This window comes from Anopheles moucheti, chromosome 3, assembly GCF_943734755.1.
Source record: "Anopheles moucheti chromosome 3, idAnoMoucSN_F20_07, whole genome shotgun sequence".
Taxonomy (NCBI): Eukaryota; Metazoa; Arthropoda; class Insecta; order Diptera; family Culicidae; genus Anopheles; species Anopheles moucheti.
The window spans coordinates 8,276,220-8,348,308 of NC_069141.1; the positions used below are offsets into that span (position 1 = coordinate 8,276,220).

Below are 72,089 nucleotides of genomic sequence, written 5' to 3' on the forward strand. Positions count from 1 at the left end.
CACTCGCGGGCACACTAGCGCGGTCAGGACGCGAAACGAAACGAACGCACGCCGGATCGAGCTGAAACTGAACTGTGACACCGAGTGGAACTCAGCGCCGTACGCAGCCAATCGCACGAGCCACACTTGCGCGTGCAGACACCGCTGGAGCTGGCCGTCGTGCATGAACAGCCACGAGTCGGGCTCGCAGCTTCGATCGCTGTTTTGGTCTCTTTTTCGCTTCTTCATTTTTCCGGTGGAGCAGTGGATGAACGCAACAGCCATAACCCGTGGTGCTGCAGTGAAACGCCGGTGAGTTCTCGCGAGAAACGACTGCTGGGGGCCCGAACTGGTGGCGATGTTCGCGACCATGCCCTGCTGTTGATCCAATTCACCCGAAACCCGCTGTGCGTTCGTTTACGTTTGTGGTGCCGGTTCAGAGCTCTGAATGGACCACATTTGATTTGATTAGCACAAGGGATGAGCCATTGACTTTGAACCCACTGAACTAAATAAGGGCTTGCTTTAGCTACAATTGAAGTTGTAAAAGAAAGCACGAATTTTCAAACATTTGTGTCATCCAAAACTGATTAAACTTAAACACAAAAACATGGCTCCAGTCAGCGAAAGCTATAACGAAAAGATAACACAACCAATGCACGGGACATTGACCGTATTGCTCATAATAAATCGTACACCAAATTACACTGGATGTTTGCATAATTCAAAAACAGCTCGCACCGAGGGCTTAGAGACCGTGTAAGTGATAATTATAAATTGAATCCAATTATCTCTCCACCAGGAGCGCGAAATGTATGTGGTTTGGGTCGAGTGGACCCCATGGCTTGCGAGACCCACAACGCCAACCACGGCGCCTTCAGTCAAACCCCTTTATTAAATCCTTCAACCAGCGAGAGAAGCTCGACATAAGCCGTCTGTTCTTTTTTATTTTTGTATCACCGCTTCTGCACCGGCGTGTGCGCTCAGAATGACGGTGCGATTCAATCAGGCGGGAACAATTTTCATTACGTGTTTGGCCAAGAAAAGCGCAACATACGGTTGCAGCCCAAAACACCGGGGTCAGCCTTCGCCATTGCGATGACTTCATTATCGGTCCCAGCTTAATCAACCTCCGGCGAAGGTTGCGACCCTTTCAAGAGCACGGGAAGCTTTCAACGGCCAGCGTGGGGGTCTATCGACCGTGTGCGGTGTCAGGCTTTACGGTAGCCATGCATACCATGGGAACGGATGCGCCGCATTAAGGTTCTAGCGGGACCGTTAAAGGGGGCAGTTTCGGAGACGACCTCCTTTTTTGTGACGAAAAACCACCGATCGATTGATTTTTTCCCGATTTGATCGGAGCAATAACTGAACGTGAACATAACCGTGGGCAAATTGCATGGAACCAATGAAGGGGGATGTAACGATGGGATGATTAAGACGGCCAATTTTCGTGGTGATGCTCTTGTCTGTTTTTTTTTTTTGTAATTTACACGAGGATGATTGAAATTGTTTGAGAAACATTAGCTATTTTTGGTTGTTGTATCTTAGGAATGGTTGAATTAGAAAGTCTTTTCTCTGCTAGTTTCTTCTGCGGTGACATTCCACAATCTTCTTAACATTATTGCTAGTCGTTGGTCGCTCTTAAGAGCTTATAAACCTACCAGTAAAATATATAAATTCTTTTTCTTATCCAAGTTTCAAGAAGAAAAAAATCCACAAGTATACTGGGACTATTAAACAAATCGCATACGATCTATTTGGCCAAAATCGTAAATTCGAGTTTGCAGAGCAACAAATCGCCATTCAATGCCTCCCCAAAATAAAACCTTCGCTGCCTGTCATACCGATTGATTTGTTTGTTTTTTTTTATGGATCGTTCCGTCTTTATGTGTAATGTGTTCCTGTTGATTTGACGCCATTTTTCATTGCGTATCTGGGGCACGATAAATTTGCATCACCCGTGGCGATGAATTTTGTGACGGAACGAGATACGAGCAGTTTTGTCGTCGTTTTGCCTTGTGCCGGCGGAACCGTATGCCCAACTGGTACCGACCCGTTTGAAGCCGTGGGCAGTGTAATTTTTCACCATCGCGCAAAGATTCGTCACCTTCACAGGGTACGGTTCAATATCTTTCCATCGATCGCGACGATGCGAATTGGGAGTTTCGAACAATATAAGCAGTTTTATTAAAAAATGCTCGAAACGACAGTCTGTGAGCGGATCGCGATGGCCAGCAAGATGGTGTCCTTCCGTTAAGGATGCGTTTATGCGAATATTAAGATAAATTGATGTTGGTTTTTCTGTTGACGTTGACTATTTTTAGGTTGGCTTGAGAGGATAGGGAGAGGGTTATTTGTAAAGAGTACTTATAAACCAGATCTGTTTTCTTTTGTTTCCTATGCAATGTCGGTTGTTTATAAAAATCAATACCAATTACGCATTAATGTTATTTTAAATTGAATTCTACCTTTTGCGTTGCAGACTCTTTCAATAAATAAAACCAAAAAAAAATACGTCGCATCGATCGAGTTGATCGCAAACAAAACAACACCGACCGAACCAATCAGCCGCGGCGTTACGTCGTTTCAATTAAAGCGAGTAAATCAACTGGCCGATAGCCATCAGCAGCAGCAGTGCGCAGCTTGGTTGCGAACGCGAAAAACTTAAAGTCCTTTAACCGGCTGTCCTCTTAGCCGTACCGGAACGATCCAGAAAGCACGACCCGCGAACAGAGAGCTGGTAGAGCTTTACGGCTAAAGGGCCTTCAGATTAACCTAGCCACTGGTGAACCGTGTGACTACTAACCGGAAGTGAATGTTCGGTGTTCTAGAAGCTTCTGTTTGTTCAGGGCTAGTGTGAGTTATCGTCGTCTAGCGATGACTCATTTGAAGAATGGTTAAAGATATGAAGATGTTGTAGAATGTTGTTTTAATTGTATTTCTTTAGACTAATTACAAGGGAGAGATTTATTTCGACCACCTCAGCGAGATCTCTTCGTACATTCAGTAGCCATTCATAGTGGCATGTTATGAAAGTCCCTATCAAAGTATCCTTCATCCACACTGAACGGATTATTGAATTTCGCAACAAAACAACCAAGTACCGCTCCATAACTGCTTCGCGTTAAAATAAAGCTGGTCAGTGGCGCCTTCAGTTGCCTGCAGCTGATCATGCCCAAAAAACGAAGGAACACCAACAGTAACTAGTACGACACCAACCAAAAAAATGGCCCATGTATCCCGAAAGATATGAAGTTGCAGTGTGAGCTGTTTTGCTTTCGTTATTCCTTACCACGGAATATAAGAGGTGGTCCCTTGGGTAACTTTTCCCATGTACGAAGCATCATAAAGTTGTGCACCGTACAATCATTGCCGTCGCGCGCGCGCGTTCGACGGCAAAGTTCGCGCCGCCAACGATGTGTAGTTTATTTTGGCTCAAATTTACATCATTATATCAATCACTTCAATTACCGACGGATCGAGCAAGATCGGTGGGGACCCTCGATCGTCGCATCGTCTGTACCAGCAGTGTGACATTCTTTGCGAGAAGGGGGACATCTTTTTATTCTTCGCATTATGCCCTTTCTTGCCTTGGGAGTTTATTTTTAAGGCTTCTGATTGCAATGGTGTCCAGCAACGGTGCCGTTACGGTGTGCGTGTGTGCCATACCGCGAAGGATGTTATCGTGATCCCATTACTCCGACGTTAATGGGTTTCGCTCGGGGGATGTTGTGATATTTGTGCCTGTCCACTCTTTTTATGCTTTCGTCAGCACAGCACAGTGGTGGAGTTGTCCCTTTTTTTTGCAAAATTAAAATCCCACACCATACTGTCCACATGGTGGTGGGTAGCTAATAAATTGATTGTACTACACGGTGTAGAGGTTGAAAGTAATAACATTTAATTATCGATACCCAGAGATCAATCGATCTGGTGTGTTCGGTTTCTCCACTTTTGCTTCTAATTTGCTACTAAGTTTTCGCGTATCGTTGGAAGACATTTCGATTTCAATCGAAAATCAAACTGGCAATTCGAGTTTACCGTTCGTGCGTCATCATCACCAGGTTGGCCTTTCCAATCCAATTAATCGGCGAAGCCTCCCGTACAAGCGACTAACGGCATGAATTGCTGCAACAAGGGCAAACCCAACGGCAGACCATCAGAACCAGTTAATCTGTTTCAGTTAATCTCTGTTGAAACACCGAAAAAAAACATCCCTTCCATTCTCATCTTCCGGTTAAAGCCTCTTCTCCGCAGGGTGAAATGAGGTAAAACTCGCAGATGAAACGAACCCCACAAAAATAAAACAACAACACAACATCTAAAATAAAAATAAACACCCAAACACTCAGCCCAAAGTCAGCTGGGCAGCGCGTGTGCCCCAAACCGAATTGAGTGTGTGTAGATTTTTCATCGGATGAAGGAAATTAGTACCACTTTGTTTCGTTAACGATGATTAGTTCATTCATTACGCACGGATCGATAATCGTTGGCGAAGGATCAGCGACGTTGTGCCGCGTGCAAGCGAGTCGGCGTCAACCGTGGGGAGCGCGTCAGCAATTTATCAAAAAATCACGCCGTGCGAAAAATCACATACACACACACAGATCGTGCATCATCAACAAACGGCAGCATCGCTAGCCGGTAAAACATCATTACGATCGCTTACCCCGATGCTGCAGCATAAATAATGAGCAAAGAGTCACTCTTCATTTCGGTCAAGCTCCTTTCTGATTTTGGAACCGGGTGTGTTTCTTCTTATTTTCCGAGGCTCGCAGATATTGGATGGATAAAATCTTGACAGCAAGCCCAATTGCGTTCGGCCCCTTGTGGTCAGCTTCAAGCCGGTCCCAGTCTCATCCACCGTAAGACGATGACTGTGATCTATGGAATCCAAGCCATCCGCGACGAGATCTATGAGGATCATAAAAGCAAGTTCCACAGCGGGAGCAAAAGTACCTCCGGATGAGCAAAAAAAAGGTCACGTCCAACACCTGAACTTGAAAAGCGCTTCAGGCAACCCATTTGTTCGGAACAATGACACCGACAATGGACGGTCACGTCCCACTCCCTAACCACCGGCCGACAAACATCGGTGCCGCGCTGTTGCGCTAATTCTCATTATGCTTTAATGAGTTTTATTAGCCACTGCTTAGGAATGGATTGTGCCTTCATGTGTAGCTCATGTGGTTTTGTGCTGTTCCGTCACGGTGCCGTCTTACTTACCGGGCGATAAGCTGTTCCATTTTCGCATGATTACCGAAAGACGGGAAACTGCTGAATCTGCTTCGTGTTCTATTTATCATCTTAACACTACAGAACCTACGAGATCCAGAAGAGATCTCCAATTGCGAAAATTCAAACCCCTGTATAATCTCTTCCGCTCCATGATTACCAAACCACACCCGTCCGGCTGCGGTCAATTTCGCTCTCGATGCGTCACTACTTTCGGCGTACCCAAGGAAATACGACTCTCCTACAGCACGCAACAACTTCAGCAAGGCTAAACCAGTCGCTTCTTAGGCGGCCTGAATTACGATTACAATGAAATTTTATGATTCTATAAACTGTACGGTTTATAATGATCGTTTTATGCTGATCTCGTTTTGCGTCCCAGTGTACGTCTGCTTACAACAGGCAGCCTCTGGGGAAGCTATACGAGATGGATGAGATGATGGGAAACGTGGACGAACTGTTCACCGTTTTGGGGCACCATAATGTAGAACTGACCTTTTCTGGTGTTTCTTTATATTGGCAGTGTGGTATCTTAAACCGATTCGAGTTCGAGCGAAACGCATTCGAGTTCTTTATTAGCTCTTTGTATAATTTCCGTTCCGAAGCAGCGCGAAGGTGTTGACAATAACCACTTTGCAATAATATCCCACTAGTAAGAAATGTTTTACAATTTGTTTTGGTGTTAAAATAAAATATTTTCTGCTCATATTTATCGCTAATTTAAAATAAAGTTCCCTTTGCTTGTGTAACTGAGCCTATCGATAAGTAACTTCTCGAGCACACTTTCCACATTTGTTCGAGTAAAATACATACTTGGACACCCCAATGCACGTAACACACCAACAAAACATCGTAATCTGACCGGAGACGCATGTCGTTTCGCGACACCACTAACTCATGCCAAAGGTCATAAAAGTGACCAGGCAACCACGAACTTCAGCCGGAACGCTACCATTTCGAGGTATCCCCTCCACGGCACCAACACAACCGGAGCGATAATTTTCCTCGCACGACCATGAGAATCCTTCCGAAGGACGCCTCGCAGACACCGAAAGGCGTAACGGATGCATTGTTTTATGCGGTGCGCCCACTGTGGCCACTGCGTATCAACCTGACCAACGGGCTGCGGGTGCATAATTCTCGTACGGAACACGGTGCTAAAGCATGATATGTTCACCGTTAAAGGGCGTCCACAGTGAAGCATTACGGGTGCGACAGTAGGCTTAACAGAGCGAAAATAAACGCACGTAAAAAGTAGAGCACGGGTCCCGGTAATAAGCCTGACCGTAGCTTCCAATCGGGATGATTACGGTTTATTGCGAAAATTATTTTACGATGAACTGCTTTTTAAATCGCAACCAAGGCGGGGTGCCTGGCGGGGTGCGATCGGGGAGGGCCCTGAATTATGGTTGCCAAATTACATCTCCCGGCCCACGGTTGGTGCGATCCGTTGCGAAAGGGTTTACGCTATAAAGTGGCTTTTGTTTCCTTTTTTTTGCGTCCCTTTTCAGCCTCATAAAACATTTATAAATATAAGACACGATGAGGTTCATAAATAATCATTACATTACATTGTTCCAATATTTGCTCACTTTAAAAATGGATTTTTTAAAGCATAATGATATTTGCGGCCATTGGCCGTGTTTCAAATACTACTAGTTGGTATGAAGCAAAAACGTTGTTTTCGGCCAATAATTGAATTATTCTTGTCTTCTCCTATTACGCGGTCTTTTTTTCAAGGGCTTCCAAAGATCAAAACATTGTGAATTGTAGCCGAAAGCCCCAGTTTCACTGCTACCACTCGGTATTTGATCCACGGGAAGCCGATCTTTGCTTTCAACAATCAACCCACAATACCCTTACATACACACACAAACGCACACGGTCATTCGCGCATAACCACACATGATCTATGGATCCTGCTTCCAAAAGCCTCCTGAGGTGCAGACCCGGGGAGGGAACTCGGTACGCAAAAGTATTCCCCTGAGAGAGGAAAAGACAAAACCGAGCATGATTGATGGTTTCGTTGAAAATGTAATAATTAGATATGCTCTATCGGATCCCTTCCACCCCTTTCCCTATTGCTGTTTTTTTTTATTCATAAAGCTTCTTTCGCTCTGTGGGGCCACAAGCGCAAAAACTAATCCTGCGTATGGCACGACCTCCCTGCACGCCCGCAAGCCGACTTGTGCTCCTAATAAATGAAATCAACAACGGTGCCTCGAAGCGCACGGCATTATGGACCTCCCTGCCCTGGTAGACAAAACACACACATACGCACGCACACGTACACTGTAGGGGGTGGAGGGAAAAGAAAGCCGAAACGGAGGAGCCGGACCACGGAACATGTACCGGATCGAACGAGAAGGCCAAACGGGGATGTATGTGATTTGATCTTGTTTGATCCAAGTCTAAATGGCTGTCCAGCGCAACAGCAGACGCTTGTGCCATTTTTGTGACCATTTACGAATGGGTTCAACATGTGCCCGCCAATTTCGGGGCAGAATCGGGAGCAGAAGCAGTAAACAGCAACGCGCTTTAATCTTCGCCAAATCCGTTTGTAGGTCCATACACACAAACGCGCGCAAAATGCCAGTGATCTAGCCAGAGGTTGGCTAGTGTTGATTTGTTTTAATTATTTTTTCCACCCCCGAAGCCACCCCCGAAGCTAAGAGAGAGGGGACCTTAGGAGGTCAGCGAATGGAGGTTTCGGTTTTTGAGGAACCCCGTCGGACGGTGCCCTACATGTGTGCAGATTTGTGTGTTTTTCGATATTATTTTCATGTTGTGCACCATCTAACATGACGCTAGACTCCATTGACGTCAGCAGTAGCGATCGTCCCGTCGTTCAGGGGAATTGCACAATGTGGCGCTAGCAGGAGATTAAGTGTTGATTTACTGCAGAAAGGTTTGGGGCGTATAGGCCGCACCATGTATGGAGCCTGTGTTCTTGCTGGCAGCTCATCGGCTCAAACAGCTGGCATTGCATCGCATGCGGTTGGATTATAAAAAAAAGTTTCCTTACACATCCCAAATAAGGTTTTATCATTATACTCTCAATATAGCTCAATAATTACACAACCTATTTCTCATTAAATGTGTTCTTGTAGAAACAATACAAAACTTAAGCTACACATTGTTGCACCTGAACAATGACCTCAGCGCCATATTTCACCCAAAATCCTTTAGCAAAACTTCACTTCATCTCCATTTATTTGGTGATATTTTGCGGTTCAGCTTTGCATTGGGAGAGCAATGCAACAGCCACAGTCAGTCACCTACTCACGACCGCACTGTACGTTAAATTTGATGCGGTATAATCATTGCCAGGGTACCACCGCAAGATAAAAGCATTATTTCACGATTCAGCAATTAAAGTTAACCATTTTAACCTCCGCACGGTATGGGTTCGGTGCCTGCGGGGCGATACTGTTTCGTGTGGAAATAAGAATCTCGTGTCACAAGTGCAAATTTCATTAAACCCTCGTTAAAGCGTTTCGTTTGGTGGGTGAGTAACGAGTCTTTCGACGTTTGCTGAAGAGCGTAAATTGGCGAAATGATATTCCGGGGTTCAAAAGATAAAGGTAGATGTCATCACATCCGTTTCGTGAAGTGGAAATTCGTTCACGAGGCATTCGGGAATATGTTACCTTGAAGTGCTTCAAGGCATTTTAAACATCAACACTTACCAAACGTAAGATACCTTGGAGATTGGAGAGAGTTAACCTCAGCATGTACAGTGCTGATGTCTCATAAATCACCTTAAAGTGCCTCACTGAGTCAAACCAGACGCGAAGTTTTCGTTGAATTTTCTTTTTCGTGCTATTAACAACATAATTAATTTAACTCTCTTTTAGTAAACTAACCTCAATAAAGTAAAGCCTCCTGCTCGGACTTCATTTCCCTTGCGGTAACTTTGTACGGAACCAGTTTGTGAACTCTCTAACGCAAAATGCAACTCTCCTGCACCATATTAACCGGACCACCACGACCGTGTAAGATGATTGATCGAATCATAATCGAGACCCGGGTGGCAAATGAGGACCCACTTACCATTGCCGGAGAGAAGGTTGACAGATGAGAGAACAGGACTGAGAAGAAATTAATTAAAATGCAATTTCCTATCAGTGCACTGCATCTAAGCACGGTTCGTATACAATGTTTTATTGATCTGGTATCAGCGCGCGGTGATAAATTAGCAGATTTCACTCCGTAAAACCGGTCCGCGCACTGTTTTGGGAATTAAAATGTCTAACGGCTTACCGCAAAAGCGCACGGAAAATAAAGATATCAACACATTGCATCACGGGTAGCGCTTTACGCTAAACATTCAGCACAACGCGCAATGCATCAATGTGATTGAATGTTTATCCCTTGTTATGAACGATGACTGTTTAAATCGATCGCTTCAAAAGCATAGATCTATTCCATTAGGTGCGCTAACGAAATGTATCGGCAAATCAATCTTCCGCGTCACTTATATATTAATGAATGCAATCCGATCTCGTCCTAAAGTCGTACCAGTATTAATCTGCAAGCTGAAGAAGGGGACTGTACCTTTTAAACCCCGCGAAAGAGACCCTTATTGATACATTGAAGTCAATGAAGTGACCATTGGATGCTTTTGCTTAGAGCCCCATCGCAGATGAAGCCAAACAGATAGCTATAACTGGCGTTTAATGTGAATCACCATGTAGCAGACGAGAGGATCCATCGTTCCCTCGGTCGTTTGACACACCGATTAGCATCAATCATCAGCATCAGGATTGCTAGACGTAACCGAAACCGCTTCCGCAGATGAATATTGATGTGCTGCCCGTGGTTGCAGCGTTTAGTATACTCCAGCCTGCCGTAATACGATGACAAATCGTTTCGAATTCATCCACGTCCCGAGGGCCACTCGTAAGTTTAAGTAAACCAACGCGGGTAAGGTGGACAGAAACATTCCAAATTGCACGCGTAATTGAAATTGGACCTAGCGCACACGACCCAAACGGGTTACGTGGATGTTATTAGTGACGAAGCTTAGATAGGAACATTCATCTTCCCGTCATACTTTGCTGATGTCACGGATGTGCTGTGGATATGGAGGAGGTTCCAATACGCAGGAAGTTCCTTCATCGCATCATCATTTGACAGCTTGAAGAATTACCCGGCGAGTGCTGATGGCACAACGCATTATTCAGCAGAATGCTTCTCATTGTGCTTGTGAGCCTTAGCGTCCGACTAGATCTGCTCTAGAAAGAGTTCACTCGCCCATTGTGGCCCAACGCTCTACTCCAGCGTTGTCAAGGCTGGCGCGCAAGCCACCGGTGCGTATGGAACCGTTCCGACAGGTTCAACCTACAGCTCCACTTTGGCGCAACCTGTACGTATATCTCTCCACGCCGTCGATTTATCTTTGCCGCCTAACAATTCAATTAACATATTAATTACATCGACGCTAAGTGCTAGACGTTGTACCGTCTCAGGAAGGGTTTCCGCTCTGCCCAGAAGTCCGCCTCCCGGTCCGCACGGTACCCTGGGTGTGTGTGTGTTCTGCTGGTGCAGCACGGGAGCCAGCCCGATTGCCACCGGCATGATTCTGGCCACCATTAGACGGCATCGATGTAAGGCTACTGCTGAAATTCGCCGGTTTTCACTGGGGGCTAGCGAAGCAAAAGCCCTTTCCATCACCCAAACCATCGCAACGATCGCAGCTCGCACCCCATTCGGTCTGGGCTGGCTGGAGTGTTGCAATTACCTTTCCTTCCTTTCCGACGACAAGCACGACACTCACGAGACATGTCATGTCCTGAAACGGCGCACTGCAATAAATTATTCTCTACGAGTATGGACCCCCACCCCTTATGGGCCGAGTGATCGAGGAGTCTGCGCGGCAAACCTCCACCGGGAACGAACGAACGCGCGGTGGCGATGATTATCTTCCGGCCGGACGCGTTTCCCTCGATCGACACAGAGTTCAGCCGCACACACGTACGGTGCACATACACCCGCGTAGCAGTGGGGACGGTGGGCGACGGTGGCCGCGTGAATCCGCTGTCGGTCTGCTTACGGGTTTCGATGTTGTTCACGTCGAAGTTTGCCTTTTTCCTGCTAAATACCATCCCGGTTTGATTTCCAATCGCAACAAACCTCTTTGCAGCTCCACGGCTGCTCCGGTCCGGGATCGGCTCGGTATTGGGAGGGTTGCTTTCGTTGCCTTCCTTCGTTTCGATCGAACGCAACCGATTGGCTTCGATTGCGAAACTTGGAAAATGTAATTAAAAGTCAACCGAGCCCCGGAACGGAGCGATGCAATGGGCAAAGGTAATGGAAAGCGCTTTACCTTCGCGACAGGATTAGAAAGATCTATAGCGCGGCAAGCGACGAACCCTCATGCTTGGTGCGCCTTGCGCTAATGAAGATGTAACTTTAGGGGGACATGTTGACGCAGTAAAGTTCGATCGATTTTATTGAACTGTTGCAATTGCAATCCCGCAACAGGGCACACATAAATAGCCTTCGGCATTAGTGCGGTGTAGCACTGTCAGTAGATTAAGATTGTGCGACAGCGGGCATCTCGCAGTCTGCTTAGCAAGTGCATTCTGTTTCCAAGCGGCTATGGAGATCGACGAGACTTTAATTAAATTGCACATATCGTGCGGATCGACTAGTGATCGTAGAAAATTAACTCAAACGATTTAATGTTTACGATTATTTAGAAATAACTGCAGTATTGGTTCTTCATTGGAATTTCTACTTCCAGAGCCAATTTGTAATAAATTAATAAAACAAGTTCTGAGACGACCCATGCCAGATCTGCTCATAATTGGATTCCGGTAGGCTTAAAATTGTTCGGCTAGCCTTTTAATCTCTGTCTGCCGTGAAATTTGTTGTGACAGTAAGAATATCACGGCCACATTGCGGTTGATCCATGCTGCTTGTGATATAATAACGATTCCGAGGTATTAAAAGAATCCACTAACTAACACAATAAGTCAGCTCTATGGGTTGATAATGAGTCGGCCACTTTTTGTCTTGTGAATTGTTACCTTCTGTTGCATGAAAAAAACTGTTGAAACTCGTAACGCATATCATTAGTTAACAACGGCGGTATGATAAAATCTCATGTCGACTGAGGAACTCAGTCCTTAACAGGGTGTGGTCAGGATTTTTTTTCTGCTCCCGCTGTCGAATATGTTTTGAACCGATTAAGAGCACGGCATTTTTTTGCACGTGATTAGAATGTTTTTTTTTTAGTTTTTCGCTTTTTTTTTCTCTCTCTCCTACACCTTTCCTTACTTCCTCCACCCCCCCGTCAGCCTAATCGGCAATGATCCGAGTGCCAAACCTTAACGTATTTTGCCCGGGCTCGTAAACCATCAGGGTCAGCAGCATCAAATGTGGTCCAAAATGTACGAAACATGCGATCACCGGCAGATAGTGGCCGCGCTGACAACTTCCCCGCCAAACTGATTATAGGGTTTAAAAAACCTTCCCACCCCTCTAACGGACATTGCGGGGTGTACGGGACAGGGTGGTCCAAAATTCCAAAACGTAAAAATAAAACACAGCCACAAACACACGAAAACATTTTAATCGCACGCTCTACGAAGTGAGATGTTTGGCCATTTGTTGTTGTTTTTCTCGATTTCTTCTTCCTTTTACCTGTTCAACTTTCAATTTAGTTGTTCTCTGTACCCACCCGCCCAGGGTTTAATGGTGCTGTGTGTGTGTGTTTTTTTTTGTCTCAATCGATCGATTTTAAGATAAAATCGACATTGGTGGAATTCAGACCACCGAATACGGCGGCCTTCCTTTCGGTGCAAGAGTTTCCTTTTGGATCTCTGCCTGTTTTTTGCTCTCCAGCAAGCTGGTTTTAATTTTTATGCACAAAAAATGACTACTAAGTGAATTTTAATCGATCAGAAACATTCCACAAGAGAAGAGATATTGTCGGTCAGATTCCAAACATCATCTGGAGGGGAGGCCTATTGTTCCTATTCAATCAGCTCGCTTTCCTCCATTGACAAAGCAAAATTATCTCATTCTGGTGCAAACGTGTCACAATTAGGGCCTTCTAGTTAACGAGTCCTGTCGTTGTGTGGTGGGTAATTGGGAATAAAACGAGAACAATTTTTCCGAGCTGACGACCCGAACACGTGCAGCACAACTTCAACCCGAAGCAACCGGAGCCAAATTGCCCAAGGGTATCGTCCAGGAGCGACGAACCCCATTTTTTAAAAATCTCCTTTCGTCCATCCTTAAAGTGTCGCACGATTTAGTTTCGACAACGACGAAAAACTTCAACTTCACCCGATCGCTCGATCAAAAGACAATATCGTAATTATGGCGTAAAATTACACCTCTCGTCACTGTTTAACTTGCGGCAAACATTTTCTCGCCGTATGCTTTCATGCCGGGAGAACCCAGAGCTAAAGATCTTGTACGACGATGGCATGCCCCGCAGCACCACCAGGCAAACCAAAGTAGTGTTATCAATTTACGTGCGGTTGACATTCCGCGAGTGTTTTCACGTTATCCGCGAAAAACAATGCCACATTCAAGGCGGGTTTTGGTATGTTTAATTTTTAGAGTTGCATTTTTTGCACACCGAAGCCACCTAAATGTTGCACCTCTCTCGGTTTGTTTTGGTTGTTGATGTTTTCCCCAACAAGAAAAAAAAGCCAACACGCACATCAGCATCTCCATTGTTTCGGCTGTTGTGTGAATTGATGTTAAGAAATGCAAAAGGATTTTATTGGTCGCCAAAGAATGCTCGATGGAGATATTTATTGCACACTTATTGTAGCGCGCGGCATACTGCCGGTACGATTGTATTAAAAGAGCATATAAATTTTATCACTTGCATAATATTATGGGAAAGCAGTGGATAGTGATATCAATAGTTTGGAGGTATTTATTGAAACTTTAACAAACAATCCAATAAAATTAACTTCATATTATAATTAGTGTTGTGCTAACTAAATCTTTTGCGAAAAGTAATTCATTTGAGTTAAGAAGAGTCAATTGAATTATAACTCAACACATTAGTTGATATAATTTTTGATATAAGTATATTAAATTAATTTGAGAACTTTTTCCACTGTAATATTTTAATAAATGTTGTCAAATGAATTATGCAGCAGCTTGATGTCTTTCACATGTCTTAATGCCGATCGAACCAGCTTTAACTTCAATTTTAACACTAACAAACACAGGTAATTGAAAAGTTGACCCACCGGTCAACATTTCAACCACGCTGCAAAACATATCTGTTCGTATCCCGAAGGCAATGCTGATAATTAATAATTAACCCCAAACTCCTTCGCTTTCCCCGCCTTTGTCCAGCGTATTTCGGTCGATATTTTTTCTCTCTCCCGCCATCCTTCATGCAGACAAATGCTGCCTACTGTTGGGTTTTGATCCGGTTTGAAATTCCGTTTGCCGGTGGTCGATGGTGGCAAAGTGTGCGTTGATGCCGACGGTGGCATCCCGTCCATTTATCATTACGGCCCGGTTCCCCCACCCGAACAGCACGTCGCCGGGAGTATGATACGCAAAACTGGTGCGTATCCAGCTTTTTGCTGACGCTGGGGGTGTTTGGGTATAGGGGTTTTGTGTATGATCGGATCGTCGCTTTGCAAAACCACCTGCGAACGAGGGCGAGAAGTTTGTACCATGTCAACGCGCGGATCGGTTTCCATTGCGGTTGCGCTGCTAGGAGTTCGTGCAACGTGAGCTTGCTGTGAAATTGAACTGTCTCAGGGGGCTTATCTTTTCGAAACGACTGAAGAAGCAATTAAATCCCTATGTATACGCATGGAAGGACAGGGGTGCCTTTTTCGCCTAAAACATCCAACACGTTCCACTTCTAGACACGAATCGGAACAGAACATCGGGCAATATTTCATCTCTTATCATTCGGCCACATCCTACGCCCACATGAGGTCAACCATCTAACAGAAAGCTTTCCATAACTCATAGAATGATATAAATTGCTCATAAAACGTCCACTCCCTTAATCGCTCCCTTTTCCGCTAGAAAGCGAAACAGAATTGCAATCTTACACGGCGAAGAAAGCCGCAAAGAGCCTGGCTATCGATAGAAGGCGCACGAGCAAAGTGGTACACCTTCTGCCGATGGCATAAATTAAAATGATAAATTGATACCGCATAGCTAACTTCCCAACATTCCCGGTGTTTTGCGTTTTGCGTTGCACAACGCGCTTGTCGCGTTGAACATGCAATTAGCTTTTGCCAACATTATGCGCGCGCGCGCGTAAAATGCAACGCAAACAACCTTTAGCGCTGGGCACGAACACAAATCCATTCGGCATTCACCTGGCCGCATGCTGTTTTAACTACGCATGTCTATTCCGTTTCGTTGTGAACGTTGGTTTGCTGCTTTTTTTTTCATTTGCTGCAGATGAATGATGGAAAGGATGGTAAAGATTCCCCGCTGGTTGCATTAGATTGCTGTAAGCGTGCAATTATTTCCCGGCGTGGTCCTATTTTTACTGTGGATCTTGATTCCATTATGAAACATTTAAGGGTCAACCGTGAAAGCAAATTTATGATTTTGTTTCACGCTGGAAATGCATCTTTGAAATGCGAATCCCCCATTACCCTAATGCTGCTAATCGTTCAATCTAAACGGCAATGTAATGCCCTTTAGCGCATTAAATTTGTCAACCAAACGATGAAGATAAACGGCTCGTGTGCAAATCGGGTTAAGAATTCGTATCGTTTCGGACGACAAAACACCGATCGAAATGGCTTGCGGACGATCGCTATCGGTGTGGTAAACAGGGCGACAAATAGTCATCTACGAATGCGATTAACGTTGCGTCCGCAACCCACATGTGCATAAGTTTCGTTTAATGGACCAGCTGCTGCATACATGAATAATTGAATTTTTCGCTAAAACCTCACACTCCAATCGTCCTGTTTTATTTCCTTTACGAAGCGAACATGCGAACGATTTGCGAGGGGTTTTCTTCCGTTATCACACTCATCAGCTTGCGATTGAAATTCAATTGCGTCTGCGCACACGCGCCCATCTACTCCCGGGGTGTTCGCTTAGTCATCGCTGTAAACCGTGTGGATCTTTTATGCATAAACTACCCCATTTCTCCCGTGTCCGGGATGTACTATCGGGTACAAAATGTTCGCTTTGCGAAATGGTTGTTTATTTTATCTTCAATCGAAACCGCGCCACTGCTTGGCACAGTGAAACACATCCCTTTTCGTGCTGCCGTCGGACAGAGACGAGCGAAATGCACGTGATCGTACCACCGAACGGATCGTTCAATCAATTATCGAATTACCGGAATGTCAAAATATTGCACCATCGCATTAATGGGTTCCCGTGTCGTAAAACGTCAATAATCCGCATAAACAACGAAGACGATGTAGCCCCGTTGGAAGAGCCATTATCGTTCGGCATTAATCGGTGCCACATGGTGCGTGAATTAGGGAAGCGAAGCGGAGAATCACAGACCGGAGAGACGCTTAAAATGAAGTCCACAAAAATGGCGTAAAATAATAATCACGATATTTATATGTACATGGGAAGAGTCTTGGGATGAGCTACCTATTTGATTTTTTTTTAATTTAATTTTACACCTTAGTTAATTATTAATTAGTTCACATTATGTTTGAGAAACTCGTAACGGTCAATTTAAAAACGACGAGTCTTCATGATTCCAAATCCAATCTAGTAGCCTTTCCGGAAATTCGTCTTGTTTATTATTAAATTATTGACAGTCGTAGTAGGCGCTCTAGAAAATAAAACGTCCAAAAACTCAATACTAGTCTGTTTTTTGACGTTTGACGAAAGCAAAGGCTTTACTTGTGCAAAAGTGACCCAAAGTTAATAGAAACATGTCCGCACAACGATGGATACACTGTGGGCTCTGCAGCAGACTGATGGTAAACAAGGAAACAAAATTCTACCATCTATCCTGCACGGATATACTGTGCCGGCCGTGCATGGCGAAAACAAACCGTGGAACTAGCTGCCCCATATGCAACAGCTCCGTACGTCAGTTTACCGAGCTCGGTGATGGTATGGGCAGGCGGGAGAAGATACTTTACCATCCGTTACCGGTCAGCTTCTACCAGCTCGCCAGCCAAACACTCATATTCCAGCAGAAGCATCGATCGAATCTCGTTCGGGCAATACTGAAGGCACGCGCATCGTTACGGCGTCTCGACGAGCTGGAAGCGCAGATACGCCAGCGGGTTATGGAAACACACACCCGGTACGAAAATATGCGCCGATTACGTCGAACTTTGCAGGAAAGCATGCGCAAAACAATGGTTGCGGGTGAACGAAGAAACACGACAGCCGATACCTTGTGTCCGGTAGCAATGGGAACAGTTCCACAGCGCAGGATGTCTACATGTACACCGTCGCTGCAACCAGCAGTCGTAACTCCTGTGCAGTCTCAGCGCAGGTTTTCCATTGATTCGTTCTACCTGGTCGATAGTGTGAAGATGTCGCAGGCAAACAATTCGAATGATTCCGGCATCGGTGTAACACCTTCATCGGATGCTAGTTTTGTTGGGAGTGGCCGTTCCATTTCAAGCAGCACCCCGACGACGATAACTCCCATTCCTGCCCCATACACTGCCCAACGACGCATGTCTGTTGGAGTCGGTGCTTTGCAAACGAACTTCACACCCTTCAAAGCACCCCGAAGATACTCAACAGATACGGTTAATCAGTTAATGGCGGGGAAAAGTTTTAACGGAAGTAGTAGTATGTCCAATACTGGAGGTACTGGAGGCACCTTAACCAGTTCCTTATTCATTGGACCTAAACCTTTTACAACCGTGAGTGAGTTTTATTCCAACAATAAAAAATGATTTCAAAGGTATGACACTTATTCAATGGTTGTGTATAAGTACAATAATTATACCAGTCTTAAAATGACTATTTTTTACATCTCTCCTCAATGGAAATGGATGTCCAACATGATATAGTCATACAGAGCTGTCTACTCCAAAGTCATAACCATAAAAACGGAAGTCAACTGGTCACGAATCGCTCCTACAAAGTACATTATTAGACGAGAGATGTGAAAGTATCCGTATAATCGTTGTACTTTGGCAGTAACTACCTGCTAAGGAGCTCCCAGCCATTTGGAAGAGCACATGGAGAGCATTAATAGAGTAACAGCTTGTTTTTTTTTTCAATCAAAATGAATATCGTATAAAATAATGGTAAGGTTTAAATGATCACGACACATAGATACATCCATTAGGCACTGCGCCACACCACCTGCTAACCTCGCTCAATTCAATCAGGCTTGTATTAAGACATTCAACCAGGTGCAGGATACTATTAATGCTAACCTCAAAGTGCTCACCGTCAGTGCTATCCCTGCTAGTGATTAGATTACCCTGCTCAAGTGTCTGAAACAGAACGCCCAATTGCCAATCGAAAGCGCTACCAATAAAGCGGGCTAAAAATGGGCCATAAACCACTGTAACCAGTACCAGTGAGCGTGCGACTGCACAAGCGCTGGAGGTTCACAAACGACCTGGCAGACTGTTGCACCATTCGGTAGCGATTGCACCGTGCGTCGATAATATAGGTTCATTTATTTCATCCCTTGCAGCGTACAAGCAAAAGCTATAAGAGCTACGCCGCCCAGGCACGCAGAGGGCCACCCATTGGAAAAACTGTGCTGGCACGTTTGCTTTTTTTCCCCTTTGGTATGCTCGCAAAGCACCCGTATCGACCGTCATAAATGTATCGGAGCTTTGGTGAACGAAACCCCAACGCCCGGGTGCGCATATTGCGTGCCAAGGGATATTTTGTTCTACGCGAAGCTGGTGGTGCGTTTCGTCCAATTGCCGGCGGGGATGGGAACGGTACTGGACGACGTGGGAAGTGGGACGTGGTCAAGGTGCCTTCCTCGGCAAAGCTAATTCAAAGGCACAGCCCGGGCTAGAGACAACCGAATGGACGGCCGCTGGAGGAGGTCAATGTGTGTACGATCACTTTTCTCGCATGGAGTCGCGATGTCCGGACCAGAAATCATGCACGCTCGGTACTCGGTGCATGTATGCATTAAATCAATGACAAGTAATGCGTAGCCTACGGGAATCGTTTCCCCGTTGTCGAACGGGTCCGATCCGAACCCCAACCTCTCCCCGGTGCACATGCCTTACTATCAAATTAAGCACGAACCTACACGGTTGCTTCTTCCGCCGTGTTTGTGCCCGGGGCTGGTGCTTTGTAGGTAAATCAGGGAGCATAATTTCTGCGCAATCTCTCCCGGCATTTGCTCATCAAATACATTCACGCGTGGTTTTGCGGGAATTTTCCGATCGGTGTCTGACGTGCCGTAAACGACCCCGTCTGGTCAAAATGCTTTCTACTATCAACTCTTCGTTGACATTGAAGTAAATGTTTCCGTAATTATAAAACCCTTCCGTACAAGGTGCTCTCTCTAATGTTATTCCTCCGATGTCTTCCGTCGGAAAAACGCCAGCGAAAATCCGATCAAGGGTGGCTCGGCGCTTAAATCGTGAAATGAATCCATCTCGCTCCACAGCAAACGCACATAATGAGTGCATTCGTCGGCGTGCAACGCCGTGCAGGAAGGGGTGTGTTTATCGCACCGTGAGTGAACTCGTGACTGGATCGTAAAAGAGGGTTGGTCTCAATGGCTGCACCAGCGGAGATGGAGATGGCGATATCGGAACAGTCACAGCAGGGAAACATTCCCCCGCCGGTGAGCGCGATCTGTACGAGCGCCATCTGCGCCCGACTCGTGTGTCCTTCACGTGCGCCAAACGTTGTCACGTGATACGCACGCTGGGGCTAGTGGGGGCCACGCATCAAGTCCGGTGCGAGGCAGCGATTGGACAGTTTGGTAAATAAATCACTGACCGTTCGGGCGAGTCGCACGCAGCCAGTACTCCCCACCAACGTGGGCGCTACCAGGTGACAGTAGCGAAGACAGGTGGCCGAATGGCGGTTGTATGTGTGTGTGTGTTTGTGAGTGTGTCTGTTGTCTCCTTCGAGCCTTGTGCGGGTAAGGTGCGATATTACATAACCCGTGCGTCAATACGATTAGTTAGTAGCGCCTTCGATCGCGAATGCTGTGCGATCGCGAATGCAGTGACTGGGTCGGGTTTATTGCTTCGGCACGACAAACCATTGCCTGTTGTGGCTGTACTGTGTGAGCTCACCAGTTGGGTGTATTAAAAGCATAGCGCAAAGACAGCATACTTCGCATGAGTTGAGCCTTTTACAGTGCGTAACGTAACATTTACCACAGATTTAGTAGCTGCTTTTGACAGGACAGTTTTTTGATAATATTTTACTTAAAGATTTTGAGATCACGAAGCATTATTTAGTTCTGTTTCTGTTCTATCACTCCATCTGTTTGAGACTACCACGCCTCATCTGTCCATGTAGACGACCTAAAAGTACTTTACGGTTGGCTAGGTTGTCTGGTGTCATTCTCATGACGTTAACAGCCCACCGGATCCTTGAGAGTCTAATACGCTGTACGACAGTGTGTTCGTCGTACTGCTAATAGATTTCTTCATTGTAGCGACTCCTCCATTGTCCTTCCACACATACGAGGACAAAAAACTTTCTAAGTTGATGATAATCATAGGGGAACAAAGATTTAGGTAGATGGCTGACAGTACAGGACCATACAGAAGCTTGAAATCAGACCATCAAACCGGATATGCAATTCTTGTCAGTTTGTAATAAAAAAAATATTGTAACGTGTTTCTAAACCACTTTTTTAAACTCATCTTCTTCTAAAAATCCTCAATAAGGCCAACATGTCACCGCATTTTTTAACAATTTTATTCCTATGATAATTTTTGTATTATTTTACTATTATTTTTTCATAAAAAGCATTGTTTAAATGCACAAAAACATATGTTGAATTAGTGGAAAACTTCCGATGTTTTATCTTGGCCCCAGACAGAAATGGCTGAAGTACCATTTTGAGATACAGTGTATATTCGGTGACATAAATAAAGAAAATAACTTAATTGATTAATTTTCTTCAAGTTTCTTTATTTGTATGGCTTGATGTAAATTCTTCATAATTTTATTGATACTCACTAAATCAGTGCACCTATCCTTGTATAGGCTTATAAGAAAAATGTCATATTTAATAATATGCTACAGTTGAAAGCTTGTATCTTTACCTCGGCCAGACCTCTATTGACATAAAGAATATTTAGGGACGATTAACATTCTAATGCGGTAAAGCCTTTGGCTGAGTTCGTGTTTACTTAACGACACGCCGCGATCTACCACCGCTGGGGATTATTATAAAACAATTGTCGAGCCGTGCGTTGACCGTGGACGGTCGACGGTGCGTTTACAGCTGGCCCGAAGCTATTAGTTTTACTACCAATCCATGTTTAGTTCATACATCCCTGTGCACCGTTTTCCCTTCCTATCCGATAATACCCCTTGTAAGGTCGCTTCTAATAAAGACTCTTTTGGATGCCAAGATGCCGATGTGATCTTTGGCGTACTCTTGCTGCCTAGCGACCCCAAGTACTGTCGTTTTCCTTTCGATTTGGTTGACATAAACCGGGTGATTGGAGAGGGAAAACAGACTCGCTGCGGGTGGATGACTACAGCCTCCTTTCGAGCGCCCTCTTCTTGCCCGCACCTCCACAATCGATTCCGGTGGTCCGCTCCACCGTGGACCGCGCGCAGTGTATGACGTGCATTATTAATAACGCGCAACCTCCACAAGCTTCCACCAGCTGTGTTTGTTTCATGTTGTTCGCGATTGATCATACAACGCGACCCTGGTGACATTCTAAGCAACCCGACGACCGGGATTAGTGTGCGGCGACGGGGTCGAACCTTCGCTGTCGAAAACGGTTGGCAGCCAACATGAATGGTGAGCCGCGAAATGAAGTGAAACCGCGCTCGGAACCGTCACTCCGTGACAATGTGACAATGAACACGATGAAAGACACGATAGAAAAATCGCACCTGAAAGCGCACTGTTGTACGGGGTTGACTGTGTGGAGCCTTTGAAACAATTTAATTGGAACGCGATTCGCGGCGGTTTTGCTTCCTTTTCTTCGCGAAGATGATGCCATGAATCTTGTGATGGGATCTCTGAATGTGTACTGTGGGGAGAAAAAAAAACTATTGTATCAGACAAACCCAGAAAAAACCCCAACCAGTGGAAGAAAATGCGTCAAATGTTGCAGATGATCAATAATTTCGATCCGTTCATTTCAGCTCGATTGAACGCGACATCGTCATCGAGAACGGTAGCCGATCGATCGTTTGGACCTGATCGAAGGTAGATCAGGGTCACGAGCGACGGTGAATCACAGCGTCGACCGCAAAGACGACAGGTCACATGATGATGGCCCCGCTCAGCCGGGAGGCTTAAGATTGGGGGGAAAACCCCACGGCGACAAAGGTCAGCGTGATGAGCGACTTCAGCAGCACCGGCCTGCTTGAAAAAGCCGAAAATCATGCACTAATTGGCTGGCGCGATGTTTATACGTGCCGATTGATGAAGCGGTAATAAGCAAACGGGGTTTTGATGGGACTTTCTGGGCTGGCCGCGGCACAAAAGACTTGAAACAGTCGGCAAGCGACGAACCCTTCCCGCCGCAGCTGGGAGGTTAGAACAACAGGGCTACATCCCTATGCGCTGCTCTGGCGCAGTGGGCAAACGGAGTAATGATGGTGTGCCACACACTGGTAAGGTCATCCCGCCTGCGGTGTCCTCTGGTTGGTTACCTATTAACACCATCCGATTGTTTGATTGTTTTGTTGTAGTTTTGTTCGCTTCCTATCGAAGGTTACCCATCCTCTCGTGCTGTGGAAGTTTGATGAATGAATGTAGTACACGGCGCAGGCTGATTCAATAAACAACGGAGCAGTGTTATTTTTGAGCTTGAGCTTTTGTTTCCTTCATGGCGTTGTGTTTTTGTTAGATTCCACGCATGCCAGAACATTATTTATGTCCTGAGGGGGATATTGTGTTCGTTTTTTTTTGTTCCAACGCCAAATCCCATTACCCATCATCACGAGCCACTTGTTTACTGGGTCGAAGGTCGAAAGGGTTCCCGGGGTGTTACTAAATCAAACCTCCACTGTCATGTCTTGTCCGATAGGGGACAATTATTGAATTATGTTTCGTGCATCTATAATTAAGAAGTTATGCTGCAGCACCGCGCGGGTTTGGCGCGGTGAAGAATATTGAATTTTAATTACGCGTCTCACTCAATGGCTCGTTAAAGATCGTACGCTGGCTGCAGTGTGTCATTTGGCTATCGAGGTGTATTTATAAAACAAAACCTCAATGATGGTCATTATTTCACGCGAAATATACAATTATGCGAAATACCTATAATATGTGCTTAAAACGAGAAGCAAATAATCTAATTATAATTGTTGACTATATTCTGACGCTGTGGATAAACGAGTTCTGATTAAGAATATTTTGCGTTTTGGGCTGAAATAGTTCGAACTGCTACGTGTATTCTACATGATTAGAAACATGAATTAAATAGGAGCAGAAGAATAACAAATAAAACCCCCAAGCAAAATAGCTTCTGATCTCGAGTGTTTTTTTAGCGAAGCGACAGATCGTTAAGCAGTTTAATTTGTCTGAAGCTTATTCGTATTGTTTTTCTATCTGTCATGTGCGGTTCGCTTGTCCTAAAAACCCTAATACACAAAGAAAATAACCAACAAGATCCGTCCGATGGGGTGCAATTCCAGACACAAAACCAGTGGCTAAAGCATCCAGTAAAAGCTCACGTTCAGCAACACCAAACAGCAATATAAACAGTCTAAATAGTAAAGTTATATGTTCGCACGATCCGTGATCGTGTCCCAAAAATGGCACAGAAGCACCAAAACGCTAACAGAGAATTGTGTGTCGTAAACCTTGGCTGTTGGGAAGTTTTATATCCCAGAGGGAGACCAGAAGTCTTTACGTCCTAAATCGCGGTTTAGGACACGTTACTGTCCTTTTCCCTGCTATCTGTGTGATTTTCAGAACTGGTTTCTCGATCGTTGATGAATTGGTTTGGTTTAAAGCGGAGATCTTTTCTACAACAAAAAATTTCCACTCACTTTGATGCACACAGGAAGAGCTGAGTGTGAAGATAACAAGCAATTTAGGAAGATTTTGTTGTGTGCCAAATATCCAGAGAGTTGTGCAATAAAAATGGAAACAAACTACTTGTTTTTCTGAGGATGTTGCTGGTGATGAGCTTTTGCTGACAACACTTAGCAATAAGACATCTAATTCTGGATGCTTCGATAAGGGAGAAGGTGGTTCTACGGTAGATATGGTATATAAAGCAATGAGTTGTTGGAGAATCATTTTAAACTAGAGATGGGACAATTAAAATCCTTTCAACGATTTCATACGGAGTTAAAAAGTTAGAATAAACATTTATCACTTCAACTCACGCTTGAAGATTTCAATTTCAAGTAAGCGAACAACCGAATCCCGAATTGACTCACACCAAAGTTAACTCATCATTGAAAACGTGAGTAGAAAGTCGTCGTGAAGAGTTATCTCCATTGTTTCTAATGATTTAATTTTTTGTGCATGAGTTTCTGTGTGAAGTCGCAAAAATTTTTTAAATACTCTTCTTGGAGTTTTGAATTAACTCACTCTCTAGAAAGATGTAAATCGTTCATCCATTCTGACTCATTGTGCACATCACTACTTAAAGCACTCCAACCAAGCCCACTGGTCGCAAGCATATCAGTGACACTTGAAGTTTGTTTGCACCAACGTAAGGGTTAATTAACGTTGCAAAAACTATTCTTCGCTTCCGACCAAGTGGCATAAAATGTAGCTCGTGCCATGTCTTGATCGTACAGTGATGTTCCACCGAAGATCTTAAGCACGCCAAGATGAATGTTACAGATCAGATAGCTTAAACCCGCAATCCGACACACCAATCTCACCGTCCATCGAAAGTTTTAACGAGCATGCTCTAATTTTACCACAGCATACCCCGAATTTTCAGGCATCAAAGTGAACCTGTGTCGTAAAACACTATCGTTGGCGGCTCCCTGTAACGACCAGACCAAAAACATCCCCCTCCGGATGTGGGACTACGCGGAGTGGCCGGCCTTACCAGGCGCACTTAACGCACACTGATTGGATCAACCATAAAGGAAAGTAAAGAACGCTGCTTTAATCTTATCACAGTTTAATTGCGCCGTTAAAGCCAGCTTTTATGGACCATTTCCCAAGGTTTGGCGGTTTGGTGGGGTGGTTGGTGTCCATATGGTTGTAAGGCAAGATTTGGAGTATCGCACCGACACAGCTGTACAAACTGTGCAGAAGGTAAAAAAAACGTTTTAGCTACAAAGCAACACAACAACAAAAAATTAGCACAGCAAGCTCTGGAATGGAACGAAATGTTTGGCCCCATCAAAGCAACCCCAATGGAAACATGTGAATTCGCGCATTTTACGACAGTTCTTCGCAACCATAACAGGGAGGGGTACCGAAAGCACTATCGGTGCGAGATTGTGATCACCTTCGAATATTCCGGTTCATCTCCCCCTGCTGGGAAGCGATAATGGCATACCCACACTCGGGTAGGAATGCTGGTGGTTAAGATTTTATTGTTTGCCACAAATTGATCAAATACCGGTACGATGCGATCCACTTTCAACGAGATCGCACCGCAGACAGTTTGCAATCGCGATTGTGAATACGCTAAATGGGATGGTAATGGTCACATTCCTACCGTACCATTTCATCCACCCCACAGAGGACCCTTTTTGCGGACCGATCTCCTCGCACACCTCGGGGTATGGAATTGTTTTCATTTTGATCGGCAAAGCCGATTACGGTGCACGTTTTACGGCAGTTTACTGCAAATCTCCCGACACACCAAACATACGGCCACACCTTTCCGGAGAGATTTCTGCTGCACAAATGCAATTACTATCCCATCGTTTCATGGGGTCTTTTCTTTAATAAACCGAGACAATTCGAGGATTGTGGATTGCGCTCCCATTAGGGTGTGCGTGGCAATGGTTGATTTACGAACCGTCACGATCATGTTAATCCTCCCGAAGCTCCCGAACCACCAACCGAACCGCGAGTGTGTCAAGATCGTGAGTTACTAGCGATTCTTTTTAGCGAGAGAGAAGTGAGGCAACGAACCCAACCTTCTTCCAGAAGTCCCAAACATCGCTGGGACATTATTGTCGTAACCCACCCCCGGTCAACAGGTATCATGCTACACCACAATTGCAACGCAGGCAGATTTGCGCCCGCGGAAAGAAACAATATAATTTACCGACCATTATCACAACCCCCACGCACCGTAACCGAGTGGCGAACATGGTTATAATTTTGACAACATTATTTCCATCCCACGAGGGAAAGAGCGAACGGGGAAAATAATATCCGAATCGGTGAGAATTCACCCTTTTTTTTGGCACCGGTCAACTTCAATGGTGCATCGAAAAATTCATTCTATGCCCAGCTTTACGACACCACACGGTTCGAGTTTCGGTAGTTTGCCAACGCCAACGAACAGCCACGGTGCCGTTCCGGGAAAGTAATCCTCTTGGGATGTGATTTTTTTATTACATCTTAGCGGTTCAAAATTTTTAAACCTACCGCTACGCCATGATCCAGTGAGAAGCACTGCCCGGGACGAATCGTGATGATCAAAATTTTAATTGCGTTTATGTTGGTAATTTCGCTTCCTCGCAGAACCTCCATCCGAGCAACGCGGGAAGATGTGAGGGCTGTTCACCAGGGGAACCGTGTGATTATGGGTATTTAACGATGAGTAAGTACGTTACGTTCCGAGCGTATAAGTGGATAAATACATAAGACAAATGCACAAACAAACAAATAAACAAGCTAATCAACACCGATCGTCGTGCGCGAGCGTTGATACGGTTGCGTGCGTTGCGTGCATTTAGGTGCTTTATTATCTTTACTTTTATTTACTTTACACTTCGTTTCTTTCGATTGCGAATATTATTTGTTTTTTTTTTTTTGTACAAAGATTTTCTGTTTTATTTATAACAGGTTAGCTTAATTTTAATTTATATTCTTAGTTTATTTTACTCGACTTATTGAATTTCTATCAATACAGGGTTTCTATGTATAGCAAAAGATAATTAAATCAATTATTCCACTATCATACCTAGTCGTTAATTAAAAATGCAAAAATGCATTGTACAAGACACAAATGTCGTAATACTAGGCTGTTTGAATGTCGATCACGATAAAGTTAACGCATAAAATCATAAATTCTACTCACAACAGTCACCCTCCTCCTGTTGGGCCTTCTGAGGTAGTGATCAGTTTCAATCGTTTCGCACCCAAACGATACGTTTTACGCAACTCTATTGGGTGCGTACTAATAATCTTTTTCTCTCAAGCAATGGAAACCCGCTGTGGAAGAAAAAAAAATTGACGATTAAACAGCGAACGGCTGATATCGGCATGTTCTTTTTTTATTCTCATACCCCTACATATACACGCTATACAGCTTGTCGATGTTGGAATGTATGCTCCCCGAGGCCTCCGAACACGAACATGAAGGAATCTGTTGGACGTGTCGTGCAAATTCCGCAACCACAATCGCAACCGAACCACAAACATCGATCGGTTTCATCCCTTTCCCGATGGATGAAGTTGTACACACTCCAGCCAACACACTGGGACGGCTGGAAGCTTTCGGGGCGAAGAATGGAATGTGCGTCGTGCGTTCGGAGCAACCCCGGACACACCACGCCTGACAACGTTGAACAATTTTCCGGTGTGAAAGACTCCTGCAGGAGCTTGCCGGAAGAAGTCCCACCGTGGCAGATGCTTCCATTCCCCCTCCCATGGCGATGGTCCATTCCCGGGGACCCTGCGGGGAAGTTTGAGGTGAGTCCTGCTTTTCAATTATGCCCTCCTTTACCCCGGACACCATCGAAGGTCCCGCCGTAATTAATAATCGCTAATTGCCGATATTATCTCCAGGTGGATCCCGCCGCGTTACCCATTGGAAGCAGACGGACGCGACCGTTCATTTTTATATTATTGCTTATGCTCCACATGCTACCATCAGGTATGTGTCGAGCCCATTCGGTGTACGCGAGTGGCTATATGCATTCCCCGCTCCCTAACCGGCTCGGTTAGGTATTGTTAATGAAATTGTTGAATATGTTCAATTAACGGTCGTGCCCGTGGCTCCAAACCGGGCCAAAAGATTGATGTACTTCGGGTAGGTGGTGCTGTGCATATGTTTTTGTGGAGGGAAAGAAAGTTTTTTGATCTTCACACAACCGAAGCGCGCGTAAACGTTGATGCATGTGATATCGACCGTAATTTGGAAACAGTTTTTTCGGGTGCCAAAAACAGGATTGATTGATTTGTAGTTTAAAGTACTTGCTTGCAAGAGAATTTACTGAGAAGGGGAGTCGAGAAGATGTTAACATGCGAAGAACATCCATAATTACAAGATGATCGACCAATCGATGGAGGCAACAAGTAGTGTGGTCTTGTTTTGAGTAATATAAAGTCTAAATGAGTAATATATTGAGGAATTGTTAATCAATTAATATATAAATGTTTGAAATCGTGTCCAATAGTGTCACTGGTTGTGTACAAAAAAACGACAAAATTCTTGGAGATGCCGGGTATCGATCCCGGTACCTCTCACATGCTAAGCGAGCGCTCTACCATCTGAGCTACATCCCCCGATACAAGCAGGGCGCTTAATTTTGAAGCGAGTTCTGCAAACAAACAATTCGATTTTAAAGATTAGACTTTTTTATCAACATTGATTGATATTAAGCATTCATTTATCGCAATATCGAATTTTATCATCGCTTTTCAATCTTTCAGATTGATTGCACCTGTCACACATTCATTATTATCATTTTTATCATACAATTCAAGTCCAAATCCCTAAATGGGACAGCTTTTTACCTTCTTCTTGTAATGATCGGTAAGCTAATATCTGAATTGCTGATCTGTTGTGATTTATTCTATCTATATGCGAAGCTTTTCTGCTCTCCATCTTATCGCTTAACGACTGTGACACCGATATACCAATACATAAAACACTCAGAAATAATATAAACCAACCGAAAGAAACTCCACTAGACAACTAATAGAGCGCTTCTGCTAGCCCAACAACACCCTCTCTGCAAACACGTACACCTTTGGCATCTTATCAACCCCTACAGCACAATTGATAAGGGCCCCATCAACGGTATCGGCGTAAAAATGAAGATCTGGTTTGTCGCGATAAAGTGTTCATCACGAACTTAAATCAAACCTTCACCGATCGTGTGCAATTTAGTGTGACTGCAAGGCCCCAAACCACCAACATGCGTATTCTTCCGTGCTGGCGTGATTAAAGCTGTGAAATAGGTTTATCGCATGTGAAGCAACGAAAAGTAGAGTGTGAAAAATGGCTAAAATAGCAACATTATCAAGATTGCCAGCAATGGCTGGCACTGCGACATTACTAGTGCTTTTGTTCGGTAAGATGCGTCATCTACTCGAGCGGTATCAAGAGTGGTTATAGAGAGATATTGATGCAACACGCAAATCTATAACAAATATTTGCATTACCTTATTGTAGTTAGCAATTTAATGTTATTGTAGTAAAACTTAATCTCACAATGCGTGCAAAATGCCTCCTCTGTCGTCATGTTTGAATTCTAAATGGTCAAACCAGCATAACCCGATAAGATAAGCAAATCCCACATCAAAGTGTTATTGCTCAATAACGAGGTTTTAAGTGACTTGGTATTTCGAAGGCTTCGTGCTCTGCTCGTGTGCTCAGTGAGACTGGTTGGCAAGTGGTTTTAATTTGCTTTGTCTATTTCTTACAGCATCGAACGTTCTCGTCGCTGCTAAACAGCAAGATGAGATTGAGTTTACCGATCTGCAACAGTCCGTTCCGGAAGCTAAGACCCTTGATAGCACCCTAACGGATGACTACGTAAACTGTCCTCCTGAAGATCCGATTGCAGAAGAGCTACTTGAAGAGTCTTCATCACCGTCGTCAGAAGTACAGAAACCTGAACCTGGCCGAAAGTTTGATGATTATCCTCCAATAGTAAAGGATGAGCGAGATCGAGTCATTCGGCTGCCTGGAATGCGTCCCCGCGGTGATCCCTCTAATGGGGTGAAGATCATTGATGATCAGGCTGATGTTGAGCTACTGGACATGACGGAAAATCTATCCGTCGATAATGTTGGACGAGTTTTCGAAGCTGAGGCCGAACCATCAGAAGGTTCGGGAGATGATGCAACACAACCGGAAATGCCAGAACCGGAACCAAAAACAGCAGAACTTATACACGTTCCAATACAAAAACCCGCTATTCTAACGGATGATGATTCCGATGTGGAAATCACGGAAACAGAAGGACTTCTGAAGCACCTCAAAGCAAAAACCTTCTACGATCTAGCGGAAGGCGAAACTAAAGCGCAAGGTGTGAAAAAGTTTCTGGAAGACCATCCGGAGGAAATCATTCTGGAATCACCCGACTATCCGAACCCATATCCTAACGTGGTTAATGATTACCGAAAGTGAGTATGCTGCAAGCAGGAGATAATCGTTACCTTATCGCTACGAACGTTTTATCCACTTCAGTTTCTCCGTCGATGGTGGACGTGGTGTTCAGATCACAATCCACGATCTTGATCTCAGTCCGACCACCGACTTCTTGTACATTCGCGCCGGAAACCTGGAAGCAACGGACGAGAAAGGCCCTGTTCTGACCGGCACATACCAGGAGCCGTTACGATTTCTCATTCCACAGACGACCGTGTTCACTATACATTTCGTCGCACAGCAGGACGCCGAGGCGGAGCAGAAACATCGAGGATTTCGACTAACGTACGCTTCGTTCGGCAGTCTGAACTCTCCGACGACACCGACCACGACGGAGGTGATCGTACCGCAGGAGGAGCTACAGTGGACAACGAAGGAAATCGTCATAACACCGACAATGATGGATCTGCCGAGTACCTGGTCGGACATAAAGGAAGCTTTGTCCAACGCAAGCAATAAGTACATCGAGCATCACAACTTAACGTACATGCCCAGTCGGTAGGTATTGAAGAATTGCAGTTGAGGCAATACCCGCTTACACTTGCACTCCTCCATTTTAGTCCGTTCGATGTGAAGCTGCTGGCCCGCAAGTGTCCCGATACGTGGCGAAACTATGAGAACTGTGTCAGCCTGGAATATGCCGTACCGTTGCGTCCCATCTTCTACGAACCATCGGACGATGAGGATGGATCGGACTTTGGCTTTGGTAATAAGTTCCTGCAGAAGGGTTTCATATCGATCACCACGGTCGAAGCCACTGAACCGCAGTACGAGCTGGATGTGCAGAAGCTAGACGAGATGTGGGAAGAGTTCGGCAAACAGGAGCTACTGCTGGCAGGGTACGAGATGTACATTATGCCGGAAAACAGTCGCATTCTGCTGACGTGGATAGGGATCAGCCTTGCGATCGTGTGCACATTCCTGTTTGTGCTGTACATGATTTGGAAGATTGACATCTTCAAGGACTACCGCAGGTGAGAAATGGCGGTCTGGTTTGGTGGGCAACGCATTAAAGTGTGGTTATGTCTTTCTTTGAAGAATTTCTCGCTCCAGCCACGGCATCTCGGTGGACGATGATAAAAATGAGCTGAAGAAGAAAGAGTTTGATATCTCCATGTTCCCGTCACCGCATCAGGTCGTTCCCACGTTCTTCCCCTCCGGGGATCTTTACGGTGCGCCAGAACCGGATGCACAGTACGGTATGTTGAGCTATCGTTAGAAGCCACACCCATCTCGCACCAATAACATTAGCAAAGACAAAAATCACCACCAGTTTGGCTAAATAATGATGGCAATTTTCCACAATTACACACCATTCATGTTCTAATTCTGTTCGCTTCTGGTGCGGACACAATCTCCGGTTCACCACTTCCGCCCGGGGCGCATACGATGGTGATAAAAAGTAATATTTTAAACCTTTTTGGACCTTTCGGGTGTCGTTTTGTAGCGTACGATAATGCGACGATGAGCCAGTGGCCGGAAGACTTCAACGATCCACGGTATCCCGAAACGGCGTTTAGCAACGGGCATCAGCAGCCGCACGGTAATCAGCGAGCCGGTCCAACGCGTCCCTACGAACCCGTCTCACCGATGGACTTATCGCACGCACCGGTCGACTTTAATGGTATGTAAAACGCGGAAGCCCAGTAATCAAGTTATATAACCAAGGAAGATATTTTCGATCAATGTTTTACCTTTTTAATAAGATTTTGTGCTATAAATTAACTCTGCTGTTAAATTTCCAAAAATCGCTTATCTCTGAATCCGCGTATCTCGAGCACTGCCTGTACTTTTCTCAACCAACGGGAAAATTGGTGTTTAAACATTGCGTACCATTCGGCGATTTTCGAGCAAAATTGCTGTACCTGGTGCTACCTCTTCCAAGGATGCTCTCCTGGTACTATACATTCGGAAACTGGTAGTTTTTGAAGAAATTTTTCTGGAATAACGAGAAAATTAGTGCTTAATCACTGCGTATCCTTCAGCGGTTTTCGAGCAAAATTGCTGTATCAGGTGCTACCTCTTCCGTAGATGCTCTCTGGTACCATACATTCGGAAACTGGTAGTTTTTGAAGAAATTTTTCTCAACCATTGGGAAAATTAGTGTTTAAATTTGACCGCCGATGGGATTGGTTGATTGAACGAGACAGTGTAGTAGATTGCAACCTGGTTTGTAGTCATAGTAGGACTTGGAACGGTGTAGAAAGATAGGCCATAATGCTGGGACAGAGACTCCCAAAACTTTCCAAGACCTCCAACAAGTCGTCCAAACTACCTGCGGGAATCCCACCCGCTACCATCGGTGTGTGTCTGATCGTTTGCTGTTACTATGGCCGGTTCTTATCCTGACACAAACGCCACAACAGAACCGTTTGTTTTTGCGAAACATTTACATATCGACGAATTTCAATATTTCGCCACGCTTTATTTTTTTTCTTATCTCCCTCTCTCCTCGGCTTCATTTCATTCCGATCGTCCGATTCCAGCATCGCCCCGTTCCGCGCGTCCTTCGGCCGGGAGCAGAAATAATCCATTTTTATCACCCCGAGGAGGAGGACCCCGTACGTCCGTCGGTAAATATCCACCACCACCGCCCCCGCCGCCCGGAATGAGGTAATAAACTGTGGAACGCGGTTAATTAAAATTATGTGATTTAACGCAATGCGACGCTTCTGGTGAGGAACCTGAAACTGGACCGACATCGTCGGGTTCGCTATTTAGAGCAGAAAAGAACAGAAGAGAGCAACAACAACAAAATAAAGGTCTCCATAAAATAAAGTAACAACCAAGCAGAACTCAAAAATGTCTTGTTTTTGCATCAACGATAACAACACTGAAGGCAGGACCTGGTGTCATTCCCTACCAGGTCGGGTGTACACAGATTAGCATGAAGTCAATTTTCAAAAGGTGGATGAAAACTGCATAACGTTCGCATTTATTATTTGTTGCTTCAATGTTGTTCAATTTTACTCGACCAACGGAAAAATTAGTGATTCATCATTGCATACCTTTCGGCAGTTTTCGAGCAAAACTACAACTCATGTCCGCCATCTTAGCCGCCATCTTGTCTACCATCTTGTCGGCCATCATATTCGCCATCATGTCCGCCATCTTGGCCGCCATCTTGTCCGCCATGTTGTCCGCCATCTTGTGTCCGCCATCTTGTCCGCCATCTTGGCCGCCATCTTGTCCGCCATCTTGTCCGCCATCTTGTGTCCGCCATCTTGTCCGCCATCTTGTCCGCCATCTTGTCCGCCATATTGTGTCCGCCATCTAGGCCGCCATCTTGTCCGCCACATTGTGTCCGCCATCTTGTCCGCCATCTTGTCCGCCATCTTGTGTCCGCCATCTTGTCCGCCATCTTGTCCGCCATATTGTGTCCGCCATCTTGTCCGCCATATTATCTTGTCTGCCATATTATGTCCGCCATCTTGTCCGCCATCTTGTGTCCGCCATCTTGTCCGCCATTTTGTCCGCCATCTTGGCCGCCATCTTGGCCGCCATCTTGTGTCCGCCATCTTGTCCGCCATCTTGTCCGCCATATTGTATCCGCCATCTTGGCCGCCATCTTGTCTGCCATATTATGTCCGCCATCTTGTCCGCCATCTTGTCCGCCATCTTGTCCGCCATCTTGTCCACCATCTTGTCCGCCATTTTGTCCGCCATCTTGGCCGCCATCTTGTCCGCCATCTTATCCGCCATCTTGTGTCCGCCATCTTGGCCGCCATCTTGTCCGCCATCTTGTCCGCCATCTTGTGTCCGCCGTTTTGTCCGCCATCTTGTGTCCGCGATCTTGTCCGCCATCTTATCTGCCATATTATGTCCGCCATCTTGTGTCCGCCATCTTGTCCGCCATCTTGTGTCCGCCATCTTGTTCGCCATCTTGTGTCCGCCATTTTGTGTCCGCCATCTTGTCCGCCATCTTGTCCGCCATCTTGTTCGCCATCTTGTCCGCCATCTTGTCCGCCATCTTGGCCGCCATCTTGTGTCCGCCATCTTGTCCGCCATCTTGTCCGCCATCTTGGCCGCCATCTTGTCCGCCATCTTGTCCGCCATCTTGGCCGCCATCTTGGCCGCCATCTTGGCCGCCATCTTGGCCGCCATCTTGTCCGCCATCTTGTCCGCCATCTTGTCCGCCATCTTGTCCGCCATCTTGTCCGCCATCTTGGCCGCCATCTTGTCCGCCATCTTGTCCGCCATCTTGTGTCCGCCATCTTGTCCGCCATCTTGTCCGCCATCTTGTCTGCCATCTTGTCCGCCATCTTGGCCGCCATCTTGGCCGCCATCTTGTCCGCCATCTGGTGTCCGCCATCTTGTCCGCCATCTTGTCCGCCATCTTGGCCGCCATCTTGTCCGCCATCTTGTCCGCCATCTTGTTCGCCATCTTGTCCGCCATCTTGTCCGCCATCTTGTCCGCCATCTTGTCCGCCATCTTGTTCGCCATCTTGTGTCCGCCATTTTGTGTCCGCCATCTTGTCCGCCATCTTGTCCGCCATCTTGTTCGCCATCTTGTCCGCCATCTTGTCCGCCATCTTGTCCGCCATCTTGTCCGCCATCTTGGCCGCCATCTTGGCCGCCATCTTGGCCGCCATCTTGGCCGCCATCTTGGCCGCCATCTTGTCCGCCATCTTGGCCGCCATCTTGTCCGCCATCTTGTCCGCCATCTTGTCCGCCATCTTGTCCGCCATACCAAGCTACCAGTTTAGTACCAGGAGAGTATCCACGGAAGAGTTAACACCTGGTACAGCAATTTTGCGCGACAACCCCCGCAAAATCGCTTCGAAAGCTACCAGTTTAGTACCAGGAGAGTATCCACGGAAGAGTTAACACCTGGTACAGCAATTTTGCGCGACAACCCCCGCAAAATCGCTTCGAAAGCTACCAGTTTAGTACCAGGAGAGCATCCACGGAAGAGGTAACACCTAGTACAACAATTTGGCTCGAAACCCACCGCCAAATCGCTTCGAAAGCTACCAGTTTAGTACCAGGAGAGCATCCAAGGAAGAGGTAGCACCTAGTACAGCAATTTTGGGTGAAAACCACCGCAAAATCGCTTCGAAAGCTACCAGTTTAGTACCAGGAGAACATCCACGGAAGAGGTAGCACCTAGTACAGCAATTTGGCACGAAAACCACCGCAAAATCGCTTCGAAAGCTACCAGTTTAGTCAGCGGCGGATCAAACGGTAGGCGGAGTAGGCGGTCGCCTAGGGCCTTGCCGTGTTGAGGGCCCCAAACAACTTGTGCCGATTGTGCGAGTTTTGGAAATTTAGCAGCAGAGTTAATTTTTAGCATAAAATCTTATTAAAAATGTAGAAAATTGATTATCCTTGGTTAGATAATTTTTTTTTATTTGATTAGCTATATCGGCCCGGTTACACGGCTACGCAAGAGAAGTATGCAGTGTATTCAAACTCCTTCTTCTTTATCGGCACGACATCTTTAGGATGTTTAAACCTACCATTTCTATTTTTTTACTTTATTTACCCGTAGGATAGTCAGTGCTGCGTACGGAGGTTTGGTGGTCCAAATGAAACTTTTCCGTGGTCCTATCTTGTACAGACTGACTGCACTACAAATACACCATCTGGCCGCCCCGTAAACCCTTATATGCCCTTTTACTTCAACCTATTCATGTATTCTATTTCTTGAACGGAATTATTTCATCTGTTCGTAAATGATCCTACCATTAGATGCTAGAATAGAAAACATGCTTATTTCCACTTCCGCAATATTCGCAAGCTATTGCCATTGCGATACTCGTGGTGTGGTATTATTTTCTCTCCCCGATTGAACCGTGAAAATGTCCAGCCTACGTGTTTCGAAACAGTATTGTGGTGGAGTATTGTGTTTAGTATTTCGATTGTCACAATTTCTGCAAGTTTGCAAGCCGGTAATGATGTTATTATTGACACAATCTGTAAGTGTACTACGACCATTTCTGTCTTTCTTGATTATTAGAATCCCCGTGTAGAATACTGTTCAAACTACATTGTTGTAATCTCGGTAACATTTGCATCGTTGTTAGACTGAAATTGTTCTAAAATTTTCAATTCTAAATCCATACGGTTTAAGATCATCACTGCGAAATCGTTGATCTAAATTAAAAAAAGAACACGAAAAAAGATACTTGAAGAAATCAAGTATGCATGGATATAAAAACGATGTGTTCAGTGAAGAACCTATCATAATTGTCTTGCTTAAACATTGTCGTGCGTGCTGAAAGCGGTCTCGTTTTTTTTGCATTGAAACTCAGTTTGTTTGAGAAAAATTAATGAGTGCTTTGTGGTGTTGTATCCCTATAATTTGCTACTGACTATCAAATTGTGCCTGAGGAGCACACAGTGTGTTTCATACTGATGTAAATGTGCAAGTGTAAATGTGACGAAATGATCGCAAGTGTCTTCACAATGAGCGAAGAGATCGGCCCAGAAATTCTTGGATTTTTTGACGCACGGACAACCGACCTAAAATTGGAGCATCAAACTTAATACGCGAAAATCTAGCGAACGATCGAAATTCACATTAATATGTGCCACTAGAGTTGACAAAATGCTGACAAATTTGCCCAATGCCAGAATCAACTGGGCAACTGTGAAAACCACTATGCCGTAGTCGCGCACACAATTGTTTTCAGATTTCCGATACCAGGAAAGCATGCTTTTCCAGAGGTGACATCTGCAGCTTGGGACAAATTTGCCCATCACAATTGCTATTGCATACTATCAAACACGTGAGAACGATCGCTAATAAGTAAGATCAATAAAACGGAAGGCATCCTTCATCACGCTCAAACTTTCCGTCGGCTGGCACAAAATTCCATACAAAACCAGCTGTTTTCCGATTTCCGATACCAGGAAAGCATCCACGGAAGAGGTAGCTTCTTGTACAGCAATTTTGGTCGAAAACCGCCGAAAGGTATGCAATATTTAAAGACTAACATTCCCGTTGGACGAAAGCAATTGTGCTGGAAAACCGCCGAAAGGTATGCAATGTTTAAACACTAACTTTCCCTTTGGTCGTGAAAAATTTCTTCGAAAACTACCAGTTTTTGAATGTATAGTACCAGGAGAGCATCCACGGAAGAGGTAGCTCCTGGTACTGCGCCGTAAAGTATGCAATGTTTATACACGAAATTTGCAACCAATTTTCCGCCGTGAGGTATGCAATGTTTATACACTAACTTTGCAACCAAATTTCCGCCGTAAGGTATGCAATGTTTATACACTAACTTTTCATACAAACCAGCTGTTTTCAGATTTCCGATACCAGGAGAGCATGTTGTTCAAGAGGTACCATCTTCCATCCCCCTCCCCCCCTTCCCCTTAAAGATGGGGGCGAAGATGGCGGACAAGATGGCGGCCAAGATGGCGGCCAAGATGGCGGCCAAGATGGCGGCCAAGATGGCGGACAAGATGGCGGACAAGATGGCGGACAAGATGGCGGACTAAATGGCGGACAAGATGGCGGACACAAGATGGCGGACAAGATGGCGGCCAAGATGGCGGCCACGATGGCGGACACAAGATGGCGGACAAGATGGCGGCCAAGATGGCGGACAAGATGGCGGACAAGATGGCGGCCAAGATGGCGGACAAGATGGCGGCCTAAATGGCGGACAAGATGGCGGACACAATATGGCGGACAAGATGGCGGACAAGATGGCGGACAAGATGGCGGACAAGATGGCGGCCAACATGGCGGACAAGATGGCGGACAAGATGGCGGACAAGATGGCGGACAAGATGGCGGCCAACATGGCGGACAAGATGGCGGACACAAGATGTCGGACAAGATGGCGGACACAAGATGGCGGACAAGATGGCGGACAAGATGGCGGACACAAGATGGCGGACAAGATGGCGGCCAAGATGGCGGACAAGATGGCGGACAAGATGGCGGCCAAGATGGCGGACAAGATGGCGGACAAGATGGCGGCCAAGATGGCGGACAAGATGGCGGCCAAGATGGCGGACAAGATGGCGGCCAAGATGGCGGACAAGATGGCGGACAAGATGACGGACAAGATGGCGGACAAGATGGCGGCCAAGATGGCGGACAAGATGGCGGACAAGATGGCGTCCAAGATGGCGTCCAAGATGGCGGACAAGATGGCGGCCAAGATGGCGGCCAAGATGGCGGACACAAGATGGCGGACAAGATGGCGGACAAGATGGCAGACACAATATGGCGGACAAGATGGCGGACAAGATGGCGGACAAGATGGCGGACACAAGATGGCGGACACAAGATGTCGGACAAGATGGCGGACACAAGATGGCGGACAAGATGGCGGACAAGATGGCGGACACAAGATGGCGGACAAGATGGCGGCCAAGATGGCGGACAAGATGGCGGACAAGATCGCGGACAAGATGGCGGCCAAGATGGCGGACAAAATGGCGGACAAGATGGCGGACACAAGATGGCGGACAAGATGGCGGACACAAGCTGGCGGACAAGATGGCGGACAAGATGGCGGACAAGATGGCGGACAAGATGGCGGACAAGATGGCGGCCAAGATGGCGGACAAGATGGCGGACAAGATGGCGGCCAAGATGGCGGACAAGATGGCGGACAAGATGGCGGCCAAGATGGCGGACAAGATGGCGGACAAGATGGCGTCCAAGATGGCGGACACAAGATGGCGGACAAGATGGCGGACAAGATGGCGGACAAGATGGCGGCCAAGATGGCGGACAAGATAGCGGCCAAGATGGCGGACAAGATGGCGGACAAGATGGCGGACAAGATGGCGCACACAAGATGGCGGACAAGATGGCGGACAAGATGGCGGACAAGATGGCGGACAAGATGGCAGACACAATATGGCGGACAAGATGGCGGACAAGATGGCGGACAAGATGGCGGACACAAGATGGTGGACACAAGATGTCGGACAAGATGGCGGACACAAGATGGCGGACAAGATGGCGGACACAAGATGGCGGACAAGATGGCGGACACAAGATGGCGGACAAGATGGCGGCCAAGATGGCGGACAAGATGGCGGACAAAATGGCGGACAAGATGGCGGACAAGATGGCGGACAAGATGGTGGACACAAGATGGCGGACAAGATGGCGGACACAAGATGGCGGACACAAGATGGCGGACACAAGATGGCGGACAAGATGGCGGACAAGATGGCGGCCAAGATGGCGGACAAGATAGCGGCCAAGATGGCGGACAAGATGGCGGACAAGATGGCGGACAAGATGGCGCACACAAGATGGCGGACAAGATGGCGGACAAGATGGCGGCCAAGATGGCGGCCAAGATGGCGGCCAAGATGGCGGTCAAGATGGCGGACAAGATGGCGGACAAGATGGCGGCCAAGATGGCGGACAAGATGGCGGACAAGATGGCAGACACAAGATGACGGACAAGATGGCGGCCAAGATGGCGGACAAGATGGCGGACAAGATGGCGGACAAGATGGCGGCCAAGATGGCGGACACAAGATGGCGGACAAGATGGCGGACAAGATGGCGGACAAGATGGCGGACAAGATGGCGGACAAGATGGCGGACAAGATGGCGGACAAGATGGCGGACAAGATGGCTGACACAAGATGGCTGACAAGATGGCGGACAAGATGGCGGACACAAGATGGCGGCCAAGATGGCGGCCAAGATGGCGGCCAAGATGGCGGTCAAGATGGCGGACAAGATGGCGGACAAGATGGCAGACACAAGATGGCGGACAAGATGGCGGCCAAGATGGCGGACAAGATGGCGACCAAGATGGCGGACAAGATGGCGGACAAGATGGCGGACAAGATGGCGGACAAGATGGCGGCCAAGATGGCGGACAAGATGGCGGACAAGATGGCGGCCAAGATGGCAGACAAGATGGCGGCCAAGATGGCGGCCAAGATGGCGGCCAAGATGGCGGACAAGATGGCGGACAAGATGGCGGACAAGATGGCGGACAAGATGGCGGCCAAGATGGCGGACAAGATGGCGGACAAGATGGCGGCCAAGATGGCGGACAAGATGGCGGACAAGATGGCGGCCAAGATGGCGGACACAAGATGGCGGACAAGATGGCGGACAAGATGGCGGACAAGATGGCGGACAAGATGGCTGACACAAGATGGCTGACAAGATGGCGGACAAGATGGCGGACACAAGATGGCGGCCAAGATGGCGGTCAAGATGGCGGACAAGATGGCGGACAAGATGGCGGACAAGATGGCGGACAAGATGGCGGCCAAGATGGCGGACAAGATGGCGGACAAGATGGCGTCCAAGATGGTGGACAAGATGGCGGACAAGATGGCGGACAAGATGGCGGACAAGATGGCGGACAAGATGGCGGACAAGATGGCGGACAAGATGGCAGACACAATATGGCGGACAAGATGGCGGACAAGATGGCGGACACAAGATGGCGGACACAAGATGTCGGACAAGATGGCGGCCAAGATGGCGGACAAGATGGCGGATACAAGATGGCGGCCAAGATGGCGGACAAGATGGCGGACAAGATGGCGGACACAAGATGGCGGACACAATATGGCGGACAATATGGCGGACAAGATGGCGGACAAGATGGCGGACACAAGATGGCGGACAAGATGGCGGACACAAGATGGCGGACAAGATGGCGGACACAAGATGGCGGACAAGATGGCGGCCAAGATGGCGGACAAGATGGTGGACAAGATGGCGGCCAAGATGGCGGACAAGATGGCGGACAAGATGTTGTCCAAGATGGCGGACAAGATGGCGGACACAAGATGGCGGACAAGATGGCGGCCCAGATGGCGGACAAGATAGCGGATACAAGATGGCGGAAACAATATGGCGGACACAAGATGGCGGACAAGATGGCGGCCAAGATGGCGGCCAAGATGGCGGTCAAGATGGCGGACAAGATGGCGGACAAGATGGCGGACAAGATGGCGGCCAAGATGGCGGACAAGATGGCGGACAAGATGGCGGACAAGATGGCGGACACAAGATGGCGGACAAGATGGCGGACAAGATGGCGGACAAGATGGCGGACAAGATGGCGGACAAGATGGCGGACAAGATGGCGGACAAGATGGCGGACAAGATGGCGGCCAAGATGGCGGACAAGATGGCGGACAAGATGGCGGACAAGATGGCGGCCAAGATGGCGGACAAGATGGCGGACAAGATGGCGGCCAAGATGGCGGACACAAGATGGCGGACAAGATGGCGGACAAGATGGCGGACAAGATGGCTGACACAAGATGGCTGACAAGATGGCAGACAAGATGGCTGACACAAGATGGCTGACAAGATGGCGGACAAGATGGCGGACACAAGATGGCGGCCAAGATGGCGGTCAAGATGGCGGACAAGATGGCGGACAAGATGGCGAACAAGATGGCGGACAAGATGGCGGCCAAGATGGCGGACAAGATGGCGGACAAGATGGCGTCCAAGATGGTGGACAAGATGGCGGACAAGATGGCGGACAAGATGGCGGCCAAGATGGCGGACAAGATGGCGGACAAGATGGCGGACACAAGATGGCAGACACAATATGGCGGACAAGATGGCGGACAAGATGGCGGACAAGATGGCGGACACAAGATGGCGGACACAAGATGGCGGACAAGATGGCGGACAAGATGGCGGACAAGATGGCGGACAAGATGGCGGACACAAGATGGCGGACAAGATGGCGGACAAGATGGCGGACAAGATGGCGGACAAGATGGCGGACACAAGATGGCGGACACAATATGGCGGACAAGATGGCGGACAAGATGGCGGACAAGATGGCGGACAAGATGGCGGACAAGATGGCGGACAAGATGGCGGCCAAGATGGCGGACAAGATGGCGGACAAGATGGCGGACAAGATGGCGGACAAGATGGCGGACAAGATGGCGGACACAAGATGGCGGCCAAGATGGCGGCCAAGATGGCGGACAAGATGGCGGACAAGATGGCGGACTAAATGGCGGACAAGATGGCGGACACAAGATGGCGGACAAGATGGCGGCCGAGATGGCGGCCACGATGGCGGACAAGATGGCGGACACAAGATGGCGGACAAGATGGCGGACAAGATGGCGGCCAAGATGGCGGACACAATATGGCGGACAAGATGGCGGACAAGATGGCGGACAAGATGGCGGCCAAGATGGCGGACAAGATGGCGGACAAGATGGCGGCCAAGATGGCGGACAAGATGGCGGACAAGATGGCGGACAAGATGGCGGCCAAGATGGCGGACAAGATGGCGGACAAGATGGCGGACAAGATGGCGTCCAAGATGGCGGACAAGATGGCGGACACAAGATGGCGGACAAGATGGCGGACAAGATGGCGGACAAGATGGCGGCCAAGATGGCGGTCAAGATGGCGGACAAGATGGCGGACAAGATGGCGGACAAGATGGCGGCCAAGATGGCGGACAAGATGGCAGACACAAGATGGCGGACAAGATGGCGGCCAAGATGGCGGCCAAGATGGCGGACAAGATGGCGGACAAGATGGCGGACAAGATGGCGGCCAAGATGGCGGACACAAGATGGCGGACAAGATGGCGGACAAGATGGCGGACAAGATGGCGGACAAGATGGCGGACAAGATGGCTGACACAAGATGGCTGACAAGATGGCGGACAAGATGGCGGCCAAGATGGCGGACAAGATGGCGGCCAAGATGGCGGACAAGATGGCGGCCAAGATGGCGGACAAGATGGCGGACAAGATGGCGGCCAAGATGGCGGACAAGATGGCGGCCAAGATGGCGGACAAGATGGCGGACAAGATGGCGGACAAGATGGCGGACAAGATGGCGGACAAGATGGCGGACAAGATGGCGGACAAGATGGCGGACACAATATGGCGGACACAATATGGCGGACACAAGATGGCGGCCAAGATGGCGGCCAAGATGGCGGCCAAGATGGCGGACAAGATGGCGGCCAAGATGGCGGACAAGATGGCGGACAAGATGGCGGACAAGATGGCGGACAAGATGGCGGACAAGATGGCGGGCAAGATGGCGGACAAGATGGCGGACAAGATGGCGTCCAAGATGGCGGACACAAGATGGCGGACAAGATGGCGGCCAAGATGGCGGACAAGATGGCGGACAAGATGGCGGCCAAGATGGCGGACAAGATGGCGGACAAGATGGCGGACAAGATGGCGTCCAAGATGGCGGACAAGATGGCGGACACAAGATGGCGGACAAGATGGCGGACAAGATGGCGGACAAGATGGCGGCCAAGATGGCGGTTAAGATGGCGGACAAGATGGCGGACAAGATGGCGGACAAGATGGCGGCCAAGATGGCGGACAAGATGGCAGACACAAGATGGCGGACAAGATGGCGGCCAAGATGGCGGACAAGATGGCGGACAAGATGGCGGACAAGATGGCGGCCAAGATGGCGGACACAAGATGGCGGACAAGATGGCGGACAAGATGGCGGACAAGATGGCGGACAAGATGGCTGACACAAGATGGCGGACAAGATGGCGGACACAAGATGGCGGACAAGATGGCGGCCAAGATGGCGGACAAGATGGCGGACAAGATGGCAGACACAAGATGGCGGCCAAGATGGCGGACAAGATGGCGGCCAAGATGGCGGACAAGATGGCGGACAAGATGGCGGACAAGATGGCGGACAAGATGGCGGACAAGATGGCGGACAAGATGGCGGCCAAGATGGCGGACAAGATGGCGGCCAAGATGGCGGCCAAGATGGCGGACAAGATGGCGGACAAGATGGCGTCCAAGATGGCGGACACAAGATGGCGGAAAAGATGGTGGACAAGATGGCGGACAAGATGGCGGACAAGATGGCGGCCAAGATGGCGGCCAAGATGGCGGACAAGATGGCGGACAAGATGGCGGCCAAGATGGCGGACAAGATGGCGGATAAGATGGCGGACAAGATGGCGGACAAGATGGCGGCCAAGATGGCGGCCAAGATGGCGGACAAGATGGCGGACAAGATGGCGGACAAGATGGCAGACACAATATGGCGGACAAGATGGCGGACAAGATGGCGGACACAAGATGGTGGACACAAGATGTCGGACAAGATGGCGGACACAAGATGGCGGACAAGATGGCGGACACAAGATGGCGGACAAGATGGCGGACACAAGATGGCGGACAAGATGGCGGCCAAGATGGCGGACAAGATGGCGGACAAAATGGCGGACAAGATGGCGGACAAGATGGCGGACAAGATGGTGGACACAAGATGGCGGACAAGATGGCGGACACAAGATGGCGGACACAAGATGGCGGACACAAGATGGCGGACAAGATGGCGGACAAGATGGCGGACAAGATGGCGGCCAAGATGGCGGACAAGATAGCGGCCAAGATGGCGGACAAGATGGCGGACAAGATGGCGCACACAAGATGGCGGACAAGATGGCGGACAAGATGGCGGCCAAGATGGCGGCCAAGATGGCGGCCAAGATGGCGGTCAAGATGGCGGACAAGATGGCGGACAAGATGGCGGCCAAGATGGCGGACAAGATGGCGGACAAGATGGCAGACACAAGATGGCGGACAAGATGGCGGCCAAGATGGCGGACAAGATGGCGGACAAGATGGCGGACAAGATGGCGGCCAAGATGGCGGACACAAGATGGCGGACAAGATGGCGGACAAGATGGCGGACAAGATGGCGGACAAGATGGCGGACAAGATGGCGGACAAGATGGCGGACAAGATGGCGGACAAGATGGCTGACAAGATGGCGGACAAGATGGCGGACACAAGATGGCGGCCAAGATGGCGGCCAAGATGGCGGCCAAGATGGCGGTCAAGATGGCGGACAAGATGGCGGACAAGATGGCAGACACAAGATGGCGGACAAGATGGCGGCCAAGATGGCGGACAAGATGGCGACCAAGATGGCGGACAAGATGGCGGACAAGATGGCGGACAAGATGGCGGACAAGATGGCGGCCAAGATGGCGGACAAGATGGCGGACAAGATGGCGGCCAAGATGGCAGACAAGATGGCGGCCAAGATGGCGGCCAAGATGGCGGCCAAGATGGCGGACAAGATGGCGGACAAGATGGCGGACAAGATGGCGGACAAGATGGCGGCCAAGATGGCGGACAAGATGGCGGACAAGATGGCGGCCAAGATGGCGGACAAGATGGCGGACAAGATGGCGGCCAAGATGGCGGACACAAGATGGCGGACAAGATGGCGGACAAGATGGCGGACAAGATGGCGGACAAGATGGCGGACAAGATGGCTGACACAAGATGGCTGACAAGATGGCGGACAAGATGGCGGACACAAGATGGCGGCCAAGATGGCGGTCAAGATGGCGGACAAGATGGCGGACAAGATGGCGGACAAGATGGCGGACAAGATGGCGGCCAAGATGGCGGACAAGATGGCGGACAAGATGGCGTCCAAGATGGTGGACAAGATGGCGGACAAGATGGCGGACAAGATGGCGGACAAGATGGCTGACACAAGATGGCTGACAAGATGGCGGACACAAGATGGCGGACAAGATGGCGGCCAAGATGGCGGACAAGATGGCGGCCAAGATGGCGGACAAGATGGCGGACAAGATGGCGGCCAAGATGGCGGACAAGATGGCGGCCAAGATGGCGGACAAGATGGCGGACAAGATGGCGGACAAGATGGCGGACAAGATGGCGGACAAGATGGCGGACAAGATGGCGGACAAGATGGCGGACACAATATGGCGGACACAATATGGCGGACACAAGATGGCGGCCAAGATGGCGGCCAAGATGGCGGCCAAGATGGCGGACAAGATGGCGGCCAAGATGGCGGACAAGATGGCGGACAAGATGGCGGACAAGATGGCGGACAAGATGGCGGACAAGATGGCGGGCAAGATGGCGGACAAGATGGCGGACAAGATGGCGTCCAAGATGGCGGACACAAGATGGCGGACAAGATGGCGGCCAAGATGGCGGACAAGATGGCGGACAAGATGGCGGCCAAGATGGCGGACAAGATGGCGGACAAGATGGCGGACAAGATGGCGTCCAAGATGGCGGACAAGATGGCGGACACAAGATGGCGGACAAGATGGCGGACAAGATGGCGGACAAGATGGCGGCCAAGATGGCGGTTAAGATGGCGGACAAGATGGCGGACAAGATGGCGGACAAGATGGCGGCCAAGATGGCGGACAAGATGGCAGACACAAGATGGCGGACAAGATGGCGGCCAAGATGGCGGACAAGATGGCGGACAAGATGGCGGACAAGATGGCGGCCAAGATGGCGGACACAAGATGGCGGACAAGATGGCGGACAAGATGGCGGACAAGATGGCGGACAAGATGGCGGACAAGATGGCTGACACAAGATGGCGGACAAGATGGCGGACACAAGATGGCGGACAAGATGGCGGCCAAGATGGCGGACAAGATGGCGGACAAGATGGCAGACACAAGATGGCGGCCAAGATGGCGGACAAGATGGCGGCCAAGATGGCGGACAAGATGGCGGACAAGATGGCGGACAAGATGGCGGACAAGATGGCGGACAAGATGGCGGACAAGATGGCGGACAAGATGGCGGCCAAGATGGCGGACAAGATGGCGGCCAAGATGGCGGCCAAGATGGCGGACAAGATGGCGGACAAGATGGCGTCCAAGATGGCGGACACAAGATGGCGGAAAAGATGGTGGACAAGATGGCGGACAAGATGGCGGACAAGATGGCGGCCAAGATGGCGGCCAAGATGGCGGACAAGATGGCGGACAAGATGGCGGCCAAGATGGCGGACAAGATGGCGGATAAGATGGCGGACAAGATGGCGGACAAGATGGCGGCCAAGATGGCGGCCAAGATGGCGGACAAGATGGCGGACAAGATGGCGGACAAGATGGCAGACACAATATGGCGGACAAGATGGCGGACAAGATGGCGGACAAGATGGCGGACACAAGATGGTGGACACAAGATGTCGGACAAGATGGCGGACACAAGATGGCGGACAAGATGGCGGACACAAGATGGCGGACAAGATGGCGGACACAAGATGGCGGACAAGATGGCGGCCAAGATGGCGGACAAGATGGCGGACAAAATGGCGGACAAGATGGCGGACAAGATGGCGGACAAGATGGTGGACACAAGATGGCGGACAAGATGGCGGACACAAGATGGCGGACACAAGATGGCGGACACAAGATGGCGGACAAGATGGCGGACAAGATGGCGGACAAGATGGCGGCCAAGATGGCGGACAAGATAGCGGCCAAGATGGCGGACAAGATGGCGGACAAGATGGCGCACACAAGATGGCGGACAAGATGGCGGACAAGATGGCGGCCAAGATGGCGGCCAAGATGGCGGCCAAGATGGCGGTCAAGATGGCGGACAAGATGGCGGACAAGATGGCGGCCAAGATGGCGGACAAGATGGCGGACAAGATGGCAGACACAAGATGGCGGACAAGATGGCGGCCAAGATGGCGGACAAGATGGCGGACAAGATGGCGGACAAGATGGCGGCCAAGATGGCGGACACAAGATGGCGGACAAGATGGCGGACAAGATGGCGGACAAGATGGCGGACAAGATGGCGGACAAGATGGCGGACAAGATGGCGGACAAGATGGCGGACAAGATGGCGGACAAGATGGCTGACAAGATGGCGGACAAGATGGCGGACACAAGATGGCGGCCAAGATGGCGGCCAAGATGGCGGCCAAGATGGCGGTCAAGATGGCGGACAAGATGGCGGACAAGATGGCAGACACAAGATGGCGGACAAGATGGCGGCCAAGATGGCGGACAAGATGGCGACCAAGATGGCGGACAAGATGGCGGACAAGATGGCGGACAAGATGGCGGACAAGATGGCGGCCAAGATGGCGGACAAGATGGCGGACAAGATGGCGGCCAAGATGGCAGACAAGATGGCGGCCAAGATGGCGGCCAAGATGGCGGCCAAGATGGCGGACAAGATGGCGGACAAGATGGCGGACAAGATGGCGGACAAGATGGCGGCCAAGATGGCGGACAAGATGGCGGACAAGATGGCGGCCAAGATGGCGGACAAGATGGCGGACAAGATGGCGGCCAAGATGGCGGACACAAGATGGCGGACAAGATGGCGGACAAGATGGCGGACAAGATGGCGGACAAGATGGCGGACAAGATGGCTGACACAAGATGGCTGACAAGATGGCGGACAAGATGGCGGACACAAGATGGCGGCCAAGATGGCGGTCAAGATGGCGGACAAGATGGCGGACAAGATGGCGGACAAGATGGCGGACAAGATGGCGGCCAAGATGGCGGACAAGATGGCGGACAAGATGGCGTCCAAGATGGTGGACAAGATGGCGGACAAGATGGCGGACAAGATGGCGGACAAGATGGCTGACACAAGATGGCTGACAAGATGGCGGACACAAGATGGCGGACAAGATGGCGGCCAAGATGGCGGACAAGATGGCGGCCAAGATGGCGGACAAGATGGCGGACAAGATGGCGGCCAAGATGGCGGACAAGATGGCGGCCAAGATGGCGGACAAGATGGCGGACAAGATGGCGGACAAGATGGCGGACAAGATGGCGGACAAGATGGCGGACAAGATGGCGGACAAGATGGCGGACACAATATGGCGGACACAATATGGCGGACACAAGATGGCGGCCAAGATGGCGGCCAAGATGGCGGCCAAGATGGCGGACAAGATGGCGGCCAAGATGGCGGACAAGATGGCGGACAAGATGGCGGACAAGATGGCGGACAAGATGGCGGACAAGATGGCGGGCAAGATGGCGGACAAGATGGCGGACAAGATGGCGTCCAAGATGGCGGACACAAGATGGCGGACAAGATGGCGGCCAAGATGGCGGACAAGATGGCGGACAAGATGGCGGCCAAGATGGCGGACAAGATGGCGGACAAGATGGCGGACAAGATGGCGTCCAAGATGGCGGACAAGATGGCGGACACAAGATGGCGGACAAGATGGCGGACAAGATGGCGGACAAGATGGCGGCCAAGATGGCGGTTAAGATGGCGGACAAGATGGCGGACAAGATGGCGGACAAGATGGCGGCCAAGATGGCGGACAAGATGGCAGACACAAGATGGCGGACAAGATGGCGGCCAAGATGGCGGACAAGATGGCGGACAAGATGGCGGACAAGATGGCGGCCAAGATGGCGGACACAAGATGGCGGACAAGATGGCGGACAAGATGGCGGACAAGATGGCGGACAAGATGGCGGACAAGATGGCTGACACAAGATGGCGGACAAGATGGCGGACACAAGATGGCGGACAAGATGGCGGCCAAGATGGCGGACAAGATGGCGGACAAGATGGCAGACACAAGATGGCGGCCAAGATGGCGGACAAGATGGCGGCCAAGATGGCGGACAAGATGGCGGACAAGATGGCGGACAAGATGGCGGACAAGATGGCGGACAAGATGGCGGACAAGATGGCGGACAAGATGGCGGACAAGATGGCGGCCAAGATGGCGGACAAGATGGCGGCCAAGATGGCGGCCAAGATGGCGGACAAGATGGCGGACAAGATGGCGTCCAAGATGGCGGACACAAGATGGCGGAAAAGATGGTGGACAAGATGGCGGACAAGATGGCGGACAAGATGGCGGCCAAGATGGCGGCCAAGATGGCGGACAAGATGGCGGACAAGATGGCGGCCAAGATGGCGGACAAGATGGCGGATAAGATGGCGGACAAGATGGCGGACAAGATGGCGGCCAAGATGGCGGCCAAGATGGCGGACAAGATGGCGGACAAGATGGCGGACAAGATGGCAGACACAATATGGCGGACAAGATGGCGGACAAGATGGCGGACAAGATGGCGGACACAAGATGGTGGACACAAGATGTCGGACAAGATGGCGGACACAAGATGGCGGACAAGATGGCGGACACAAGATGGCGGACAAGATGGCGGACACAAGATGGCGGACAAGATGGCGGCCAAGATGGCGGACAAGATGGCGGACAAAATGGCGGACAAGATGGCGGACAAGATGGCGGACAAGATGGTGGACACAAGATGGCGGACAAGATGGCGGACACAAGATGGCGGACACAAGATGGCGGACACAAGATGGCGGACAAGATGGCGGACAAGATGGCGGACAAGATGGCGGCCAAGATGGCGGACAAGATAGCGGCCAAGATGGCGGACAAGATGGCGGACAAGATGGCGCACACAAGATGGCGGACAAGATGGCGGACAAGATGGCGGCCAAGATGGCGGCCAAGATGGCGGCCAAGATGGCGGTCAAGATGGCGGACAAGATGGCGGACAAGATGGCGGCCAAGATGGCGGACAAGATGGCGGACAAGATGGCAGACACAAGATGGCGGACAAGATGGCGGCCAAGATGGCGGACAAGATGGCGGACAAGATGGCGGACAAGATGGCGGCCAAGATGGCGGACACAAGATGGCGGACAAGATGGCGGACAAGATGGCGGACAAGATGGCGGACAAGATGGCGGACAAGATGGCGGACAAGATGGCGGACAAGATGGCGGACAAGATGGCGGACAAGATGGCTGACAAGATGGCGGACAAGATGGCGGACACAAGATGGCGGCCAAGATGGCGGCCAAGATGGCGGCCAAGATGGCGGTCAAGATGGCGGACAAGATGGCGGACAAGATGGCAGACACAAGATGGCGGACAAGATGGCGGCCAAGATGGCGGACAAGATGGCGACCAAGATGGCGGACAAGATGGCGGACAAGATGGCGGACAAGATGGCGGACAAGATGGCGGCCAAGATGGCGGACAAGATGGCGGACAAGATGGCGGCCAAGATGGCAGACAAGATGGCGGCCAAGATGGCGGCCAAGATGGCGGCCAAGATGGCGGACAAGATGGCGGACAAGATGGCGGACAAGATGGCGGACAAGATGGCGGCCAAGATGGCGGACAAGATGGCGGACAAGATGGCGGCCAAGATGGCGGACAAGATGGCGGACAAGATGGCGGCCAAGATGGCGGACACAAGATGGCGGACAAGATGGCGGACAAGATGGCGGACAAGATGGCGGACAAGATGGCGGACAAGATGGCTGACACAAGATGGCTGACAAGATGGCGGACAAGATGGCGGACACAAGATGGCGGCCAAGATGGCGGTCAAGATGGCGGACAAGATGGCGGACAAGATGGCGGACAAGATGGCGGACAAGATGGCGGCCAAGATGGCGGACAAGATGGCGGACAAGATGGCGTCCAAGATGGTGGACAAGATGGCGGACAAGATGGCGGACAAGATGGCGGACAAGATGGCGGACAAGATGGCGGACAAGATGGCGGACAAGATGGCAGACACAATATGGCGGACAAGATGGCGGACAAGATGGCGGACAAGATGGCGGACACAAGATGGCGGACACAAGATGTCGGACAAGATGGCGGCCAAGATGGCGGACAAGATGGCGGATACAAGATGGCGGCCAAGATGGCGGACAAGATGGCGGACAAGATGGCGGACAAGATGGCGGACACAATATGGCGGACAATATGGCGGACAAGATGGCGGACAAGATGGCGGACACAAGATGGCGGACAAGATGGCGGACACAAGATGGCGGACAAGATGGCGGACACAAGATGGCGGACAAGATGGCGGCCAAGATGGCGGACAAGATGGTGGACAAGATGGCGGCCAAGATGGCGGACAAGATGGCGGACAAGATGTTGTCCAAGATGGCGGACAAGATGGCGGACACAAGATGGCGGACAAGATGGCGGACAAGATGGCGGCCCAGATGGCGGACAAGATAGCGGATACAAGATGGCGGAAACAATATGGCGGACACAAGATGGCGGACAAGATGGCGGCCAAGATGGCGGCCAAGATGGCGGTCAAGTTGGCGGACAAGATGGCGGACAAGATGGCGGACAAGATGGCGGCCAAGATGGCGGACAAGATGGCGGACAAGATGGCGGACAAGATGGCGGACAAGATGGCGGACACAAGATGGCGGACAAGATGGCGGACAAGATGGCGGACAAGATGGCGGACAAGATGGCGGACAAGATGGCGGACAAGATGGCGGACAAGATGGCGGACAAGATGGCGGCCAAGATGGCGGACAAGATGGCGGACAAGATGGCGGACAAGATGGCGGCCAAGATGGCGGACAAGATGGCGGACAAGATGGCGGCCAAGATGGCGGACACAAGATGGCGGACAAGATGGCGGACAAGATGGCGGACAAGATGGCTGACACAAGATGGCTGACAAGATGGCAGACAAGATGGCTGACACAAGATGGCTGACAAGATGGCGGACAAGATGGCGGACACAAGATGGCGGCCAAGATGGCGGTCAAGATGGCGGACAAGATGGCGGACAAGATGGCGGACAAGATGGCGGACAAGATGGCGGCCAAGATGGCGGACAAGATGGCGGACAAGATGGCGTCCAAGATGGTGGACAAGATGGCGGACAAGATGGCGGACAAGATGGCGGCCAAGATGGCGGACAAGATGGCGGACAAGATGGCGGACACAAGATGGCAGACACAATATGGCGGACAAGATGGCGGACAAGATGGCGGACAAGATGGCGGACACAAGATGGCGGACACAAGATGGCGGACAAGATGGCGGACAAGATGGCGGACAAGATGGCGGACAAGATGGCGGACACAAGATGGCGGCCAAGATGGCGGACAAGATGGCGGACAAGATGGCGGACAAGATGGCGGACACAAGATGGCGGACACAATATGGCGGACAATATGGCGGACAAGATGGCGGACAAGATGGCGGACAAGATGGCGGACAAGATGGCGGACACAAGATGGCGGACAAGATGGCGGCCAAGATGGCGGACAAGATGGCGGACAAGATGGCGGACAAGATGGCGGACAAGATGGCGGACAAGATGGCGGACACAAGATGGCGGCCAAGATGGCGGCCAAGATGGCGGACAAGATGGCGGACTAAATGGCGGACAAGATGGCGGACGCAAGATGGCGGACAAGATGGCGGCCGAGATGGCGGCCACGATGGCGGACAAGATGGCGGACACAAGATGGCGGACAAGATGGCGGACAAGATGGCGGACAAGATGGCGGACACAATATGGCGGACAAGATGGCGGACAAGATGGCGGACAAGATGGCGGACAAGATGGCGGCCAAGATGGCGGACAAGATGGCGGACAAGATGGCGGCCAAGATGGCGGACAAGATGGCGGACAAGATGGCGGACAAGATGGCGGCCAAGATGGCGGACAAGATGGCGGACAAGATGGCGGACAAGATGGCGGACAAGATGGCGTCCAAGATGGCGGACAAGATGGCGGACACAAGATGGCGGACAAGATGGCGGACAAGATGGCGGACAAGATGGCGGCCAAGATGGCGGTCAAGATGGCGGACAAGATGGCGGACAAGATGGCGGACAAGATGGCGGACAAGATGGCAGACACAAGATGGCGGACAAGATGGCGGCCAAGATGGCGGACAAGATGGCGGACAAGATGGCGGACAAGATGGCGGCCAAGATGGCGGACACAAGATGGCGGACAAGATGGCGGACAAGATGGCGGACAAGATGGCGGACAAGATGGCGGACAAGATGGCTGACACAAGATGGCTGACAAGATGGCGGACACAAGATGGCGGACAAGATGGCGGCCAAGATGGCGGACAAGATGGCGGCCAAGATGGCGGACAAGATGGCGGACAAGATGGCAGACACAAGATGGCGGCCAAGATGGCGGACAAGATGGCGGCCAAGATGGCGGACAAGATGGCGGACAAGATGGCGGACAAGATGGCGGACAAGATGGCGGACAAGATGGCGGACAAGATGGCGGACAAGATGGCGGACACAATATGGCGGACACAATATGGCGGACACAAGATGGCGGCCAAGATGGCGGCCAAGATGGCGGACAAGATGGCGGCCAAGATGGCGGACAAGATGGCGGACAAGATGGCGGACAAGATGGCGGACAAGATGGCGGACAAGATGGCGGGCAAGATGGCGGACAAGTTGGCGGACAAGATGGCGTCCAAGATGGCGGACAAGATGGCGGACACAAGATGGCGGACAAGATGGCGGACAAGATGGCGGACAAGATGGCGGCCAAGATGGCGGTTAAGATGGCGGACAAGATGGCGGACAAGATGGCGGACAAGATGGCGGCCAAGATGGCGGACAAGATGGCAGACACAAGATGGCGGACAAGATGGCGGCCAAGATGGCGGACAAGATGGCGGACAAGATGGCGGACAAGATGGCGGCCAAGATGGCGGACACAAGATGGCGGACAAGATGGCGGACAAGATGGCGGACAAGATGGCGGACAAGATGGCGGACAAGATGGCTGACACAAGATGGCTGACAAGATGGCGGACACAAGATGGCGGACAAGATGGCGGCCAAGATGGCGGACAAGATGGCGGACAAGATGGCAGACACAAGATGGCGGACAAGATGGCGGCCAAGATGGCGGACAAGATGGCGGACAAGATGGCGGACAAGATGGCGGACAAGATGGCGGACAAGATGGCGGACAAGATGGCGGACAAGATGGCGGCCAAGATGGCGGACAAGATGGCGGCCAAGATGGCGGACAAGATGGCGGACAAGATGGCGTCCAAGATGGCGGACACAAGATGGCGGAAAAGATGGTGGACAAGATGGCGGACAAGATGGCGGACAAGATGGCGGCCAAGATGGCGGCCAAGATGGCGGACAAGATGGCGGACAAGATGGCGGCCAAGATGGCGGACAAGATGGCGGACAAGATGGCGGACAAGATGGCGTCCAAGATGGCGGACAAGATGGCGGACACAAGATGGCGGACAAGATGGCGGACAAGATGGCGGACAAGATGGCGGCCAAGATGGCGGTCAAGATGGCGGACAAGATGGCGGACAAGATGGCGGACAAGATGGCGGCCAAGATGGCGGCCAAGATGGCGGACAAGATGGCAGACACAAGATGGCGGACAAGATGGCGGCCAAGATGGCGGATAAGATGGCGGACAAGATGGCGGACAAGATGGCGGCCAAGATGGCGGCCAAGATGGCGGACAAGATGGCAGACACAAGATGGCGGACAAGATGGCGGCCAAGATGGCGGACAAGATGGCGGACAAGATGGCGGACAAGATGGCGGCCAAGATGGCGGACACAAGATGGCGGACAAGATGGCGGACAAGATGGCGGACAAGATGGCGGACAAGATGGCGGACAAGATGGCGGCCAAGATGGCGGACAAGATGGCGGACAAGATGGCGGCCAAGATGGCGGACAAGATGGCGGACAAGATGGCGGCCAAGATGGCGGACAAGATGGCGGCCAAGATGGCGGCCAAGATGGCGGACAAGATGGCGGACAAGATGGCAGACACAAGATGGCGGCCAAGATGGCGGACAAGATGGCGGCCAAGATGGCGGACAAGATGGCGGACAAGATGGCGGACAAGATGGCGGCCAAGATGGCGGCCAAGATGGCGGACAAGGTGGCGGACAAGATGGCGGACAAGATGGCGGCCAAGATGGCGGACAAGATGGCGGACAAGATGGCGGACAAGATGGCGGCCAAGATGGCGGACAAGATGGCGGACAAGATGGCGGCCAAGATGGCGGACATGATGGCGGACAAGATGGCGGACAAGATGGCGTCCAAGATGGCGGACAAGATGGCGGACACAAGATGGCGGACAAGATGGCGGACAAGATGGCGGACAAGATGGCGGCCAAGATGGCGGTCAAGATGGCGGACAAGATGGCGGACAAGATGGCGGACAAGATGGCGGCCAAGATGGCGGCCAAGATGGCGGCCAAGATGGCGGACAAGATGGCAGACACAAGATGGCGGACAAGATGGCGGCCAAGATGGCGGACAAGATGGCGGACAAGATGGCGGCCAAGATGGCGGACACAAGATGGCGGACAAGATGGCGGACAAGATGGCGGCCAAGATGGCGGACAAGATGGCGGACAAGATGGCTGACACAAGATGGCTGACAAGATGGCGGACAAGATGGTGGACAAGATGGCGGACACAAGATGGCGGAAACAATATGGCGGACACAAGATGGCGGACAAGATGGCGGCCAAGATGGCGGCCAAGATGGCGGACAAGATGGCGGACAAGATGGCGGCCAAGATGGCGGCCAAGATGGCGGACAAGATGGCGGACAAGATGGCGGACAAGATGGCGGACAAGATGGCGGACAAGATGGCTGACACAAGATGGCTGACAAGATGGCGGACAAGATGGTGGACAAGATGGCGGACACAAGATGGCGGACAAGATGGCGGACAAGATGGCGGCCAAGATGGCGGACAAGATGGCGGACAAGATGGCGGCCAAGATGGCGGACAAGATGGCGGACAAGATGGCGGACAAGATGGCGGACAAGATGGCGGCCAAGATGGCGGACAAGATGGCGGACAAGATGGCGGACAAGATGGCGGCCAAGATGGCGGACAAGATGGCGGACAAGATGGCGGACAAGATGGCGTCCAAGATGGCGGACAAGATGGCGGACACAAGATGGCGGACAAGATGGCGGACAAGATGGCGGACAAGATGGCGGCCAAGATGGCGGTCAAGATGGCGGACAAGATGGCGGACAAGATGGCGGACAAGATGGCGGCCAAGATGGCGGCCAAGATGGCGGACAAGATGGCGGACAAGATGGCGGCCAAGATGGCGGCCAAGATGGCGGACAAGATGGCAGACACAAGATGGCGGACAAGATGGCGGACAAGATGGCGGACAAGATGGCGGCCAAGATGGCGGACACAAGATGGCGGACAAGATGGCGGACAAGATGGCGGACAAGATGGCGGACAAGATGGTGGACAAGATGGCGGACACAAGATGGCGGAAACAATATGGCGGACACAAGATGGCGGACAAGATGGCGGCCAAGATGGCGGCCAAGATGGCGGACAAGATGGCGGCCAAGATGGCGGCCAAGATGGCGGACAAGATGGCAGACACAAGATGGCGGACAAGATGGCGGCCAAGATGGCGGACAAGATGGCGGACAAGATGGCGGACAAGATGGCGGACACAAGATGGCGGACAAGATGGCGGACAAGATGGCGGCCAAGATGGCGGACAAGATGGCGGACAAGATGGCGGCCAAGATGGCGGCCAAGATGGCGGACAAGATGGCGGACAAGATGGCGGACAAGATGGCGGACAAGATGGCGGACACAAGATGGCTGACAAGATGGCGGACAAGATGGTGGACAAGATGGCGGACACAAGATGGCGGACAAGATGGCGGACAAGATGGCGGCCAAGATGGCGGACAAGATGGCGGACAAGATGGCGGCCAAGATGGCGGACAAGATGGCGGACAAGATGGCGGCCAAGATGGCGGCCAAGATGGCGGACAAGATGGCTGACAAGATGGCGGCCAAGATGGCGGACAAGATGGCGGACAAGATGGCGGACAAGATGGCGTCCAAGATGGCGGACAAGATGGCGGACACAAGATGGCGGACAAGATGGCGGACAAGATGGCGGACAAGATGGCGGCCAAGATGGCGGTCAAGATGGCGGACAAGATGGCGGACAAGATGGCGGACAAGATGGCGGCCAAGATGGCGGCCAAGATGGCGGACAAGATGGCGGCCAAGATGGCGGCCAAGATGGCGGCCAAGATGGCGGACAAGATGGCAGACACAAGATGGCGGACAAGATGGCGGTCAAGATGGCAGACACAATATGGCGGACAATATGGCGGACAAGATGGCGGACAAGATGGCGGACACAAGATGGTGGACACAAGATGGCGGACACAAGATGGCGGACAAGATGGCGGACAAGATGGCGGACAAGATAGCGGACACAAGATGGCGGACAAGATGGCGGACACAAGATGGCGGACAAGATGGCGGACAAAATGGCGGACAAGATGGCGGACAAGATGGTGGACACAAGATGGCGGACAAGATGGTGGACAAGATGGCGGACACAATATGGCGGACACAATATGGCGGACACAAGATGGCGGCCAAGATGGCGGCCAAGATGGCGGCCAAGATGGCGGTCAAGATGGCGGACAAGATGGCGGACAAGATGGCGGACAAGATGGCGGACAAGATGGCGGCCAAGATGGCGGACAAGATGGCGGACAAGATGGCGGCCAAGATGGCGGACAAGATGGCGGACAAGATGGCGGCCAAGATGGCGGACACAAGATGGCGGACAAGATGGCGGACAAGATGGCGGACAAGATGGCGGACAAGATGGCGGACAAGATGGCGGACAAGATGGCTGACACAAGATGGCTGACAAGATGGCGGACAAGATGGCGGACACAAGATGGCGGACAAGATGGCGGCCAAGATGGCGGCCAAGATGGCGGTCAAGATGGCGGACAAGATGGCGGACAAGATGGCGGACAAGATGGCGGACAAGATGGCGGACACAAGATGGCGGACACAATATGGCGGACAATATGGCGGACAAGATGGCGGACAAGATGGCGGACAAGATGGCGGCCAAGATGGCGGACAAGATGGCGGACAAGATGGCGGCCAAGATGGCGGACAAGATGGCGGACAAGATGGCGGACAAGATGGCGGACAAGATGGCGGACACAAGATGGCGGACAAGATGGCGGACAAGATGGCGGACAAGATGGCGGACAAGATGGCGGACAAGATGGCGGACAAGATGGCTGACACAAGATGGCTGACAAGATGGCGGACAAGATGGCGGACACAAGATGGCGGACAAGATGGCGGCCAAGATGGCGGCCAAGATGGCGGTCAAGATGGCGGACAAGATGGCGGACAAGATGGCGGACAAGATGGCGGCCAAGATGGCGGACAAGATGGCGACCAAGATGGCGGACAAGATGGCGGACAAGATGGCAGACACAAGATGGCGGACAAGATGGCGGCCAAGATGGCGGTCAAGATGGCGGACAAGATGGCGGACACAAGATGGCGGACAAGATGGCGGACAAGATGGCGGACACAAGATGGCGGAAAAGATGGCCGCCATCTTGACCGCCATCTTGTCCGCCATCTTGGCCGCCATCTTGTCCGCCATCTTGGCCGCCATCTTGTGTCCGCCATCTTGTCCGCCATCTTGTCCGCCATCTTGTGTCCGCTATCTTGTCCGCCATCTTGTCCGCCATCTTGTCTGCCATATTATGTCCGCCATCTTGTCTGCCATATTATGTCCGCCATCTTGTCTGCCATCTTGTCCGCCATCTTGTCCGCCATCTTGTCCGCCATCTTGTCCGCCATCTTGTCCGCCATCTTGTCCGCCATCTTGGCCGCCATCTTGTCCGCCATCTTGTGTCCGCCATCTTGTCCGCCATCTTGTGTCCGCCATCTTGTCCGCCATCTTGTGTCCGCTATCTTGTCCGCCATCTTGTCCACCATCTTGTCTGCCATCTTGTCCGCCATCTTGGCCGCCATCTTGTCCGCCATCTTGTGTCCGCCATCTTGTCCGCCATCTTGTCCGCCATTTTGTACGCCATCTTGTCCGCCATATTGTCCGCCATCTTGTGTCCGCCATCTTGTCCGCCATCTTGTCCGCCATCTTGTCCGCCATCTTGTCCGCCATCTTGTGTCCGCCATCTTGTGTCCGCCATCTTGTCCGCCATCTTGTCCGCCATCTTGTGTCCGCCATCTTGTCCGCCATCTTGGCCGCCATCTTGTGTCCTACCATCTTGTCCGCCATCTTGGCCGCCATCTTGTCCGCCATCTTGTCCGCCATCTTGTCCGCCATCTTGTCCGCCATCTTGTCCGCCATATTGTCCGCCATATTGTGTCTGCCATCTTGTCCGCCATCTTGTGTCCGCCATCTTGTCCGCCATCTTGTCCGCCATCTTGTCCGCCATCTTGCCCGCCATCTTGTCCGCCATCTTGTCCGCCATCTTGTCCGCCATCTTGTCCGCCATCTTGGACACCATCTTGTCCGCCATCTTGTCCGCCATCTTGGCCGCCATCTTGGCCGCCATCTTGGCCGCCATCTTGTCCGCCATCTTGTGTCCGCCATCTTGTCCGCCATCTTGTCCGCCATCTTGTCCGCCATCTTGTCCGCCATCTTGTGTCCGACATCTTGTGTCCGCCATCTTGTACGCCATGTTGGCCGCCATCTTGTCCGCCATCTTGTCCGCCATCATGGCCGCCATCTTGTGTCCGCCATCTTGTGTCCGCCATCTTGTCCGCCATCTTGTGTCCGCCATCTTGTCCGCCATCTTGTCCGCCATCTTGTCCGCCATCTTGTTTCCGCCATCTTGTCCGCCATCTTGGCCGCCATCTTGGCCGCCATCTTGTCCGCCATCTTGGCCGCCATCTTGGCCGCCATCTTGGCCGCCATCTTGTCCGCCATCTTGTGTCCGCCATCTTGTCCGCCATCTTGTCCGCCATCTTGTGTCCACCATCTTGTCCGCCATCTTATCCGCCATCTTGTTTCCGCCATCTTGTCCGCCATCTTGTCCGCCATCTTGTCCGCCATATTGTGTCCGCCATCTTGTCCACCATCTTGTCTGCCATATTATGTCTTGTGTCCGCTATCTTGTCCGCCATCTTGGCCGCCATCTTGTCCGCCATATTGTGTCCGCCATCTTGTCCACCATCTTGTCTGCCATATTATGTCCGCCATCTTGTCTGCCATATTATGTCCGCCATCTTGTCCGCCATCTTGTCCGCCATCTTGTCCGCCATCTTGTGTCCGCCATCTTGTCCGCCATCTTGTCCGCCATTTTGGCCGCCATCTTGTCCGCCATCTTGTGTCCGCCATCTTGGCCGCCATCTTGGCCGCCATATTGTGTCCGCCATCTTGTGTCCGCCATCTTGTCTGCCATCTTGTCCGCCATCTTGTCCGCCATCTTGTGTCCGCCATCTTGTCCGCCATCTTGTCCGCCATCGTGGTCGCCATCTTGTCCGCCATCTTGGCCGCCATCTTGTGTCTGCCATCTTGTCCGCCATCTTGTCCGCCATCTTTTGTCCGCCATTTTGTCCGCCATCTTGTGTCCGCCATCTTGTCCGCCATCTTGGCCGCCATCTTGTCCGCCATCTTGTGTCCGCCATCTTGTCCGCCATCTTGTCCGCCATTTTGTACGCCATCTTGTCCGCCATCTTGTGTCCGCCATCTTGTCCGCCATCTTGTCCGCCATCTTATCCGCCATCTTGTGTCCGCCATCTTGTCCGCCATCTTGTCCGCCATCTTGTGTCCGCCATCTTGTGTCCGCCATCTTGTCCGCCATCTTGTCCGCCATCTTGTGTCCGCCATCTTGTCCGCCATCTTGGCCGCCATCTTGTGTCCTCCCATCTTGTCCGCCATCATGGCCGCCATCTTGTCCGCCATCTTGTCCGCCATATTGTCCGCCATCTTGTCTGCCATCTTGTCCGCCATCTTGTCCGCCATCTTGTCCGCCATATTGTCCGCCATATTGTGTCTGCCATCTTGTCCGCCATCTTGTGTCCGCCATCTTGTCCGCCATCTTGTGTTCGCCATCTTGTCCGCCATCTTGTCCGCCATCTTGCCCGCCATCTTGTCCGCCATCTTGTCCGCCATCTTGTCCGCCATCTTGGACGCCATCTTGTCCGCCATCTTGTCCGCCATCTTGGCCGCCATCTTGTCCGCCATCTTGTCCGCCATCTTGGCCGCCATCTTGTCCGCCATCTTGTGTCCGCCATCTTGTCCGCCATCTTGTCCGCTATCTTGTCCGCCATCATGGCCGCCATCTTGTGTCCGCCATCTTGTGTCCGCCATCTTGTCCGCCATCTTGTGTCCGCCATCTTGTCCGCCATCTTGTCCGCCATCTTGTCCGCCATCTTGTCCGCCATCTTGTCCGCCATCTTGTTTCCGCCATCTTGTCCGCCATCTTGGCCGCCATCTTGTCCGCCATTTTGTGTCCGCCATCTTGTCCGCCATCTTGTCCGCCATCTTGTGTCCGCTATCTTGTCCGCCATCTTGTCCGCCATCTTGGCCACCATCTTGTCCGCCATATTGTGTCCGCCATCTTGTCCACCATCTTGTCTGCCATATTATGTCCGCCATCTTGTCCGCCATCTTGGCCGCCATCTTGTCCGCCATCTTGTCCGCCATCTTATCCGCCATCTTGTGTCCGCCATCTTGTCCGCCATCTTGTCCGCCATCTTGGCCGCCATCTTGTCCGCCATCTTGTGTCCGCCATCTTGTCCGCCATCTTGTCCGCCATTTTGTACGCCATCTTGTCCGCCATCTTGTGTCCGCCATCTTGTCCGCCATCTTGTCCGCCATCTTATCCGCCATCTTGTGTCCGCCATCTTGTCCGCCATCTTGTCCGCCATCTTGTCCGCCATCTTGGCCGCCATCTTGTCCGCCATCTTGCCCGTCATCTTGTCCGCCATCTTGTCCGCCATCTTGTCCGCCATCTTGTCCGCCATCTTGTCCGCCATCTTGTCCGCCATCTTGTCCGCCATCTTGGCCGCCATCTTGTCCGCCATCTTGGCCGCCATCTTGGCCGCCATCTTGTCCGCCATCTTGTGTCCGCCATCTTGTCCGCCATCTTGTCCGCCATCTTGTCCGCCATCTTGTCCGCCATCTTGTGTCCGACATCTTGTGTCCGCCATCTTGTACGCCATCTTGGCCGCCATCTTGTCCGCCATCATGGCCGCCATCTTGTGTCCGCCATCTTGTGTCCGCCATCTTGTCCGCCATCTTGTGTCCGCCATCTTGTCCGCCATCTTGTCCGCCATCTTGTTTCCGCCATCTTGTCCGCCATCTTGGCCGCCATCTTGTCCGCCATCTTGGCCGCCATCTTGTCCGCCATCTTGTGTCCGCCATCTTGTCCGCCATCTTGTGTCCGCCATCTTGTGTCCGCCATCTTGTCCGCCATCTTATCCGCCATCTTGTGTCCGCCATCTTGTCCGCCATCTTGTCCGCCATATTGTGTCCGCCATCTTGTCCACCATCTTGTCTGCCATATTATGTCTTGTGTCCGCTATCTTGTCCGCCATCTTGGCCGCCATCTTGTCCGCCATATTGTGTCCGCCATCTTGTCCACCATCTTGTCTGCCATATTATGTCCGCCATCTTGTCTGCCATATTATGTCCGCCATCTTGTCCGCCATCTTGTCCGCCATCTTGTCCGCCATCTTGTGTCCGCCATCTTGTCCGCCATCTTATCCGCCATCTTGTGTCCGCCATCTTGTCCGCCATCTTGTCCGCCATATTGTGTCCGCCATCTTGTCCACCATCTTGTCTGCCATATTATGTCTTGTGTCCGCTATCTTGTCCGCCATCTTGTCCGCCATCTTGGCCGCCATCTTGTCCGCCATATTGTGTCCGCCATCTTGTCCACCATCTTGTCTGCCATATTATGTCCGCCATCTTGTCTGCCATATTATGTCCGCCATCTTGTCCGCCATCTTGTCCGCCATCTTGTCCGCCATCTTGTCCGCCATCTTGTGTCCGCCATCTTGTCCGCCATCTTGTCCGCCATTTTGGCCGCCATCTTGTCCGCCATCTTGTGTCCGCCATCTTGGCCGCCATCTTGGCCGCCATATTGTGTCCGCCATCTTGTGTCCGCCATCTTGTCTGCCATCTTGTCCGCCATCTTGTCCGCCATCTTGTGTCCGCCATCTTGTCCGCCATCTTGTCCGCCATCGTGGTCGCCATCTTGTCCGCCATCTTGGCCGCCATCTTGTGTCTGCCATCTTGTCCGCCATCTTGTCCGCCATCTTTTGTCCGCCATCTTGTCCGCCATCTTGTGTCCGCCATCTTGTCCGCCATCTTGGCCGCCATCTTGTCCGCCATCTTGTGTCCGCCATCTTGTCCGCCATCTTGTCCGCCATCTTGGCCGCCATCTTGTCCGCCATCTTGTGTCCGCCATCTTGTCCGCCATCTTGTCCGCCATTTTGTACGCCATCTTGTCCGCCATCTTGTCCGCCATCTTGTGTCCGCCATCTTGTCCGCCATCTTGTCCGCCATCTTGTCCGCCATCTTGTGTCCGCCATCTTGTCCGCCATCTTGGCCGCCATCTTGTGTCCTACCATCTTGTCCGCCATCTTGGCCGCCATCTTGTCCGCCATCTTGTCCGCCATCTTGTCCGACATCTTGTGTCCGCCATCTTGTCCGCCATCTTGTCCGCCATCTTGTCCGCCATCTTGTCCGCCATCTTGTCCGCCATCTTGGCCGCCATATTGTCCGCCATATTGTGTCTGCCATCTTGTCCGCCATCTTGTGTCCGCCATCTTGTTCGCCATCTTGTCCGCCATCTTGTCCGCCATCTTGCCCGCCATCTTGTCCGCCATCTTGTCCGCCATCTTGTCCGCCATCTTGGACACCATCTTGTCCGCCATCTTGTCCGCCATCTTGGCCGCCATCTTGTCCGCCATCTTGGCCGCCATCTTGTCCGCCATCTTGTGTCCGCCATCTTGTCCGCCATCTTGTCCGCCATCTTGTCCGCCATCTTGTCCGCCATCTTGTGTCCGACATCTTGTGTCCGCCATCTTGTACGCCATGTTGGCCGCCATCTTGTCCGCCATCTTGTCCGCCATCATGGCCGCCATCTTGTGTCCGCCATCTTGTGTCCGCCATCTTGTCCGCCATCTTGTGTCCGCCATCTTGTCCGCCATCTTGTCCGCCATCTTGTCCGCCATCTTGTTTCCGCCATCTTGTCCGCCATCTTGGCCGCCATCTTGGCCGCCATCTTGTCCGCCATCTTGGCCGCCATCTTGGCCGCCATCTTGTCCGCCATCTTGTGTCCGCCATCTTGTCCGCCATCTTGTCCGCCATCTTGTGTCCACCATCTTGTCCGCCATCTTATCCGCCATCTTGTGTCCGCCATCTTGTCCGCCATCTTGTCCGCCATCTTGTCCGCCATATTGTGTCCGCCATCTTGTCCACCATCTTGTCTGCCATATTATGTCTTGTGTCCGCTATCTTGTCCGCCATCTTGTCCGCCATCTTGGCCGCCATCTTGTCCGCCATATTGTGTCCGCCATCTTGTCCACCATCTTGTCTGCCATATTATGTCCGCCATCTTGTCTGCCATATTATGTCCGCCATCTTGTCCGCCATCTTGTCCGCCATCTTGTCCGCCATCTTGTCCGCCATCTTGTGTCCGCCATCTTGTCCGCCATCTTGTCCGCCATTTTGGCCGCCATCTTGTCCGCCATCTTGTGTCCGCCATCTTGTCCGCCATCTTGTCCGCCATTTTGTACGCCATCTTGTCCGCCATCTTGTCCGCCATCTTGTGTCCGCCATCTTGTCTGCCATCTTGTCCGCCATCTTGTCCGCCATCTTGTGTCCGCCATCTTGTCCGCCATCTTGTCCGCCATCTTGTCCGCCATCGTGGTCGCCATCTTGTCCGCCATCTTGGCCGCCATCTTGTCTGCCATCTTGTCCGCCATCTTGTCCGCCATCTTGTCCGCCATCTTGTGTCCGCCATCTTGTCCGCCATCTTGTCCGCCATCTTGGCCGCCATCTTGTCCGCCATCTTGTGTCCGCCATCTTGTCCGCCATCTTGTCCGCCATCTTGTGTCCGACATCTTGTGTCCGCCATCTTGTACGCCATGTTGGCCGCCATCTTGTCCGCCATCTTGTCCGCCATCATGGCCGCCATCTTGTGTCCGCCATCTTGTGTCCGCCATCTTGTCCGCCATCTTGTGTCCGCCATCTTGTCCGCCATCTTGTCCGCCATCTTGTCCGCCATCTTGTTTCCGCCATCTTGTCCGCCATCTTGGCCGCCATCTTGTGTCCTACCATCTTGTCCGCCATCTTGGCCGCCATCTTGTCCGCCATCTTGTCCGCCATCTTGTCCGCCATCTTGTCCGACATCTTGTGTCCGCCATCTTGTCCGCCATCTTGTCCGCCATCTTGTCCGCCATCTTGTCCGCCATCTTGTCCGCCATCTTGTCCGCCATCTTGTCCGCCATATTGTGTCTGCCATCTTGTCCGCCATCTTGTGTCCGCCATCTTGTCCGCCATCTTGTCCGCCATCTTGTGTCCGCTATCTTGTCCGCCATCTTGTCCACCATCTTGTCTGCCATCTTGTCCGCCATCTTGGCCGCCATCTTGTCCGCCATCTTGTGTCCGCCATCTTGTCCGCCATCTTGTCCGCCATTTTGTACGCCATCTTGTCCGCCATATTGTCCGCCATCTTGTCCGCCATCTTGTCCGCCATCTTGTCCGCCATCTTGTGTCCACCATCTTGTCCGCCATCTTATCCGCCATCTTGTGTCCGCCATCTTGTCCGCCATCTTGTCCGCCATCTTGTCCGCCATATTGTGTCCGCCATCTTGTCCGCCATCTTGTCCACCATCTTGTCTGCCATCTTGTCCGCCATCTTGTCCGCCATCTTGTCCGCCATCTTGTCCGCCATCTTGTCCGCCATCTTGTACGCCATGTTGGCCGCCATCTTGTCCGCCATCTTGTCCGCCATCATGGCCGCCATCTTGTGTCCGCCATCTTGTGTCCGCCATCTTGTCCGCCATCTTGTGTCCGCCATCTTGTCCGCCATCTTGTCCGCCATCTTGTCCGCCATCTTGTTTCCGCCATCTTGTCCGCCATCTTGGCCGCCATCTTGGCCGCCATCTTGTCCGCCATCTTGGCCGCCATCTTGGCCGCCATCTTGGCCGCCATCTTGTCCGCCATCTTGTGTCCGCCATCTTGTCCGCCATCTTGTCCGCCATCTTGTGTCCACCATCTTGTCCGCCATCTTATCCGCCATCTTGTGTCCGCCATCTTGTCCGCCATCTTGTCCGCCATCTTGTCCGCCATATTGTGTCCGCCATCTTGTCCACCATCTTGTCTGCCATATTATGTCTTGTGTCCGCTATCTTGTCCGCCATCTTGTCCGCCATCTTGGCCGCCATCTTGTCCGCCATATTGTGTCCGCCATCTTGTCCACCATCTTGTCTGCCATATTATGTCCGCCATCTTGTCTGCCATATTATGTCCGCCATCTTGTCCGCCATCTTGTCCGCCATCTTGTCCGCCATCTTGTGTCCGCCATCTTGTCCGCCATCTTGTCCGCCATTTTGGCCGCCATCTTGTCCGCCATCTTGTGTCCGCCATCTTGGCCGCCATCTTGGCCGCCATATTGTGTCCGCCATCTTGTGTCCGCCATCTTGTCTGCCATCTTGTCCGCCATCTTGTCCGCCATCTTGTGTCCGCCATCTTGTCCGCCATCTTGTCCGCCATCGTGGTCGCCATCTTGTCCGCCATCTTGGCCGCCATCTTGTGTCTGCCATCTTGTCCGCCATCTTGTCCGCCATCTTTTGTCCGCCATTTTGTCCGCCATCTTGTGTCCGCCATCTTGTCCGCCATCTTGGCCGCCATCTTGTCCGCCATCTTGTGTCCGCCATCTTGTCCGCCATCTTGTCCGCCATTTTGTACGCCATCTTGTCCGCCATCTTGTGTCCGCCATCTTGTCCGCCATCTTGTCCGCCATCTTATCCGCCATCTTGTGTCCGCCATCTTGTCCGCCATCTTGTCCGCCATCTTGTGTCCGCCATCTTGTGTCCGCCATCTTGTCCGCCATCTTGTCCGCCATCTTGTGTCCGCCATCTTGTCCGCCATCTTGGCCGCCATCTTGTGTCCTCCCATCTTGTCCGCCATCATGGCCGCCATCTTGTCCGCCTACTTGTCCGCCATATTGTCCGCCATCTTGTCTGCCATCTTGTCCGCCATCTTGTCCGCCATCTTGTCCGCCATATTGTCCGCCATATTGTGTCTGCCATCTTGTCCGCCATCTTGTGTCCGCCATCTTGTCCGCCATCTTGTGTTCGCCATCTTGTCCGCCATCTTGTCCGCCATCTTGCCCGCCATCTTGTCCGCCATCTTGTCCGCCATCTTGTCCGCCATCTTGGACGCCATCTTGTCCGCCATCTTGTCCGCCATCTTGGCCGCCATCTTGTCCGCCATCTTGTCCGCCATCTTGGCCGCCATCTTGTCCGCCATCTTGTGTCCGCCATCTTGTCCGCCATCTTGTCCGCTATCTTGTCCGCCATCATGGCCGCCATCTTGTGTCCGCCATCTTGTGTCCGCCATCTTGTCCGCCATCTTGTGTCCGCCATCTTGTCCGCCATCTTGTCCGCCATCTTGTCCGCCATCTTGTCCGCCATCTTGTCCGCCATCTTGTTTCCGCCATCTTGTCCGCCATCTTGGCCGCCATCTTGTCCGCCATTTTGTGTCCGCCATCTTGTCCGCCATCTTGTCCGCCATCTTGTGTCCGCTATCTTGTCCGCCATCTTGTCCGCCATCTTGGCCGCCATCTTGTCCGCCATATTGTGTCCGCCATCTTGTCCACCATCTTGTCTGCCATATTATGTCCGCCATCTTGTCCGCCATCTTGGCCGCCATCTTGTCCGCCATCTTGTCCGCCATCTTATCCGCCATCTTGTGTCCGCCATCTTGTCCGCCATCTTGTCCGCCATCTTGGCCGCCATCTTGTCCGCCATCTTGTGTCCGCCATCTTGTCCGCCATCTTGTCCGCCATTTTGTACGCCATCTTGTCCGCCATCTTGTGTCCGCCATCTTGTCCGCCATCTTGTCCGCCATCTTATCCGCCATCTTGTGTCCGCCATCTTGTCCGCCATCTTGTCCGCCATCTTGTCCGCCATCTTGGCCGCCATCTTGTCCGCCATCTTGCCCGTCATCTTGTCCGCCATCTTGTCCGCCATCTTGTCCGCCATCTTGTCCGCCATCTTGTCCGCCATCTTGTCCGCCATCTTGTCCGCCATCTTGGCCGCCATCTTGTCCGCCATCTTGGCCGCCATCTTGGCCGCCATCTTGTCCGCCATCTTGTGTCCGCCATCTTGTCCGCCATCTTGTCCGCCATCTTGTCCGCCATCTTGTCCGCCATCTTGTGTCCGACATCTTGTGTCCGCCATCTTGTACGCCATCTTGGCCGCCATCTTGTCCGCCATCATGGCCGCCATCTTGTGTCCGCCATCTTGTGTCCGCCATCTTGTCCGCCATCTTGTGTCCGCCATCTTGTCCGCCATCTTGTCCGCCATCTTGTTTCCGCCATCTTGTCCGCCATCTTGGCCGCCATCTTGTCCGCCATCTTGGCCGCCATCTTGTCCGCCATCTTGTGTCCGCCATCTTGTCCGCCATCTTGTGTCCGCCATCTTGTGTCCGCCATCTTGTCCGCCATCTTATCCGCCATCTTGTGTCCGCCATCTTGTCCGCCATCTTGTCCGCCATATTGTGTCCGCCATCTTGTCCACCATCTTGTCTGCCATATTATGTCTTGTGTCCGCTATCTTGTCCGCCATCTTGGCCGCCATCTTGTCCGCCATATTGTGTCCGCCATCTTGTCCACCATCTTGTCTGCCATATTATGTCCGCCATCTTGTCTGCCATATTATGTCCGCCATCTTGTCCGCCATCTTGTCCGCCATCTTGTCCGCCATCTTGTGTCCGCCATCTTGTCCGCCATCTTATCCGCCATCTTGTGTCCGCCATCTTGTCCGCCATCTTGTCCGCCATCTTGTCCGCCATATTGTGTCCGCCATCTTGTCCACCATCTTGTCTGCCATATTATGTCTTGTGTCCGCTATCTTGTCCGCCATCTTGTCCGCCATCTTGGCCGCCATCTTGTCCGCCATATTGTGTCCGCCATCTTGTCCACCATCTTGTCTGCCATATTATGTCCGCCATCTTGTCTGCCATATTATGTCCGCCATCTTGTCCGCCATCTTGTCCGCCATCTTGTCCGCCATCTTGTCCGCCATCTTGTCCGCCATCTTGTCCGCCATCTTGTGTCCGCCATCTTGTCCGCCATCTTGTCCGCCATTTTGGCCGCCATCTTGTCCGCCATCTTGTGTCCGCCATCTTGGCCGCCATCTTGGCCGCCATATTGTGTCCGCCATCTTGTGTCCGCCATCTTGTCTGCCATCTTGTCCGCCATCTTGTCCGCCATCTTGTGTCCGCCATCTTGTCCGCCATCTTGTCCGCCATCGTGGTCGCCATCTTGTCCGCCATCTTGGCCGCCATCTTGTGTCTGCCATCTTGTCCGCCATCTTGTCCGCCATCTTTTGTCCGCCATCTTGTCCGCCATCTTGTGTCCGCCATCTTGTCCGCCATCTTGGCCGCCATCTTGTCCGCCATCTTGTGTCCGCCATCTTGTCCGCCATCTTGTCCGCCATCTTGGCCGCCATCTTGTCCGCCATCTTGTGTCCGCCATCTTGTCCGCCATCTTGTCCGCCATTTTGTACGCCATCTTGTCCGCCATCTTGTCCGCCATCTTGTGTCCGCCATCTTGTCCGCCATCTTGTCCGCCATCTTGTCCGCCATCTTGTGTCCGCCATCTTGTCCGCCATCTTGGCCGCCATCTTGTGTCCTACCATCTTGTCCGCCATCTTGGCCGCCATCTTGTCCGCCATCTTGTCCGCCATCTTGTCCGACATCTTGTGTCCGCCATCTTGTCCGCCATCTTGTCCGCCATCTTGTCCGCCATCTTGTCCGCCATCTTGTCCGCCATCTTGGCCGCCATATTGTCCGCCATATTGTGTCTGCCATCTTGTCCGCCATCTTGTGTCCGCCATCTTGTTCGCCATCTTGTCCGCCATCTTGTCCGCCATCTTGTCCGCCATCTTGTCCGCCATCTTGTCCGCCATCTTGTCCGCCATCTTGGACACCATCTTGTCCGCCATCTTGTCCGCCATCTTGGCCGCCATCTTGTCCGCCATCTTGGCCGCCATCTTGTCCGCCATCTTGTGTCCGCCATCTTGTCCGCCATCTTGTCCGCCATCTTGTCCGCCATCTTGTCCGCCATCTTGTGTCCGACATCTTGTGTCCGCCATCTTGTACGCCATGTTGGCCGCCATCTTGTCCGCCATCTTGTCCGCCATCATGGCCGCCATCTTGTGTCCGCCATCTTGTGTCCGCCATCTTGTCCGCCATCTTGTGTCCGCCATCTTGTCCGCCATCTTGTCCGCCATCTTGTCCGCCATCTTGTTTCCGCCATCTTGTCCGCCATCTTGGCCGCCATCTTGGCCGCCATCTTGTCCGCCATCTTGGCCGCCATCTTGGCCGCCATCTTGTCCGCCATTTTGTGTCCGCCATCTTGTCCGCCATCTTGTCCGCCATCTTGTGTCCACCATCTTGTCCGCCATCTTATCCGCCATCTTGTGTCCGCCATCTTGTCCGCCATCTTGTCCGCCATCTTGTCCGCCATATTGTGTCCGCCATCTTGTCCACCATCTTGTCTGCCATATTATGTCTTGTGTCCGCTATCTTGTCCGCCATCTTGTCCGCCATCTTGGCCGCCATCTTGTCCGCCATATTGTGTCCGCCATCTTGTCCACCATCTTGTCTGCCATATTATGTCCGCCATCTTGTCTGCCATATTATGTC

General features: G+C 51.3%; 3 protein-coding genes and 1 non-coding gene across 4 annotated transcripts; 3 read left to right on the forward strand and 1 right to left on the reverse strand.

The window, feature by feature from the left end:
- Window positions 1–17,084: 17,084 nt before the first annotated feature.
- LOC128303253 (uncharacterized) lies at window positions 17,085–18,071 on the forward strand. The gene has a single exon (XM_053040147.1). It carries the CDS (start codon window positions 17,085–17,087, stop codon window positions 18,069–18,071), a length of 987 nt encoding a protein of 328 aa, XP_052896107.1.
- Window positions 18,072–26,969: 8,898 nt separating this feature from the next.
- Window positions 26,970–28,913, forward strand: LOC128305957 (uncharacterized). Its single transcript, XM_053043604.1, has 4 exons — window positions 26,970–27,014; window positions 27,726–28,108; window positions 28,205–28,292; window positions 28,816–28,913. The coding sequence occupies exons 1-4, from the start codon at window positions 27,011–27,013 to the stop codon at window positions 28,911–28,913; spliced, it is 573 nt and encodes a 190-aa protein (XP_052899564.1). The 5' UTR covers window positions 26,970–27,010.
- Window positions 28,852–28,924, reverse strand: Trnaa-agc (transfer RNA alanine (anticodon AGC)). Its single transcript has one exon. It is a non-coding gene; the product is annotated as a tRNA-Ala (tRNA).
- A 610-nt stretch (window positions 28,925–29,534) lies between these two features.
- Window positions 29,535–33,582, forward strand: LOC128303240 (uncharacterized). The gene is made up of 7 exons (XM_053040126.1): window positions 29,535–29,715; window positions 30,070–30,772; window positions 30,837–31,295; window positions 31,358–31,771; window positions 31,836–31,996; window positions 32,245–32,421; window positions 33,284–33,582. Exons 1-7 carry the CDS (start codon window positions 29,643–29,645, stop codon window positions 33,412–33,414), a joined length of 2,118 nt encoding a protein of 705 aa, XP_052896086.1. The 5' UTR covers window positions 29,535–29,642; the 3' UTR covers window positions 33,415–33,582.
- The last annotated feature ends 38,507 nt before the right edge of the window (window positions 33,583–72,089 follow it).

Bases quoted from the DNA above. Each gene is read 5' to 3' on its own strand.
- LOC128303240 (XM_053040126.1), top strand. From the start codon at position 29,643: ATGGCTAAAATAGCAACATTATCAAGATTGCCAGCAATGGCTGGCACT. The intron at 31,772-31,835 runs GTGAGAAATGGC...CTTTCTTTGAAG, and splicing joins ATCTTCAAGGACTACCGCAG to AATTTCTCGCTCCAGCCACG. The intron at 32,422-33,283 runs GTATGTAAAACG...GTCCGATTCCAG, and splicing joins CGCACCGGTCGACTTTAATG to CATCGCCCCGTTCCGCGCGT.
- LOC128303253 (XM_053040147.1), top strand. From the start codon at position 17,085: ATGTCCGCACAACGATGGATACACTGTGGGCTCTGCAGCAGACTGATG.
- LOC128305957 (XM_053043604.1), top strand. The intron at 28,109-28,204 runs GTGAGTCCTGCT...TATTATCTCCAG, and splicing joins ACCCTGCGGGGAAGTTTGAG to GTGGATCCCGCCGCGTTACC. The intron at 28,293-28,815 runs GTATGTGTCGAG...CGTGTCCAATAG, and splicing joins GCTCCACATGCTACCATCAG to TGTCACTGGTTGTGTACAAA.